Raw genomic sequence first — 61,690 nt, forward strand, 5'->3', positions numbered from 1 at the left:
GAGCGACCGGCTACCAGACAGAGTTACAGAACACGGAGTCTCAGTCCCAAATGGCACCATATTACCTTCATCGTAGAGGTCGACCGATTATGATTTTTCAACGCCGATACCGATTATTGGAGGACCAAAAAAGCCGATACCGATTAATTGGCCGATTTTCTTTCTTTCTTTGTAATAATGACAATTACAACAATACTGAATGAACACTTACTTTAACTTTAACTTAATATAATACATCAATACAATCAATTTAGCCTCAAATAATGAAACATGTTCAATTTGGTTTAATTAATGCAAAAACAAAGTGTTGGAGAAGAAAGTAAAAGTGCAATATGTGCCATGTAAGAAAGCTAACATTTAAGTTCCTTGCTCAGAACATGAGAACATATGAAATCTGGTGGTTCCTTTTAACATGAGTCTTCAATATTCCCAGGTAAGAAGTTTTAAGTTGTAGTTATTATAGGACTATTTCTCTCTATACGATTTGTATTTCATATACCTTTGACCATTGGATGTTCTTATAGGCACTTCAGTATTGCCAGTGTAACAGTATAGCTTCCATCCCTCTCCTCGCCACTACCTGGGCTCGAACCAGGAACACAATGACAACAGCCACCCTCGAAGCAGGGTTACCCATGCAGAGCAAGGGGAACAACTACTCCAAGTCTCAGAGCGAGTGATGTTTGAAACGCTATTAGCGTGCACCCCACTAACTAGCTAGCCATTTCACATCAGTTACACCAGCCTAATCTCGGGAGTTGATAGGCTTGAAGTCATAGCTGCTGTCAAAACGCAGTAAAGTGCTGTTTGAATGAATGCTTACGAACCTGCTGGTGCCTACCACCGCTCAGACTGCTCTATCAAATATAGACTTAATTATAACATAACACAGAAATACGAGCCTTAGGTCATTAATATGGTCGAATTCGGAAACTATCATCTCGAAAACAAAACGTTTATTCTTTCAGTGAAATACGGAACCGTATTTTATCTAACGGGTGGCAACCATAAGTCTAAATATTCCTGTTACATTGCACAACCTTCAATGTTATGTCATAATTACGAAAAATTCTGGCAAATTAGTTCGCAATGAGCCAGGCAGCCCAAACTGTTGCATATACCCTGACTCTGCGTGCAATGAACGCAAGAGAAGGGACACAATTTCATCTGGTTAATATTGCATGCTAACCTGGATTTCTTTTAGATAAATATGCAGGTTTAAAAATATATACTTCTGTGTATTGATTTTAAGAAAGGCATTGATGTTTGTGGTTAGGTACACGTTGGAGCAACAACAGTCCTTTTTCGCGAATGCGCACTGCATCGATTATATGCAATGCAGGACACGCTAGATAAACTAGTAATATCATCAACCATGTGTATTTATAACTAGTGATTATGATTGATTGATTGTTTTTTATAAGATAAGTTTAATGCTAGCTAGCAACTTACCTTGGCTTCTTACTATATTCGCGTAACAGGCGGGCTCCTCGTGAGGTAGGTGGTTAGAGCGTTGGACTAGTTAACAGTCAGGCTGCAAGATTGAATCCCTGAGCTGACAAGGTAAAAATCTGTCGTTCTGCCCCTGAACAAGGCAGTTAACCCACCGTTCCTAGGCCGTTATTGAAAATAAGAATGTGCTCTTAACTGACTTGCCTAGTTAAATTAAAAAATGTTAAATAAAATTTGGCGTCCAAATTTACCGATTGTTATGAAAACTTGAAATCGGCCCTAATTAAAATGGCCATTCCGATTAATCGGTCGACCTCTACTTCATAGTGCACCAAATGGCACCATATTCACTTCATAGGACCCACCCGTGTCGTTTTAGCCTGGTCCCAGACCCACCCGTGTCGTTTTAGCCTGGTCCCAGACCCACCCGTGTCGTTTTAGCCTGGTCCCAGACCCACCCGTGTCGTTTTAGCCTGGTCCCAGACCCACCCGTGTCGTTTTAGCCTGGTCCCAGACCCACCCGTGTCGTTTTAGCCTGGTCCCAGACCCACCCGTGTCGTTTTAGCCTGGTCCCAGACCCACCCGTGTCGTTTTAGCCTGGTCCCAGACCCACCCGTGTCGTTTTAGCCTGGTCCCAGACCCACCCGTGTCGTTTTAGCCTGGTCCCAGACCCACCCGTGTCGTTTTAGCCTGGTCCCAGACCCACCCGTGTCGTTTTAGCCTGGTCCCAGACCCACCCGTGTCGTTTTAGCCTGGTCCCAGACCCACCCGTGTCGTTTTAGCCTGGTCCCAGACCCACCCGTGTCGTTTTAGCCTGGTCCCAGACCCACCCGTGCCGTTTTAGCCTGGTCCCAGACCCACCCGTGCCGTTTTAGCCTGGTCCCAGACCCACCCGTGCCGTTTTAGCCTGGTCCCAGACCCACCGTGTCGTTTTAGCCTGGTCCCAGACCCACCCGTGTCGTTTTAGCCTGGTCCCAGACCCACCCGTGTCGTTTTAGCCTGGTCCCAGACCCACCCGTGTCGTTTTAGCCTGGTCCCAGACCCACCCGTGTCGTTTTAGCCTGGTCCCAGACCCACCCGTGTCGTTTTAGCCTGGTCCCAGACCCACCCGTGTCGTTTTAGCCTGGTCCCAGACCCACCCGTGTCGTTTTAGCCTGGTCCCAGACCCACCCGTGTCGTTTTAGCCTGGTCCCAGACCCAAACCTCCTCTAGGTTTCTTCCTAGGTTTTGGCCTTTCTAGGGAGTTTTTCCTAGCCACCGTGCTTCTACACCTGCATTGCTTGCTGTTTGGGGTTTTAGGCTGGGTTTCTGTACAGCACTTTGAGATATCAGCTGATGTACGAAGGGCTATATGAATAAATTTGATCTGTGTTGTTTTTGAATTCATTTAAAATGAAATACTTTGTCCCTTTCAGGGGAAATTTGCCTGGCAACATTCCAGTAGCTCCTACGTGTGTTTGTGCTGTGCAGCGCCACAGATCTGGGGTTTTGACGATTTCTTGCCCCACTCAAATGTTGCAATCTTATGCAACAGCTGGTGTAGCTTGCCACATTGCTTGGAACGTTGTATTGCATCACTCTTCACCAATATTGCACCAAAGTGACAACTTAAAGCAATGGTTCAATTCAAAAAATCAAAATGTGTTTATTGTCATGTTCTTCCACATTGTCTAAAAAGGATGTCACCTGAACAAAACGATGCACATTAATGGGCTCGAGTGTCATTACCGATCATCAGCCTGTCTGATCAATTCTATCTGTATTCTGTCCATGTTGTTAGGACAGAAGACAGCACGTGTTGCTAGGGAACTGTGCTATCAGACAGCCAGGGAACTGTGCTATCAGACAGCCAGGGAACTGTGCTATCAGACAGCCAGGGAACTGTGCTATCAGACAGCCAGGGAACTGTGCTATCAGACAGCCAGGGAACTGTGCTATCAGACAGCCAGGGAACTGTGCTATCAGACAGCCAGGGAACTGTGCTATCAGACAGCCAGGGAACTGTGCTATCAGACAGCCAGGGAACTGTGCTATCAGACAGCCAGGGAACTGTGCTATCAGACAGCCAGGGAACTGTGCTATCAGACAGCCAGGGAACTGTGCTATCAGACAGCCAGGGAACTGTGCTATCAGACAGCCAGGGAACTGTGCTATCAGACAGCCAGGGAACTGTGCTATCAGACAGCCAGGGAACTGTGCTATCAGACAGCCAGGGAACTGTGCTATCAGACAGCCAGGGAACTGTGCTATCAGACAGCCAGGGAACTAAAGACAGCCAGGGAACTGTGGTATCAGACAGCCAGGGAACTGTGCTATCAGACAGCCGGGGAACTAAAGACAGCCAGGGAACTGTGGTAACAGGAACTAAAGCCTGCTAGCTGCTGCTGAGAAGGGAAAGGTTAGGCCACACTAATTGAATTGTAGACAAGAGTTCATTGAGAAGCGTTTTGGCTCTTTATCTAATACAAGTAAACAACCATTTAAAATGGGGCATGTCTCCTCTGTGATGGCCAAACAGAGGGGAAGAATAACCCAGCAGCCGGTGGCCACTCTCTGGGTCTACTTCCCAAATGGCACCCTGTGAACTACTTTTGACCAGAGCCCTATAGACCTTGGTCAAAAGTAGTGCACTAAATAGGGAACGGAGTACCATTTGGGACCACAGCCTGATGTAAACAATCGTCCTTCTCAATGCCTGTCCAGGCTTCAGGGCCTCAGGCCACGGGAGAATGAAACATGTTAATTTGCACATCCTTTGTGCAGGAGACTTTGGCTTATGACTCAAATGGCACCCTATTCCCTATCGAGTGCACTACTTTTGACCAAGGTCTATAGGGCTCTGGTCAAAAGTAGTGCACTACGTTGGCAATAGGGTTCCATTGGGGGTGCATTTTTAACCATTCATTCCCCCTTTCTCAGAAGAACCACCACTGTTGTGGTGACAAGTTCTGAATTTTATACCACTCGCTTCACAGGCTATAGGTAATAGCAGAAATAGATTACATTTAAATTGATTAGCGAATAGTGATGGTAACTAATACCCCCTTTCCTGGCAGTCTGCCAATATTGGCGGACTACCTGCATTTATTTATTTTTTTAAACTTTGTTGAATCAAAGGACGCCTGCTGAACATTTGCCTAAGATACACACTATGGGGCAACACATTGGGTGCTTGTATCCGTCCCTATTCATATATGTATACTGTAAATGAATGTGAGGGAAGGTGGAGGAACGAGAGAGGCTGGCGAGTTAGGTCCTGTCGCTGGTTGTCTCGGGGGTTTCCAGGCCCCTGGGTTAGTAAGGAGCTGATTGAAATGCAGAGGGCACTCTAAAGGATTTAGCTGAGCCAAGGGAACACTGGTCTCTTGTGTTGACCAAGTCTACATTTAGGCTGAAAACTACCTGAACTTCTTTTGTGTCAAATTCAGATTTCGTTTAGGTGTGTAGGTCGACAGCGATCATAACATCCCAATTCTAACGGTCTTGCAGTTGAAGTGCAGATGATGCAGCGCTAAAACAGAGGACCGTCACCAATGACCCAATCAAGACGTGACAGACAACAGTGATGCTGCTGGCTAGATGCTCTGATATCTCTCCTGTAACAGGATCTAGCTAGCCTGGTAACAGACCTGATGTAGCCCCTATAACAGGATCTAGCTAGCCTGGTAACAGACCTGATGTAGCCCCTATAACAGAATCTAGCTAGACTGGTAACAGACCTGATGTAGCTCCTATAACAGGATCTAGCTAGCCTGGTAACAGACCTGATGTAGCTCCTATAACAGGATCTAGCTAGCCTGGTAACAGACCTGATGTAGCTCCTATAACAGGATCTAGCTAGCCTGGTAACAGACCTGATGTAGCTCCTATAACAGACCTGATGTAGCTCCTGTAACAGGATCTAGCTAGCCTGGTAACAGACCTGATGTAGCTCCTGTAACAGGATCTAGCTAGCCTGGTAACAGACCTGATGTAGCCCCTATAACAGGATCTAGCTAGCCTGGTAACAGACCTGATGTAGCTCCTATAACAGGATCTAGCTAGCCTGGTAACAGACCTGATGTAGCTCCTATAACAGGATCTAGCTAGCCTGGTAACATACCTGATGTAGCTCCTATAACAGGATCTAGCTAGCCTGGTAACAGACCTAATGTAGCTCCTATAACAGGATCTAGCTAGCCTGGTAACAGACCTGATGTAGCTCCTATAACAGGATCTAGCTAGCCTGGTAACAGACCTGCTGTAGCTCCTATAACAGTATCTAGCTAGCCTGGTAACAGACCTGATGCAGCTCCTATAACAGACCTGATGTAGCTCCTATAACAGACCTGATGTAGCTCCTGTAACAGGATCTAGCTAGCCTGGTAACAGACCTGATGTAGCTCCTATAACAGGATCTAGCTAGCCTGGTAACAGACCTGCTGTAGCTCCTATAACAGTATCTAGCTAGCCTGGTAACAGACCTGATGTAGCTCCTATAACAGACCTGATGTAGCTCCTGTAACAGACCTGATGTAGCTCCTGTAACAGGATCTAGCTAGCCTGGTAACAGACCTGATGTAGCTAGCCTGGTAACAGACCTGATGTAGCTCCTATAACAGGATCTAGCTAGCCTGGTAACAGACCTGATGTAGCTCCTATAACAGGATCTAGCTAGCCTGGTAACAGACCTGATGTAGCTCCTATAACAGGATCTAGCTAGCCTGGTAACAGACCTAATGTAGCTCCTATAACAGGATCTAGCTAGCCTGGTAACAGACCTGATGTAGCTCCTATAACAGGATCTAGCTAGCCTGGTAACAGACCTGATGTAGCTCCTATAACAGACCTGATGTAGCTCCTGTAACAGGATCTAGCTAGCCTGGTACTATAGATCTGTTTTGGGACCTAAATGCGACCGACGCAGTTGGTTATGATATGACAGTAGCCTAATTAAAATCAGCATAGCACACAAAGACATTTGTTTTATGGCATTTAACAAGTCTATCGTATTGCTAGATTGTCAAGGATTCCCGAGGTTGCTGCTTTTCTAAACGTACCACACACTCAGGGCAGCTATTGACGCGAGTTAGTCATTACCTGACCTATATAGCAAGGTTAGCTAGCCTAATCCCCAACACACACCCCAGCTGGAAGTCCGCTGTGACCACTGGACTGGCCCACTAGCAAGGTGAAGATACGGTTACTCTGTAGCCTTAACACAGGAAGCGTGTTACTAGTCATAATCAGTTAGATAAGTGCGGGTGTGGCGGCAAAGACTGATGAGATTCCTTGTTGAAAATACATTTATACAATTCTGACTTCGTGCCATTTGATTTGATAAATCAACCGAGCTATATCCCTATTCATGACATATATTGATTTGCGTCTAAAACCCTTGAATAGTTAATTATTCAGACAGGAAAGCCAAAGTAAAGCCGAAACAAAAGATCTACAACAACAAAAAACACACACGAACGAAATAAAACTCACCTTGACTTGGCAACTTCTTGTTTTTAACCAATAAAACCTACAGAGAGGATTGGAAAAAGCGAGTTTTTGAACACAATAGCCAAGCTGTTCGTTCTATCCTCTCCAATCCTTCCACCTCTTTCCCATTTTGGGTTGGACATGAAGTAGGTAAAACGATGGCTGCCCTAACGTGTACTATCCAGTCACGTGGTCCAATAGCTCCCAGCACGGGCGAATTCATTACGCCGTTTCTGTTGCGAAACGACTCTTAAACGGAAGCAAACGAAACGAAACGGGGAGGGACCTACCTGAATTTGTTCTATAAAAACGTTCGTTTTCGTTGAAAAACGAGTGCTACTGTGTGCACTAATGAATACACTCCTATATATAAGCGTTTCCTGACAGAGCGACTCCGCCATATAAATGTTTTTTTGGTTTATGGGACTATTTATTACAGCAAGGCTCTGAGATGGCTTGTGCTGTGGGAAACATGTGGTCAATGACTGTTCAGTTATGCACCAGACTGAGTAAACATTAGGCTACTGTCATACCATAACCAACGGTGTCTGTCGAATTTAGGTCCCAGTTTTTTCTTTCATTTGACAACCCTGAGGAGTCACTGGACTGTGACAAGGATATACAAATGTAAAACTATGGGCTCAATAGGGCCTTCATAACTAACCCTGTTCAATCAACAGTTTAGGTGAGGTTTATGTGACGATTACACTTTTCATAGGGATGCCACTTACTCTATATGCCACAGACTGTTTAAAGTTTCCGCACAGTCATCGTATTTCCCAAGACGTCACAGTCATCCTATTTGATCAAAACATCACTCATAACATTTTTACACTATTAAAATGCTCAGAATTGAAGAAATAGTACCTTTATTAATCTCATCTCTAACTATCAGGATGCATGAAAGAACAGGCAGAGTGGGCGGGGAGTTTATATTCATGAGTTTGCCTTGACTGACAACTCTTTGAAACGCCCTTGTGGTCGTTGCCAGGTAACAAGGTAAACAATGGGTCACGTGTCATTGATGACCAGGTGAACAATGGGCCACATGTCATTCTGAGTTTAAATAGTATGCCTCAAACCCATTTTCCTCTGCAAAATGCTCTCATAGTCAACAGAGCTGATCTGTTAGATATCAGACAAACAGCAGCAATAGACAATTGCATTTTAAATTATTTTGTAACTAATTACAGAATACACTCCACTGACACAGTTCTTCACAATAATTAGTCGACTCTGAATCCCCTTAGAAGGTTAGACAGAAGGGAATGTACTTGAAAAACAGCATACAATAAGTGTATTGGACAATTTATTGGTGCCTCTGCATTGTCATTATAAATGACAATATGTTCAGATTTTGTATGTATTGATCAGATATTTATTTGATCGTTTATAATAGGCCAGCATAGCCAAAATATTGATCAGCATGAACACTAAAGAGAAATAAAGGTGACACATAATTTGACATAACATTTTTATTTTAATCAAAGCCATACGTATGCAGGATCCTATTGATTCGCAGGATCCTATTGATTCGTAACGATTTGTAACACTTATCTCCCGTCTGATGCTTCAAAAAACAAACAATACAAAAGTAACAAAATATGATGTCATATCACGTAAAAGTGAATTAGTTAGGCTTTAGGAAATGCAACCAACTACAGAGATTGATGGGGAGGGGGAGTGGCGGAGGAGGGGGACCTAAGCAGGCTTCAGTCACCCCCAAGATTGAATCGAGAGACAAATCCAGCTCAGGCCTCTCTCACTGGGCAGACAGTGGTCCTGGGATGGACAGATCAGGCCTCTCTCACTGGGCAGACAGTGGTCCTGGGATGGACAGATCAGGCCTCTCTCACTGGGCAGACAGTGGTCCTGGGATGGACAGATCAGGCCTCTCTCACTGGGCAGACAGGGGTCCTGGTATGGACAGATCAGGCCTCTCTCACTGGGCAGACAGGGGTCCTGGTATGGACAGATCAGGCCTCTCTCACTGGGCAGACAGTGGTCCTGGGATGGACAGATCAGGCCTCTCTCACTGGGCAGACAGGGGTCCTGGGATGGACAGATCAGGCCTCTCTCACTGGGCAGACAGTGGTTCTGGGATGGACAGATCATGCCTCTCTCACTACGCAGACAGGGGTCCTGGGATGGACAGATCAGGCCTCTCTCACTGGGCAGACAGTGGTTCTGGGATGGACAGATCATGCCTCTCTCACTGGGCAGACAGTGGTCCTGGGATGGAAAGATCAGGCCTCTCTCACTGGGCAGACAGTGGTCCTGGGATGGACAGATCAGGCCTCTCTCACTGGGCAGACAGTGGTTCTGGGATGGACAGATCATGCCTCTCTCACTACGCAGACAGGGGTCCTGGGATGGACAGATCAGGCCTCTCTCACTGGGCAGACAGTGGTTCTGGGATGGACAGATCATGCCTCTCTCACTGGGCAGATAGGGGTCTTGGGATCGACAGCAAGCACAGCTTCCCCATGTACAGAGCTGGATCAAGGGTGACCTCATTTAAAAAAATTTTAAAGGGCCATGTTTGTTTAAATGGGTAGTGAATTTAATATCCTTTTATGTACTGTTCTGAGTTATGATGCTATTACTTCATTGACGTCGCGATCTACTTATTAAATGTGTTTTCTGCTATCTTTGTACTCAATTTTAAATATGCGATATTTAGTTGTGCACTTTTTAGTGAAAGTTTTCAATTTCAGTATTTGGAATTTGTGTGTCTGAAATGCTCAATTGGTTTGAAATTAATAACTGTGACTTACAGTCTTGAATTAACAGACTTGAATTAACTACTAACAAACTAACTAGTACCACATAACATGTTACTATACACTATACATGGACCATGTGCATTTTCTGCTGGTCTTTCCTGAGATAGCTCCTCTCTGAGAAACTCATGGGTCTATCTTCATAGACTTCACAGCATATCCCCCATTCTTTGACACTGGGGGAATCTGATTTTCTATTACAACATTCCTGCCGCGGTGGTTGCCTGGAAAGCAGTACAGACAGTAGATGTTGAATTTGCTAAAATGTCTATTATTACAGGCTTGATGATAGTGGAATTACATTGGGAAGTGAAGTAATACCCCCCTCCCTCCTACCGCCACCAACCCACACAATGCAATGGCAAAAATGTGATTTTTTTCCAGGAGTATATTAGAAACGCTTTACACATCCCAACTCCTTTATGTTTACGACATTCCTTCGTGTCGGTTGTGTGCTGCCAGTTCTCAGACGACGTAGGGGGCTTTAGAGATTGTAAGAACAAACAACCGTATAGTGACTATCAGGTGTGTTACAGATAAAACTGTCCCGTTCACAACACAGGAGGCTTCTGAGGGGAGGACGGCTCATAATAATGACTGGAACGGAGCGAATGGAACGGCATCAACCGTGTGTTTGATGTATTTGATATCACCATTCCACTGATTCCGACTCCGGTCATTACCCACCAGCCCGTCCTCCCTAATTATTGGTGCTACCAACCTCCTGTGGTCCGCAAAGTCACAACAGCCACAGCCACTGTTGCATTATGGGCAACTTTGATAGCGGTGAGGGACACCGAATATCTCAACTCCTCGTGAGAGAGCCACGGTTGTTTGCAACCCCATTTTGCCACAGGGTGGAGAGATATGTTTGCAGTTATTACTATGATATCTGAGTGAGGCTGACTAACAAAATCAGTATTAGGGTTTTATGCTTGCCATAAGGTTCATGTGATTCCTTTCTATTTGCGGGTTCGAAGCACTCCAAATCATCTGTACCTCACTGTGTTTCACCGGTGACAAACTCTAAATACATGTATCTATACTCTAAATATATGTATCTATACTCTAAATACATGCATCTATACTCTAAATATATGTATCTATACTCTAAATACATGTATCTATACTCTAAATATATGTATCTATACTCTAAATACATGTATCTATACTCTAAATACATGTATCTATACTCTAATGTATCTATACTTTAAATATATGTATCTATATTCTGAATACATGTATCTACACTCTAAATATATGTATCTATACTCTAAATACATGTATCTATACTCTAAATATATGTATCTATACTCTAAATGCATGTATCTATACTCTAAATATATGTATCTACACTATAAATATATGTATCTATACTCTAAATACATGTATCTATACTCTAAATATATGTATCTATACTCTAAATATATGTATCTATACTCTAAATGCATGTATCTATACTCTAAATATATGTATCTATACTCTAAATATATGTATCTATACTCTAAATATATGTATCTATACTCTAAATATTTGTATCTATACTCTAAATACATGTATCTATACTCTAAATATATGTATCTATACTCTAAATATATGTATCTATACTCTAAATGCATGTATCTATACTCTAAATACATGTATCTATACTCTAATGTATCTATACTCTAAATACATGTATCTACACTCTAAAAATATGTATCTATACTCTACATACATGTATCTATACTCTAATGTATCTATACTCTAAATATATGTATCTACACTATAAATATATGTATCTATACTCTAAATACATGTATCTATACTCTAAATATATGTATCTACACTATAAATACATGTATCAATACTCTAAATACATGTATCTATACTCTAAATATATGTATCTATACTATAAATATATGTATCTATACTCTAAATGCATGTATCTATACTCTAAATATATGTATCTATACTCTAAATATATGTATCTATACTCTAAATATTTGTATCTATACTCTAAATATATGTATATATACTCTAAATATATGTATCTATACTCTAAATATATATATCTATACTCTAAATACATGTATCTATACTCTAAATATATGTATCTATACTCTAAATACATGTATATATACTCTAAATATATGTATCTATACTCTAAATATATGTATCTATACTCTAAATACATGTATCTATACTCTAAATACATGTGTATATACTCTAAATATATGTATCTATACTCTAAATATATGTATCTATACTCTAAATATATGTATCTATACTCTAAATACATGTATCTATACTCTAAATAGATGTATCTATACTCTAAATATATGTATATACACTCTAAATATATGGTTCTATACTCTAAATATATGTATCTATACTCTAAATATATGTATATATACTCTAAATACGTGTATCTGATGATAAGATACCGGTAAAGCGCTATATTGCCATCTAGTGGCTTCATCTTTCCTGATACTACCAGTATACATATCTTCAGATTAGATTTCAGACACACGTATCCAAAGTGACAGTCTGACTTTGACAATCCTGTGCAATAGATTTATAAAAAATAACAAAGCTTGACCATCCTTTCAAAACTATCAAAACCCCTTAAAACGCCAGTTGTTCCCGTTAACAACCGGTGTTATTATTCTGCAGTAGTTCACTCAGTCTCCCCTTTTCTGACATCCAGGTGATGTTGATTTGAAGGTCTCATCACCTGAGATCTCTGGATAATAATAAACCTTTTCATTTGCCGATGACAAGACCAATAAATGACCTTATTTTGTCCGTGAATGTGTGGTGAAGTGTTGTCTGTCGGTAACACAGCTCATGTTCCATCTCTGTGTCCGCAGAACAGTAACACAGCAATGGACTAGAATTACTCTCCGCTCAGCTATCTGGGAGCACAAATCCTATTTTCCCCTCTCTGTATCTATACTCTGTGTGTGTGTGTGTGTGTGTGTGTGTGTGTGTGTGTGTGTGTGTGTGTGTGTGTGTGTGTGTGTGTGTGTGTGTGTGTGTGTGTGTGTGTGTGTGTGTGTGTGTGTGTGTGTGTGAGCGTGTGTGTGCGTGCGTGCGTGCGTGCGCGTGCGTGCGTGCGTGAGCGTGTGTGTGTGTGTGTGTGTGTGTGTGTGTGTGTGTGTGCGTGCGTGCGTGCGTGCGTGCGTGGCTGACTGGCTGGCTGTAGGGCAATGTGGTGGTGATGCTGATATCTCTCTCTGGCTATAGACACGCCGGGCCGAGTCCGGCCTCACAGTGTGTGCGTGCGTGGCGTGTGTGTGTGTGTGTGTGTGTGTGTGTGTGGCTGACTGGCTGGCTGGCTGTAGGGCAATGTGGTGGTGATGCTGATATCTCTCTCTGGCTATAGACACGCCGGGCCGAGTCCGGCCTCACAGTGTGTGCGTGTGTGTGTATGTGTGTGTGTGTGTGTGTGTGTGTGAAATCAAATCCAATTGTATTTGTCACATGCGCCAAATAGGTCTCCTGAGGGAGAATAGGCGTTGTCGGGCCAGCTTCAAGACTGTCTTGGTGTGTTTGGACCATGACAGTTTGTTGGTGATGTGGACGACCCGCCCCTCTACAGCTTAGTAATGTGGACACCAAGGAACTTGAAGCTCTCGACCCGCTTCACTACAGCCCTGTCGATGACAATGGGGGCGTGCTCGGCCCTCCTTTTTCTGTAGTCCACAATCATCTCCTTTGTCTTGATCACGTTGAGGGAGAGGTTGTTGTCCTGGCACCACACTGCCAGGTCTCTGACCTCCTCCCTATAGGCTGTCTCATCATTGTCGTGTGTGTGCGCGTGTCCTTGAGTGTGTGTGTGCGTGTGTGTGTGTGCGTGTGTGTGCGTGTGTGTGTATTTTTTTATTTATTTTTTATTTATCCATTATTTTACCAGGTAAGTTGACTGAGAACACTTTCTCATTTGCAGCAACGACCTGGGGAATAGTTACAGGGGAGAGGAGGGGGATGAATGAGCCAATTGTAAACTGGGGATTATTCGGTGACCGTGATGGTTGAGGGCCAGATTGGGAATTTAGCCAGGACACCGGGGTTAACACCCCTACTCTTACGATAAGTGCCATGGGATCTTTAATGACCTCAGAGAGTCAGGACACCCGTTTAACATCCCATCCGAAAGACGGCACCTTACACAGAGCAGTGTCCCCAATCACTGCCCTGGGGCATTGGGATCTTTGTTTAGACCAGAGGAAAGAGTGCCTCCTACTGGCCCTCCAACACCACTTCCAGCAGCATCTGGTCTCCCATCCAGGGACTGACCAGGACCAACCCTGCTTAGCTTCAGAAGCAAGCCAGCAGTGGTATGCAGGGTGGTATGCTGCTGGCTGCTGGTATGTGTGTGTGTGTGTGTGTGTGTGTGTGTGTGTGTGTGTGTGTGTGTGTGTGTGTGTGTGTGTGTGTGTGTGTACATGAGCGTGCGCGTGGGTGGGTGGGTGTGTGAGCTTAGACAGCGCTCCTTTTCTGCCTGTCTTTTCAAAAGCAGCAGATCGATAGAACGTCCCAATCTACAGCTTTACAGAGTCACACCACGATTCTATTAGAGAGTGAGAGAGAGAGACTGTGATTCTGTAGCAGAGAGAGAGAGAGAGAGAGGGAGAGAGAGAGAGAGAGACTGTGATTCTGTAGCAGAGAGAGAGAGAGAAACTGTGATTCTGTTGCAGAGAGAGAGAGAGTGAGAGAGGGAGAGAGAGAGAGAGAGAGAGAGAGAGAGAGAGAGAGAGAGAGAGAGAGAGAGAGAGACTGTGATTCTGTAGCAGAGAGAGAGAGAGAGAGAGACTGTGATTCTGTAGCAGAGAGAGAGAGAGAGAGAGAGAGAGGGAGAGAGAGAGAGAGAGAGAGAGAGAGAGAGAGAGAGAGAGAGAGAGAGAGAGAGAGAGAGAGAGAGAGAGAGAGAGAGAGAGACTGTGATTCTGTAGCAGAGAGAGAGAGAGAGAGAGAGAGAGAGAGAGACTGTGATTCTGTAGCAGAGAGAGAGAGAGAGAGAGAGAGGGAGAGAGAGAGAGAGAGAGAGAGAGAGAGAGAGAGAGAGAGAGAGAGAGAGAGAGAGAGAGAGACTGTGATTCTGTATCAGAGAGAGAGAGAGAGAGAGAGAGGGAGAGAGAGAGAGAGAGAGAGACTGTGATTCTGTAGCAGAGAGAGAGAGAGTGAGAGAGACTGATTCTGTTGCAGAGAGAGAGAGAGTGAGAGAGACTGATTCTGTTGCAGAGAGAGAGAGAGAGAGACTGTGATTCTGTTGCAGAGAGAGAGAGAGTGAGAGAGACTGATTCTGTTGCAGAGAGAGAGAGAGTGAGAGAGACTGATTCTGTTGCAGAGAGAGAGAGAGAGACTGTGATTCTGTAGCAGAGAGAGAGAGAGAGAGAGATTCTATTGGCCTGAGAGCAGAGCAGAGCATGTGTATCTGGGTAATGATGATGGCATCATGTAGAGGAGAGAAGAGGAGAGAAGAGAGGAGCGAGTCGCGGAGCCAAGAAGAGCTGTGTCTCACATGGCATCCTAGTCTTTATCTAGGGCATTGCATTTACCCAGCTCCCATAGGTCTCTGATCTGCTCCATATAGGGAATAGGTTGCCATTTGGAACGCACACACAGGAGGATGGTGGCAGCTTAATTAGGGAGGACAGGCTTGTGGTCATGGCTAGAGCGGAAGAGATGGAACGGTATCAAATCCATCAAACGCCGTTTTCCGTGTGTTTGATGCCGTTCCATTTGCTCCGTTCCAGACATTACCATGAGCCCGTTCTCCCCTCAGCAGCCTCCGCTGGACCCAGCCAATCTGAATAAAAGCCATGTTGCATCAGACAGCGTGCCAGCTCAGTGCTTGTACAGGACAGAACAGGACTCTTTACAAGGTGCAGTTTCAGGTTAAAGCCAGTGGGGGGGGGGGGGGGGGGGGGGATACTAGGTCCAAGGCAGACTGTGGTTATATTTGCTGCAGGACAGCACCAAACACCATCCAAAGTAACAGTATATCTCTGGTAGCTCGGGGCATTAGTGCGCATTGCTTCACCTGGAGGAATGCACAGTAACACCCTGGACCAGAGGTACGGGCACTAGTGCGCATTGCTTCACCTGGAGGAATGCGCAGTAACACCCTGGACCAGAGGTACGGGCATTAGTACGCATTGCTTCACCTGGAGGAATGCGCAGTAACACCCTGGACCAGAGGTACGGGCATTAGTGCGCATTGCTTCACCTGGAGGAATGCGCAGTAACACCCTGGACCAGAGGTACGGGCATTAGTGCGCATTGCTTCACCTGGAGGAATGCGCAGTAACGCCCTGGACCAGAGGTACGGGCATTAGTGCGCATTGCTTCACCTGGAGGAATGCGCAGTAACGCCCTGGACCAGAGGTACGGGCATTAGTGCGCATTGCTTCACCTGGAGGAATGCGCAGTAACACCCTGGACCAGAGGTACTGGCATTAGTACTTTTGTAAGAGGCTAGTTATTGTAAAATTAATTTGCCCAAACTCACAGCAGCTGTGGGAAGAAAGAGGTTAGACTGGAGCAACATCAACTAAAGTACTTTATTTATACAGCTGGCTACTACTGTATTTATACAGCGGGCTACTACTGTATTTCTACAGCGGGCTACTACTGTATTTCTACAGCGGGCTACTACTGTATTTCTACAGCGGGCTACTACTGTATTTATACAGCGGGCTACTACTGTATTTATACAGCGGGCTACTACTGTATTTATACAGCGGGCTACTACTGTATTTATACAGCGGGCTACTACTGTATTTATACAGCGGGCTACTACTGTATTTCTACGGCGGGCTACTACTGTATTTATACAGCGGGCTACTATTGTATTTCTACAGCCTGCTACTACTGTATTTATACAGCGGGCTACTACTATATTTCTACAGCGGGCTGCTACTATATTTCTACAGCGGGCTACTACTGTATTTATACAGCGGGCTACTACTGTATTTATACAGCGGGCTACTACTGTATTTCTACAGCGGGCTACTACTGTATTTCTACAGCCTGCTACTACTGTATTTATACAGCGGGCTACTACTGTATTTATGCAGCGGGCTACTATTGTATTTCTACAGCCTGCTACTGCTGTATTTATACAGCGGGCTACTACTGTATTTCTACAGCGGGCTACTACTGTATTTCTACAGCGGGCTACTACTATATTTCTACTGCGGGCTACTACTGTATTTATACAGCGGGCTACTACTGTATTTCTACAGCGGGCTACTACTGTATTTCTACAGCTGGCTACTACTGTATTTATACAGCGGGCTACTACTGTATTTATACAGCGGGCTACTACTGTATTTATACAGCGGGCTACTACTGTATTTCTACGGCGGGCTACTACTGTATTTCTACAGCGGGCTACTACTGTATTTATACAGCGGGCTACTACTGTATTTCTACAGCGGGCTACTACTGTATTTATACAGCGGGCTACTACTGTATTTATACAGCGGGCTACTACTGTATTTATACAGTGGGCTACTACTGTATTTCTACAGCGGGCTACTACTGTATTTCTACAGCGGGCTACTATTGTATTTATACAGCGGGCTACTACTGTATTTATACAGCGGGCTACTACTGTATTTCTACAGCGGGCTACTATTGTATTTATACAGCGGGCTACTACTGTATTTCTACAGCGGGCTACTATTGTATTTATACAGTGGGCTACTACTGTATTTCTACAGCGGGCTACTACTGTATTTATACAGCGGGCTACTACTGTATTTATCCAGCGGGCTACTACTGTATTTCTACAGCGGGCTACTATTGTATTTCTACAGCGGGATACTACTGTATTTCTACAGCGGGCTACTACTGTATTTCTACAGCGGGCTACTACTGTATTTCTACAGCGGGCTACTATTGTATTTATACAGCGGGCTACTACTGTATTTCTACAGCGGGCTACTACTGTATTTATACAGCGGGCTACTACTATATTTCTACTGCGGGCTACTACTGTATTTCTACAGCGGGCTATTACTGTATTTATACGGCGGGCTACTACTGTATTTCTACAGCGGGCTACTACTGTATTTCTACGGCGGGCTACTACTGTATTTGTACAGCGGGCTACTACTGTATTTATACAGCGGGCTACTACTGTATTTCTACAGCGGGCTACTACTTTATTTCTACAGCGGGCTACTACTGTATTTCTACAGCGGCCTACTACTGTATTTCTACAGCGGGCTACTACTGTATTTCTACAGCGGGCTACTATTGTATTCATACAGCGGGCTACTACTGTATTTCTACAGCGGGCTACTACTGTATTTCTACAGCGGGCTACTACTGTATTTCTACAGCGGGCTACTATTGTATTTATACAGCGGGCTACTACTGTATTTCTACAGCGGGCTACTACTGTATTTATACAGCGGGCTACTACTATATTTCTACTGCGGGCTACTACTGTATTTCTACAGCGGGCTACTACTGTATTTCTACAGCGGGCTACTACTGTATTTCTACAGCGGGCTACTACTGTATTTATACAGCGGGCTACTACTGTATTTCTACAGCGGGATACTACTGTATTTCTACAGCGGGCTACTACTGTATTTCTACAGCGGGCTACTACTGTATTTATACAGCGGGCTACTACTGTATTTCTACAGCAGGCTACTACTGTATTTCTACGGCGGGCTACTACTGTATTTCTACAGCGGGCTACTACTGTATTTCTACAGCGGGCTACTACTGTATTTATACAGCGGGCTACTACTGTATTTATACAGCGGGCTACTACTGTATTTATACAGCGGGCTACTACTATATTTCTACTGCGGGCTACTACTGTATTTATACAGCGGGCTACTACTGTATTTCTACAGCGGGCTACTACTGTATTTCTACAGCTGGCTACTACTGTATTTATACAGCGGGCTACTACTGTATTTATACAGCGGGCTACTACTGTATTTCTACAGCGGGCTACTACTGTATTTCTACAGCGGGATACTACTGTATTTCTACAGCGGGCTACTACTGTATTTCTACAGCGGGCTACTACTGTATTTCTACAGCGGGCTACTATTGTATTTATACAGCGGGCTACTACTGTATTTCTACAGCGGGCTACTACTGTATTTATACAGCGGGCTACTACTATATTTCTACTGCGGGCTACTACTGTATTTCTACAGCGGGCTACTACTGTATTTATACAGCGGGCTACTACTGTATTTCTACAGCGGGCTACTACTGTATTTCTACGGCGGGCTACTACTGTATTTGTACAGCGGGCTACTACTGTATTTACACAGCGGGCTACTACTGTATTTCTACAGCGGGCTACTACTTTATTTCTACAGCGGGTTACTACTGTATTTCTACAGCGGGCTACTACTGTATTTCTACAGCGGGCTACTACTGTATTTCTACAGCGGGCTACTATTGTATTCATACAGCGGGCTACTACTGTATTTCTACAGCGGGCTACTACTGTATTTCTACAGCGGGCTTCTACTGTATTTCTACAGCGGGCTACTATTGTATTTATACAGCGGGCTACTACTGTATTTCTACAGCGGGCTACTACTGTATTTATACAGCGGGCTACTACTATATTTCTACTGCGGGCTACTACTGTATTTCTACAGCGGGCTACTACTGTATTTCTACAGCGGGCTACTACTGTATTTCTACAGCGGGCTACTACTGTATTTATACAGCGGGCTACTACTGTATTTCTACAGCGGGCTACTACTGTATTTATACAGCGGGCTACTACTGTATTTCTACAGCGGGCTACTACTGTATTTATACAGCGGGCTACTACTGTATTTCTACAGCGGGCTACTACTGTATTTCTACGGCGGCCTACTACTGTATTTCTACAGCGGGCTACTACTGTTTTTCTACAGCGGGCTACTACTGTATTTCTACAGCGGGCTACTACTGTATTTCTACAGCTGGCTACTACTGTATCTATACAGCGGGCTACTACTGTATTTCTACAGCGGGCTACTACTGTATTTCTACAGCGGGCTACTACTGTATTTATACAGCGGGCTACTATTGTATTTATACAGTGGGCTACTACTGTATTTCTACAGCCTGCTACTACTGTATTTCTACAGCGGGCTACTACTGTATTTCTACAGCGGGCTACTACTGTATTTCTACAGCGGGCTACTACTGTATTTCTACAGCGGGCTACTACTGTATTTATAGAGCGGGCTACTACTGTATTTATACAGCGGGCTACTACTGTATTTATACAGCGGGCTACTACTGTATTTATACAGCGGGCTACTATTGTATTTCTACAGCGGGCTACTACTGTATTTCTACAGCGGGCTACTACTGTATTTCTACAGCGGGCTACTACTGTATTTCTACAGCGGGCTACTACTGTATTTCTACAGCGGGCTACTACTGTATTTATAGAGCGGGCTACTACTGTATTTATACAGCGGGCTACTACTGTATTTATACAGCGGGCTACTACTGTATTTATACAGCGGGCTACTATTGTATTTCTACAGCGGGCTACTACTGTATTTCTACAGCGGGCTACTACTGTATTTCTACAGCGGGCTACTACTGTATTTATACAGCGGGCTACTACTGTATTTATACAGCGGGCTACTACTGTATTTATACAGCGGGCTACTACTATATTTATACAGCGGGCTACTACTGTATTTCTACAGCGGGCTACTACTGTATTTCTACAGCGGGCTACTACTGTATTTCTACAGCGGGCTACTACTGTATTTCTACAGCGGGCTACTACTGTATTTATAGAGCGGGCTACTACTGTATTTATACAGCGGGCTACTACTGTATTTATACAGCGGGCTACTACTGTATTTATACAGCGGGCTACTATTGTATTTCTACAGCGGGCTACTACTGTATTTCTACAGCGGGCTACTACTGTATTTCTACAGCGGGCTACTACTGTATTTATACAGCGGGCTACTACTGTATTTATACAGCGGGCTACTACTGTATTTATACAGCGGGCTACTACTATATTTATACAGCGGGCTACTACTGTATTTCTACAGCGGGCTACTACTGTATTTCTACAGCGGGCTACTACTGTATTTCTACAGCGGGCTACTACTGTATTTCTACAGCGGGCTACTACTGTATTTCTACAGCGGGCTACTACTATAAAACACACTACGTTCTCCAAACTACATTGCTGAATTTCCTCCTCACTTCATGCACCTTGCGTCGGAGAGCGAGGTACAGTAGCAGCAATGTTCCTTTCCCTTTTGCTCACGACTCAATTTCTCTGTTTTAGAGAAACAGAGTACATCCCACTGATGTTCAATGTACAACAGTGACTAAGTCAGAGGTGGTGTACCTGAAACACCGTGTCTCCGTGTCTCCACCCTTTTTTGACGTTCGTGGTGTTTTTTTGAAGGACGTGGAAGAAAAGATTTGATGGGCACGGACGGGGCTGTACATAACAGCTGTCGATAGTATTTCCTGTGGTACCTGTATTCAGGTACATTCTCCTTCTAGGAATGAATATACCGACTCATCAACAGAGATTGTTCGCTTGCCCAGCTAACAAGACACATTCCTGTTAGTGTCACAAGTCAAGACTATTGTTTTCTCAAAAACTTGACATATACCTACAACTTTAAAAGACATCAAAAAATCAAGATGTTCTTTTAACATTCCAGAATATTTGTGTTACGTTTTTTCAATTGGCTGTGAAATTACACAAAAAATACATTGTTCTAGGAACATAATTAAATGAATTATGATGCTGAAAAAAAGATCCATTCTGCATTGTAGTAAAACCAGACAAAAATGACTCTTCTCACCTACTGTACGGTGTGCTTTTTGTGTAGATTATAAATGAAAACAGAGATTTCTATGTTTGCTCCGGACCACTAGGGAGTTTACGAAATGCGGTGCGAAATGGTTGAAGACCACTGATACCTTTAACAGGCCATAGAGGGCAGTGAGCACTGAACCACTGAGGTTGTGTGTGTGTGTGTGTGTGTGTGTGTGTGTGTGTGTGTGTGTGTGTGTGTGTGTGTGTGTGTGTGTGTGTGTGTGTGTGTGTGCGTGCGTGCGTGCGTGCGTGCGTGCGTGCGTGCGTGTGTGCGTGCGTGTGTGTGAGCGCGCGAGTGTGTGTGTGTGCGTGCGTGCCTGCATGTGTGTGTGTGAGCGCATGTGTGTGTGTGTGCGCGCGCGCGTGTGTGTGTGTGTGTGCATGCGTGTGTGAAGGCGTGCCTGCATGTGTGTGTGTGAGCGCGTGTGTGTGTATAACTCTGTGTATCCCTGAGTATGCAGGAGAAATAGAGCGCATGCAGCAGGGACGTCTTACATTAGTTGGGAAGGGTGTTCCAATGTGAGATGGAATGGTGGTGCAGTATAGTGCAAGCACCCCTCTCCCCCTGCTCTAACCTCCTCTCCTCTCCTCTGCTGTCCTCTGCTGTCCTCTCCTGCTGTCCCCTGCTCTCCTCTCCTCTCCTCTCTCTCTCCTCTCCTCTCTCTCTCTTCTCCTCTCTCTCTCTCTCTCTCTCCTCTCCTCTCCTCTCCTCTCCTCTCCTCTCCTCTCCTCTCCTCTCCTCTCCTCTCCTCTCCTCTCTCTCTCTCTCTCTCTCTCTCCTCTCCTCTCCTCTCCTCTCCTCTCCTCTCCTCTCCTCTCCTCTCCTCTCCTCTCCTCTCCTCTCCTCTCCTCTCCTCTCCTCTCCTCTCTCTCCTCTCCTCTCATCTCCTCTCCTCTCATCTCTCTCTCTCTCTCTCCTCTCCTCTCCTCTCCTCTCCTCTCCTCTCCTCTCCTCTCCTCTCCTCTGCTCCGCTCCTATCCCACTGCTACTCCTTTGTCAAGTTGCCTGCAGAGTAGACTTGAGTGGTGCATTGCTGCTAAAACAGGAGCAATCAGCTGTGAGAGACGTTACACATCCGGGGGGGGTGGGGGTGGGGGGGGGGGGGAGGGCGTTCCAGGTGGATGAGGCAGGCTCCTTGGGTGATCTAGTGTGGTGTGCATCTCAAAATGACAGGCTCCTTGGGTGATCTAGAGACTGGGGGTCCTAAACCGCTACATTGGCGTCAGGTACGGGAATAAACCGCTACATTGGCGTCAGGTAGGGGAATAAAATTAGATTAATGCTGCACTGGAATGAAGGAAGCATGTTTGAATGAAAAGGACGATTCAGTTTGTATTTTGTTCAATGTGGTATGTGTTTTAAAGAATCCAAAAAAAATATGAATAATATTGTTATCATTTAATCGTTATTACAGAAAATTTGTCACGCATGTTTCAGAATGGATAGACTTTAGTGTTGCATTGTAGCAGTACAGCCCTATTCTCCATGGTGGTACACCCGGTGAAACACAGAACTGTCACGGTGTCCACCATGAGTTTGTTTTGGTCATGACAGTACAGTCGTGGCCAAACGTTTTGAGAATGACACAAATATTAATTTCCACGAAGTTTGCGGCTTCAGTGTCTTTAGATATTTTTGTCAGATGTTACTATGGAATACTGAAGTATAATTACAAGCATTTCATAAGTGTCAAAGGCTTTTATTGACAATTACATGAAGTTGATGCAAAGAGTCAATATTTGCAGTGTTGACTCTTCGTTTTCAAGACCTCTGCAATCCGCCCTGGCATGCTGTCAATTCACTTCTGGGCCACATCCTGACTGATGGCTGCATATTCTTGCATAATTAATGCTTGGATTATGTCAGAATTTGTAGGTTTTTGTGTGTCCACCCGCCTCTTAAGGATTGACCACAAGTTCTCAATGGGATTAAGGTCTGGGGAGTTTCCTGGCCATGGACCCAAAATATCGATGTTTTGTTCCCCGAGCCACTTACTTATCACTTTTGCCTTATGGCAAGGTGCTCCATCATGCTGGAAAAGGCATTGTTTGTCACCAAACTGTTCCTGGATGGTTGGGAGAAGTTCCTCTCGGAGGATGTGTTGGTACCATTCTTTATTCATGGCTGTGTTCTTTGGCAAAATTGTGAGTGAGCACACTCCCTTGGCTGAGAAGCAACCCCACGCATGAATGGTCTCAGGATGCTTTACTGTTGGCATGACACAGGACTGATGGTAGCGCTCACCTTGTCTTCTCCGGACAACCTTTTTTTTCCCGGATGCCCCAAACAATCAGAAAGGGGATTCATCAGAGAAAATGACTTTACCGCAGTCCTCAGCAGTCCAATCCCTGTACCTTTTTCAGAATATCAGTCTGTCCCTGATGTTTTTCCTGGAGAGAAGTGGCTTCTTTGCTGCCCTTCTTGACACCAGGCCATCCTCCAAAAGTCTTTGCCTCACTGTGCGTGCAGATGCACTCACACCTGCCTGCTGCCATTCCTGAGCAAGCTCTGTACTGGTGGTGCCCCGATCCCGCAGCTGAATCAATTTCAGGAGACGGTCCTGGTGCTTGCTGGACTTTCTTGGGCGCCCTGAAGCCTCTTCACAACATTTGAGCCGCTCTCCTTGAAGTTCTTGATGATCCGATAAATGGTTGATTTAGGTGCAATCTTACTGGCAGCAATGCCTGTGAAGTCCTTTTTGTGCAAAGCAATGTTGAAGGCATGTGTTTCCTTGCAGGTAACCATGGTTGACAGAGGAAGAACAATGATTCCAAACACCCCCCTCCTTTTGAAGCTTCCAGTCTGTTATTCGAACTCAATCAGCATGACAGAGTGATCTCCAGCCTTGTCCTCGTCAACACTCACACCTGTGTTAACGAGAGAATCACTGACATGATGTCAGTTGGTCATTTTGTGGCAGTACTGAAATGCAGTGGAAATGTTTTTTGGGGATTCAGTTCATTTGCATGGCAAAGAGGGACTTTGCAATTAATCTGATCACACTTCATAACATTTTTGAGTATATGCAAATTGTCATCATACAAACTGAGGCAGCAGACTTTGTGAAAATGTATATTTGTGTTTTTCTCAAAACGTTTGGCCACGACTGTACACCGGTCGACCCGTGGAATTCACCTAATAATAATACAAAATAATATAATAAGATAATAATAACTGTAGTGCCTCTCTTTCCTCTTGACCATAGCCACTGCCTAAGCCTGAAAGTGGGGTTGTTTCGTATGCATACAGTCCACATTTAAAGTTCCCAAACAAAAACATTCAATGAGATCCAGGGATATGGTGCAACAAAAAGGTTTATTCTTCTTCTCTCTAACAAAAAATGATTATCCAATCAAATTAAAGCATAGATTACTCGACATGGAAAATACATCATATGGTCTGTTTGTATGTCTGTCTGGTCAAAAGACTATACTGCTCCCGTGTCTAGCTAGGACTCCTCCCCCCCCCCCGAAGGCCCAACTTCCTGCCTTTATCCTGACACACTTACCACAGTACAATGAATGAAGTTACACTAATACAAATGAATATATCTCAATCAGGTCCATTTAAATCATAAAGGTACGTACCTAATATTTCATCATAAACATTCATATTTAATGTATTTACACAAACACACATGTACATGGACCTCTGTATGTTCTGTCTTTTATACAAATATGTCCACATCGGCTCTAACAATAACAATAAAATAATATACCGAAAAGCAGACCTTTTCTGCTGCCCTATATATAGACCTTTCCACGGCATTTGACAACGTTGCCCATTCCCTGCTTGTTCAAAAACTATCGGAAATGGGCATGGACAAGGAGTCTTGCAAATGGCTTAAAGAACTATCTGACAGACAGGACCCAGTGTGCTTTCTGATGGTGTCAAGTCTAGTTTCCTCAATATTACGAAAGGTGTACCACAGGGGTCGGTATTGGGACCTGTTTCACTTTAATTTTTTATCAAGCTTTCAAATATAATCAAGCTTTATTTATATAGCACATTTCAGACATGGATGCAACGCAATGCGCTTCACAGAAAAAAAAACTGAAATAAAAATAAAAACTGAAATATTTACTACAAAAACATAAGAGGATAAAAAAAACTAAAGAATAACAATAAAAACTGAAAGACTGAAAGCCCTTATCCAACAATGCCGTTTTAAGAAAAATAAATTTTAAGAAAGTATTTACTAAAATAAACTGAAGTAAAAAATAAATAAATAAAAATAAACATGGGGCCTCCCGGGAGTCTCCAGAGTCTCTGGGTTCGCGCCCAGGCTCTGTCGCAGCCGGCCGTGACCGGGAGGTCCGTGGGGCGACGCACAATTGGCTTAGCGTCGTCCGGGTTAGGGAGGGTTTGGCCGGTGGGGATATCCTTGTCTCATCGCGCTCCAGCGACTCCTGTGGCGGGCCGGGCGCAGTGCGCGCTAACCGAGGGGGGCAGGTGCACGGTGTTTCCTCCGACACATTGGTGCGGCTGGCTTCCGGATTGGAGGCGCGCTGTGTTAATTAAGAAGCAGTGCGGCTTGGTTGGGTTGTGTTTCGGAGGACGCATGGCTTTCGACCTTTGTCTCTCCCGAGCCCGTACGGGAGTTGTAGCGATGAGACAAGATAGTGGTTACTAGCGATTGGATACCATGAAATTTGGGGAGAAAAGGGGATAAAATTTAAAAATAAATAAATAAACATGAAACATTTGGAAAAATAACAAATAATTGAAGAGTAACAATAAAATAACAGTAGCGAGGCTATATAGAGGAGGTACCGGTACAGAGACAATGTACAGGGGGGGAGGGCAGTGCAAATTGTCTGGGTAGCCATTTGATTAGCTGTTCAGGAATCTTATGGCTTAGAGGAAGAAGCTGTTTAAGAAGACTTTTGGACCTAGACTTGGCAGTCCGGTACCACTTGCCATGCAGTAGCATAGAGAACAGTCTATGACTAGGGTGGCTGGAGTCTTTGACAATTTTTAGGGCCTTCCTCTGACACCGCCTGGTATAGAGGTCCTGGATGGCAGGAAGCCTGGCCCCAGTGATGTACTGCGCCGTATGCACTACCCTCTGTAGTGCCTTGCGGTCGGAGGCCGAGCAGTTGCCATACCAGGCGGTGATGCATCCATTCAGGATGCTCTCGATGGTGCAGCTGTAGAACTTTTTGAGGATCTGAGGACCCATGCCAAATCTTTTCAGTCTCCTGAGGGGGAATAGGCTTTGTCATGCCCTCTTCACAATTGTCTTGGTGTGTTTGGACCATGATAGTTTGTTGGTGATGTGGACACTTGAAGCTCTAAACCTGCTCCACTTCAGCCCTGTCGATGAGAATGGGGGGCGTGCTCGGTCCTCCTTTTCCTGTAGTCCACAATCATCTCCTTTGTCTTGATCACGTTGAGGGAGAGGTTGTGTAAAGTGGCACCACACGGCCAGGTCTCTGACCTCCTTCCTATAGGCTGTCTCATCGTTGTCGGTGATCAGGCCTAATACTGTTGTGTCGTCTGCAAACTTAATGTTGGTGTTGGAGTCGTGCCTGGCCATGCAGTCATGAGTGAACAGGGAGTATAGGAGGGGACTGAGCACGCACCCCTGAGGGGACCCTGTGTTGAGGATCAGCTTGGCGGATGTGTTGTTACCTACCCTTACCACCTACGGGCGACCCGTCAAGAAGTCCAGGATCCAGTTGCAGAGGGAGGTGTTTAGTCCCAGGGTCCTTAGCTTAGTGATGAGCTTTGAGGGCACTGAGGGTGTTGAACGCTGAGCTGTAGTCAATGAACAGCATTCTCACGTAGGTGTTCGTGTAGACCATTCTCAGCTTCCACAGCTCACTGGACAACATCCATGGCATGGTGGGGGTAGAAACTGTTTAAGAAGACTTTTGGACCTAAACTGGGCACTCCGGTACCGCTTGCCGTGCGGTAGCATAGAGGACAGTTTATGACTAGGGTGGCTGCAGTCTCTGGCAATTTTTAGGGCCTTCCTCTGACACCGCCTGGTATAGAGGTCCTGAACCCGGACAACATCCATGACATGGTGGGTCCAGCTGGTTTGTTTTACAAACATTAGGCAGGTACCGGATACAGAACCTCACGTGGTTCACACTCTCCCTGGTAACACGTTGTATTAAGTTGACCCTTTACATTCACTTTACATTCCCTTTACATTCACTTTACATTCCCTTTACATTCCCTTTACATTCACTTTACACCTTACATTCCCTTTACATTCCCTTTACATGCCCTTTACATTCACTTTACATTCCCTTTACATTCACTTTACATTCACTTTACATTCCCTTTACATTCCCTTTACATTCACTTTACATTCCCTTTACATTCACTTTACATTCACTTTACATTCCCTTTACATTCACTTGACATTCACTTTACATTCACTTGACACTTTACAATCACTTTACATTCCCTTTACATTCCCTTTACATTCCCTTTACATTCCCTTTACATTCACTTTACATTCACTTCATATTCACTTTACATTCACTTTACACTTTACTTTCAGTTTACATTCACTTTACACTTTACATTCACTTTACATTCAGTTTACACTTTACATTGTTATTACTGTGTAGTAACACTGTAAATACTACAGTAGCAACAATGTTGCTACACAGCTAGTACATTAGTAATTGCTTACCATTTAAATAATGATAGAGTTCATGAACTCCCTCTTCGTTTGCCGTGCTCTGTGGATGAATGTGTTAAAACTGTCCTAGTCTGTTATTTCCACTCCATTGAAACGTGGCAATTTATTTGATGACACTGCAATGTGAGTGAGCTTGGTATACCTTTCAAAGACAAGAATTGCCAATACTTTGAACCTCCTTGTATATTCTGTAAGCTAATGTGAGTCCTTCTTCTCAGGCTGTATCTTCTAGATATTATTCAGCTGGTTTACTTCTACATTGAGTTCTACTAATGACTGGACTAGATAACTTTATATGACCGCAGCACAAACAAAGTTAAAGTCTAATCCAACTCCCTGTTTACAAATCCCTATGTAGGCCTGCTATTATAGAGGTTTACATATCCCTATGTAGGTCTACTATTAAAGAGGTTTACATATCTCTATGGGTCTACTATTAGAGAGGTTTACATATCACTATGTAGGCCTGCTACTATAGAGGTTTACATATCCCTATGTAGGCCTGCTACTATAGAGGTTTACATATCACTATGGGTCTACTATTAAAGAGTTTTACATATCCCTATGTAGGTCTACTATTATAGAGGTTTACATATCCCCATTGGCCTGCTATTATAGAGGTTTACATATCCCTATGTAGGCCTGCTATTATAGAGGTTTACATATCCCTATGTAGGTCTACTATTATAGAGGTTTACATATCACTATGTAGGCCTGCTATTATAGAGGTTTACATATCACTATGTAGGTCTACTATTATAGAGGTTTACATATCACTATGTAGGTCTACTATTATAGAGGTTTACATATCACTATGTAGGCCTGCTATTATAGAGGTTTACATATCCCTATGTAGGTCTACTATTATAGAGGTTTACATATCACTATGTAGGCCTGCTATTATAGAGGTTTACATATCCCTATGTAGGTCTACTATTATAGAGGTTTACATATCACTATGTAGGCCTGCTATTATAGAGGTTTACATATCACTATGTAGGTCTACTATTATAGAGGTTTACATATCCCTATGTAGGTCTACTATTATAGAGGTTTACATATCCCCATTGGCCTGCTATTATAGAGGTTTACATATCCCTATGTAGGCCTGCTATTATAGAGGTTTACATATCACTATGGGTCTACTATTATAGAGGTTTACATATCACTATGTAGGCCTGCTATTATAGAGGTTTACATATCACTATGGGTCTACTATTATAGAGGTTTACATATCCCTATGGGTCTACTATTAGAGAGGTTTACATATCACTATGGGTCTACTATAGAGGTTTACATATCCCTACGTAGGCCTGCTATTAGAGACGTTTACATATCCCTATGTAGGCCTGCTATTAGAGACGTTTACATATCCCTATGTAGGCCTGCTATTAGAGAGGTTTACATATCCCTATGTAGGCCTGCTACTATAGAGGTTTACATATCCCTATGGGTCTACTATTAGAGAGGTTTACATATCACTATGGGTCTACTATAGAGGTTTACATATCCCTACGTAGGCCTGCTATTAGAGACGTTTACATATCCCTATGTAGGCCTGCTATTAGAGAGGTTTACATATCCCAATGTAGGCCTGCTACTATAGAGGTTTACATATCCCTATGGGTCTGCTACTAAAAAGGTTTACATATCCCTATGGGCCTGCTACTATAGAGGTTTACATATCCCTATGGGTCTGCTACTAGAGAGGTTTACATATCCCTATGTAGGCCTGCTATTATAGAGGTTTACATATCCCTATGGGCCTGCTATTATAGAGGTTTACATATCCCTATGTAGGTCTACTATTAGAGAGGTTTACATATCCCTATGTAGGCCTGCTATTATAGAGGTTTACATATCCCTATGGGCCTGCTACTATAGAGGTTTACATATCCCTATGTAGGCCTGCTATTATAGAGGTTTACATATCCCTATGGGTCTACTACTATAGAGGTTTACATATCTCTATGGGCCTGCTACTATAGAGGTTTACATATCACTATGGGTCTACTATTATAGAGGTTTACATATCCCTATGGGTCTACTATTATAGAGGTTTACATATCCCTATGGGTCTACTACTAGAGAGGTTTACATATCCCTATGGGTCTGCTATTATAGAGGTTTACATATCACTATGGGTCTACTATTAGAGAGGTTTACATATCTCTATGGGCCTGCTATTAGAGAGGTTTACATATCTCTATGGGCCTGCTACTATAGAGGTTTACATATCACTATGGGTCTACTATTATAGAGGTTTACATATCCCTATGGGTCTGCTATTAGAGAGGTTTACATATCTCTATGGGCCTGCTATTAGAGAGGTTTACATATCTCTATGGGCCTGCTACTATAGAGGTTTACATATCACTATGGGTCTACTACTATAGAGGTTTACATATCTCTATGGGCCTGCTATTATAGAGGTTTACATATCACTATGGGTCTATTATTATAGAGGTTTACATATCCCTATGGGTCTACTATTAAAGAGGTTTACATATCCCTATGGGTCTACTACTATAGAGGTTTACATATCTCTATGGGCCTGCTATTATAGAGGTTTACATATCACTATGGGTCTACTATTATAGAGGTTTACATATCCCTATGGGTCTACTATTATAGAGGTTTACATATCACTATGGGTCTACTACTATAGAGGTTTACATATCTCTATGGGTCTACTATTATAGAGGTTTACATATCCCTATGGGTCTACTACTAAATAAATGTTTTTAAACAGCCATGAAATATAACAGCCAATGTATAAGTTAAATTCCAAGATTCAAAATCTAAACAAATACTGAGTTGTTTTGGTACTTTTATCCTGGTCCCAGATGTGAAAATGTTGAACCAATAGATCAGGCCAAAAGTCTATTTTCTCGACTTGTATTTGGTTGAGTCACCATGTTGCTGTGAACTATGGGAGATAATCAAAAATGCAGCCGGGATCACAAAGTCACAGCTCATTACCAATGTGGATCAGCCAGCCACAGAGCTGCAGCCTTAGTACGGAACACCTATCCACGATGACATGGATCAGCCAGCTCTAGACAGTCACAGAGCTGCAGCCTTAGTACGGAACACCTATCCACGATGACATGGATCAGCCAGGTCTAGCCAGTCACAGAGCTGCAGCCTTAGTACGGAACACCTATCCACGATGACATGGATCAGCCAGCTCTAGCCAGTCACAGAGCTGCAGCCTTAGTACAGAACACCTATCCCCGATGACATGGATCAGCCAGGTCTAGCCAGTCACAGAGCTGCAGCCTTAGGACAGAACACCTATCCACGATGACATGGATCAGTCAGGTCTAGCCAGTCACAGAGCTGCAGCCTTAGTACAGAACACCTATATATCATCACATGGGCTGTAAATCCAATCTCTTCAATGCTGAGTGAGACATAGAGGCCTGTTTTTAACGCCACACATCACTGACAGGACATTTAACGCTCCTGACACTTAACCTATTTAAGACAATCATGATTTATAGTCCATATCAGCAATAACCTTAAAGCATCATATAGTTCATTCATGTATAGAAAGAAAGTTGTGCTTCCAGGTGAAAATATTTCACCTCAAAGCGAAGGTATGCTTGTGGAAGTAAAAGGGACATTGTGGATTCAAAGTTCAAACTCTTCCGTACAAATTATGTAATTGTTCGATGTCTAGAACAAATTTGCTCCTTAGCTAGTGAATGACCTCACTTGTCCGTCTGCATCATTGACTGAGTCAATTTTTTAAAGCCGTGTAGGCAGGCTTGGCTATGGGAGAAATCTGCCCTGCTTCAGCAAAAACAAGGTCAGCAAAAAGAATAGGCATTGGTGAGACGCAGTGGAACACTACAAACACTGCACTACTCAAGTTGAAACACGTGGAGGTTGTCGATACTGTAATACACGTGGAGGATGTTGATACTGTATTACACGTGGAGGATGTTGAAACTGTAATACACGTGGAGGATGTTGATACTGTAATACACGTGGAGGATGTTGATACTGTAATACACGTGGAGGATGTTGATACTGTAATACACGTGGAGGATGTTGATACTGTATTACACGTGGAGGATGTTGATACTGTAATACACGTGGAGGATGTTGATACTGTAATACACGTGGAGGATGTTGATACTGTATTACACGTGGAGGATGTTGATACTGTATTACACGTGGAGGATGTTGATACTGTATTACACGTGGAGGATGTTGATACTGTAATACACGTGGAGGATGTTGATACTGTATTACACGTGGAGGATGTTGATACTGTATTACACGTGGAGGATGTTGATACTGTAATACACGTGGAGGATGTTGATACTGTATTACACGTGGAGGATGTTGATACTGTAATACACGTGGAGGATGTTGATACTATATTACACGTGGAGGATGTTGATACTGTAATACACGTAGAGGATGTTGATACTGTATTACACGTGGAGGATGTTGCTACTGTAATACACGTGGAGGTTGTCGATACTGTGTTACACGTGGAGGATGTTGATACTGTAATACACGTGGAGGATGTTGATACTGTAATACACGTGGAGGATGTTGCTACTGTATTACACGTGGAGGATGTTGATACTGTAATACACGTGGAGGATGTTGATACTGTATTACACGTGGAGGATGTTGATACTGTATTACACGTGGAGGATGTTGATACTGTAATACACGTGGAGGATGTTGATACTGTAATACACGTGGAGGATGTTGATACTGTAATACACGTGGAGGATGTTGATACTGTAATACACGTGGAGGATGTTGATACTGTAATACACGTGGAGGATGTTGATACTGTAATACACGTGGAGGATGTTGATACTGTAATACACGTGGAGGATGTTGATACTGTAATACACGTGGAGGATGTAGATACTGTAATACACGTGGAGGATGTTGATACTGTAATACACGTGGAGGATGTTGATACTGTAATACACGTGGAGGATGTTGATACTGTAATACACGTGGAGGTTGTCGATACTGTGTTACACGTGGAGGATGTTGATACTGTAATACACGTGGAGGATGTTGATACTGTAATACACGTGGAGGATGTTGATACTGTAATACACGTGGAGGTTGTCGATACTGTGTTACACGTGGAGGATGTTGATACTGTAATACACGTGGAGGATGTTGATACTGTAATACACGTGGAGGATGTTGATACTGTAATACACGTGGAGGATGTTGATACTGTAATACACGTGGAGGATGTTGATACTGTAATACACGTGGAGGATGTTGATACTGTATTACACGTGGAGGATGTCGATACTGTAATTCACGTGGAGGATGTTGATACTGTAATACACGTGGAGGATGTTGATACTGTAATACACGTGGAGGATGTAGATACTGTAATACACGTGGAGGATGTTGATACTGTAATACACGTGGAGGATGTTGATACTGTATTACACGTGGAGGATGTTGATACTGTGTTACACGTGGAGGATGTTGATACTGTAATACACGTGGAGGATGTTGATACTGTATTACACGTGGAGGATGTTGATACTGTAATACACGTGGAGGTTGTCGATACTGTGTTACACGTGGAGGATGTTGATACTGTAATACACGTGGAGGATGTTGATACTGTAATACACGTGGAGGATGTTGATACTGTAATACACGTGGAGGTTGTCGATACTGTGTTACACGTGGAGGATGTTGATACTGTAATACACGTGGAGGATGTTGATACTGTAATACACGTGGAGGATGTTGATACTGTAATACACGTGGAGGATGTTGATACTGTAATACACGTGGAGGTTGTCGATACTGTAATACACGTGGAGGATGTTGATACTGTAATACACGTGGAGGATGTTGATACTGTAATACACGTGGAGGTTGTCGATACTGTAATACACGTGGAGGATGTTGATACTGTAATACACGTGGAGGATGTTGATACTGTAATACACGTGGAGGATGTTGATACTGTAATACACGTGGAGGATGTTGATACTGTAATACACGTGGAGGATGTTGATACTGTAATACACGTGGAGGATGTTGATACTGTAATACACGTGGAGGATGTTGATACTGTAATACACGTGGAGGATGTTGATACTGTAATACACGTGGAGGATGTTGATACTGTAATACACGTGGAGGATGTTGATACTGTAATACACGTGGAGGATGTTGATACTGTATTACACGTGGAGGATGTTGATACTGTATTACACGTGGAGGATGTTGATACTGTAATACACGTGGAGGATGTTGATACTGTATTACACGTGGAGGATGTTGATACTGTAATACACGTGGAGGATGTTGCTACTGTATTACACGTGGAGGATGTTGATACTGTATTACACGTGGAGGATGTTGATACTGTATTACACGTGGAGGATGTTGATACTGTAATACACGTGGAGGATGTTGATACTGTAATACACGTGGAGGATGTTGATACTGTAATACACGTGGAGGATGTTGATACTGTAATACACGTGGAGGTTGTTGATACTGTAATACACGTGGAGGATGTTGATACTGTATTACACGTGGAGGATGTTGATACTGTAATACACGTGGAGGTTGTCGATACTGTATTACACGTGGAGGTTGTCGATACTGTATTACACGTGGAGGATGTTGATACTGTAATACACGTGGAGGATGTTGATACTGTAATACACGTGGAGGTTGTTGATACTGTAATACACGTGGAGGATGTTGATACTGTATTACACGTGGAGGATGTTGATACTGTAATACACGTGGAGGATGTCGATACTGTAATACACGTGGAGGATGTCGATACTGTAATACACGTGGAGGATGTTGATACTGTATTACACGTGGAGGATGTTGATACTGTAATACACGTGGAGGATGTTGATACTATATTACACGTGGAGGATGTTGATACTGTAATACACGTGGAGGATGTTGATACTGTAATACACGTGGAGGATGTTGCTACTGTATTACACGTGGAGGATGTTGATACTGTGTTACACGTGGAGGATGTTGATACTGTAATACACGTGGAGGATGTTGATACTGTAATACACGTGGAGGATGTTGGTACTGTAATACACGTGGAGGATGTTGATACTGTAATACACGTGGAGGATGTTGATACTGTAATACACGTGGAGGATGTTGATACTGTAATACACGTGGAGGATGTTGATACTGTAATACACGTGGAGGATGTTGATACTATATTACACGTGGAGGATGTTGATACTGTAATACACGTGGAGGATGTTGATACTGTAATACACGTGGAGGATGTTGATACTGTAATACACGTGGAGGATGTTGATACTGTATTACACGTGGAGGATGTTGATACTGTAATACACGTGGAGGATGTTGATACTGTAATACACGTGGAGGATGTTGATACAGTATTACACGTGGAGGTTGTCGATACTGTGTTACACGTGGAGGTTGTTGATACTGTATTACACGTGGAGGTTGTCGATACTGTGTTACACGTGGAGGTTGTTGATACTGTAATACACGTGGAGGTTGTCGATACTGTATTACACGTGGAGGATGTTGATACTGTATTACACGTGGAGGATGTCGATACTGTAATTCACGTGGAGGATGTAGATACTGTAATACACGTGGAGGATGTTGATACTGTAATACACGTGGAGGATGTTGATACTGTATTACACGTGGAGGATGTTGATACTGTAATACACGTGGAGGATGTTGATACTGTATTACACGTGGAGGATGTTGATACTGTATTACACGTGGAGGATGTTGATACTGTAATACACGTGGAGGACGTTGATACTGTAATACACGTGGAGGATGTTGATACTGTAATACACGTGGAGGATGTTGATACTGTAATACACGTGGAGGATGTTGATACTGTATTACACGTGGAGGATGTTGATACTGTATTACACGTGGAGGATGTTGATACTGTAATACACGTGGAGGATGTTGATACTGTAATACACGTGGAGGATGTTGATACTGTATTACACGTGGAGGATGTTGATACTGTAATACACGTGGAGGATGTTGATACTGTAATACACGTGGAGGATGTTGATACTGTAATACACGTGGAGGATGTTGATACTGTAATACACGTGGAGGATGTTGATACTGTAATACACGTGGAGGATGTTGATACTGTAATACACGTGGAGGTTGTCGATACTGTGTTACACGTGGAGGATATTGATACTGTAATACCCTTGGAGGTTGTAGATACTGTAATACACGTGGAGGATGTTGATACTGTAATTCACGTGGAGGATGTTGATACTGTAATACACGTGGAGGATGTTGATACTATATTACACGTGGAGGATGTTGATACTGTAATACACGTAGAGGATGTTGATACTGTATTACACGTGGAGGATGTTGCTACTGTAATACACGTGGAGGATGTTGATACTGTAATACACGTGGAGGATGTTGATACTGTAATACACGTGGAGGTTGTCGATACTGTGTTACACGTGGGGGATGTTGATACTGTAATACACGTGGAGGATGTTGATACTGTAATACACGTGGAGGATGTTGATACTGTAATACACGTGGAGGTTGTCGATACTGTGTTACACGTGGAGGATGTTGATACTGTAATACACGTGGAGGATGTTGATACTGTAATACACGTGGAGGATGTTGATACTGTAATACACGTAGAGGATGTTGATACTGTAATACACGTGGAGGATGTTGATGCTGTAATACACGTGGAGGATGTTGATACTGTAATACACGTGGAGGATGTTGATACTGTAATACACGTGGAGGATGTTGATACTGTATTTGTAATCTGACTTTCTTAATTGTCCTGGAAGGCCCATAGTGATATGTAAACCTCTATAAAAGTAGACCCATAGAGATATGTAAACCTCTATAATAGTAGACCCATAGAGATATGTAAACCTCTATAATAGTAGACCCATAGGGATATGTAAACCTCTCTAATAGTAGACCCATAGAGATATGTAAACCTCTATAATAGTAGACCCATAGGGATATGTAAACCTCTATAATAGCAGACCCATAGTGATGTGTAAACGTCTCTAATAGTAGACCCATAGAGATATGTAAACTTTCTGTAAGATAGAACTTTCTAGCTTTGTGTAATTCAGAAATGACTACGTTTCTGCCCACTGAAGGTGTCTGTCTGAAAATGACTGTCAAGTTAGCTTGGAGAGCTTGTCCGATTCTTTACAGACAAGTGTATTATAGTAACACGCAGTGAGGTTTATACAAGTAATAAATTGTCCACTAGCAGTTGTATGGCAACAACAAAAAAGTTACATCAAAAAACAGCAAGACTAAAACCACAACGTTTGCATAATTAGTCATGCTTACAGGGTCTAGAAGTCGTGTGACCTTTTCAACTGGGGAGTAGAGAATCATCAAGGACAAGTGTGTTGCAGTAACCGTGACAATGAGGAGAGGGTGATTATCTCTCGGCCCCGTGGCTGTGCTGCAAAGTAAATCTTGAAACGTCAGGATCCATGTTGGACTCAGTGAGTCCGGAGACATTTTTACATCTCTCTCTACTGGAGAAAACAGATTAATCAAGGACCAATGACAGTACAGTGAGTAGGATTAGTAATACAACTGCCAAAGGAAAAGCTGTAGTGCTGGAGGAAAAACAACTTGAAACGTCTGCAAAATCAGCCATACAGGCGATCCGTACAAGAGTCAGTGAGTCCAGAGGCACTTTAACACCTTGCTTTGATTGAAGACTATTGAGATTGAGCTTGGCCTGATGGTTAACGCTCAGAAAGCTGTTGAAGGGCTGAATCAATGAACGAACCAATGAATGAGTCAATAGACTAGTAGCAGGAAGCCACAATGCAACCATATTAATAGAATGACCAGGAATGTCCATTCTAGACATACCTATTTCTATGCCCGCAACCATCTGCTTACAATGTAGACTCATACTGTGACGAAGAGAGCTATTAGCCAGGGCACTGCTTACAGGCATGTTATAGTAATGGAATGTTAGGGAAAAGACGAAGGTTCATTCATCTATAACTGTGGTTCTCAAACTTTTTCAGTTACTGTTCCACCAAGTACATTTTGCTCTGCCTGGAGTACCCCTGAAGAACCCCCTCCTGAAGAACCCCCCCCTGAAGAACCCCCTCCTGAAGAACCCCCTTCTGAAGAACCCCCCCTGAAGAACCCCCTCCTGAAGAACCCCCTCTGAAGAACCCCCTCCTGAAGAACCCCCTCCTGAAGGACACCCTCCTGAGGGACACCCTCCTGAAGAACCCCCTCCTGAAGAACCCCCTCCTGAAGAACCCCCTCCTGAAGGACACTCTCCTGAAGGACACCCTCCTGACGGACACCCTCCTGAAGGACACCCTCCTGACGGACACCCTCCTGAAGGACACTCTCCTGAAGGACACCCTCCTGTCCTGAAGGACACCCTCCTGACGGACACCCTCCTGTCCTGAAGGACACCCTCCTGAAGGACACCCTCCTGAAGGACACCCTCCTGAAGGACACTCTCCTGAAGGACACCCTCCTGTCCTGAAGCCCACCCTCCTGAAGAACACTCTCCTGACGGACACCCTCCTGTCCTGAAGGACACCCTCCTGAAGGACACTCTCCTGAAGGACACCCTCCTGAAGGACACTCTCCTGAAGGACACCCTCCTGTCCTGAAGGACACCCTCCTGAAGGACACTCTCCTGAAGGACACCCTCCTGTCCTGAAGGACACTCTCCTGAAGAACACTCTCCTGAAGGACACCCTCCTGAAGGACACCCTCCTGAATGACACCCTCCTGAAGGACACCCTCCTGTCCTGAAGGACACCCTCCTGAAGGACACCCTCCTGAAGGACACTCTCCTGAAGGACACCCTCCTGTCCTGAAGGACACCCTCCTGAAGGACACCCTCCTGAAGGACACCCTCCTGAAGGACACCCTCCTGAAGGACACTCTCCTGAAGGACACCCTCCTGTCCTGAAGGACACCCTCCTGAAGGACACCCTCCTGAAGGACACCCTCCTGAAGGACACTCTCCTGAAGGACACCCTCCTGACGGACACCCTCCTGAAGGACACCCTCCTGAAGAACCCCCTCCTGAAGGACACCCTCCTGAAGGACACCCTCCTGAAGAACACCCTCCTGACGGACACCCTCCTGAAGGACACCCTCCTGAAGGACACCCTCCTGAATGACACCCTCCTGAAGGACACCCTCCTGTCCTGAAGGACACCCTCCTGAAGGACACCCTCCTGAAGGACACTCTCCTGAAGGACACCCTCCTGTCCTGAAGGACACCCTCCTGAAGGACACCCTCCTGAAGGACACCCTCCTGAAGGACACTCTCCTGAAAGACACCCTCCTGTCCTGAAGGACACCCTCCTGAAGGACACCCTCCTGAAGGACACCCTCCTGAAGGACACCCTCCTGAAGAACCCCCTCCTGAAGGACACCCTCCTGAAGGACACCCTCCTGAAGAACACCCTCCTGACGGACACCCTCCTGAAGGACACCCTCCTGAAGGACACCCTCCTGACGGACACCCTCCTGAAGGACACCATCCTCATGTGCTTCTAGGTAGTTGAGAACCATTGATGTATAGTAGCTATGTACTCAATACTGTACACGTTGCCCTTCGGTAGTAGATGAGAGCAGAGCGGAGTGAGAAGCTGTTCGTTCTGACAGTGCTGACCGTGTCAGGTAAGTCAAGGAGATAGTAGTAATATGATCAGACATGTAAAAGGGCTGGGCCTTGCCACTCCTCATGTGTTATTTATAGAGGGATGCCATTACTGAGCAGTGCTGCATGTAGAGGGGATGAGGGATATGCTGCTGGGGGGGGGGGGGGGGGGGGGGGCGTTTTAGCTGAGTGAGAGAGACAGCAAGACGGGTCAATGATGAAAAAGGTTTTCAAAAGTGATTAAAAAAATAAAAAAAGATAAATATTTAAAGTGTGAAACACTTTTTCTGTTCCCTTGAGTATTACCTACGCACATTCTGGGTTTGTTGCAATAAATTATTGTTAAAAATCGGATTTTTTTATAAGATTGTTAAATTTACCTTTACATTTTTTTTATTTTGGTGCGACCATGAATGTTTTGGAAATAATTTGTTTTCGGAGCATTATTTAAAGAAAATAATAGTAAAATAATAATATTTTTACTCATTTGTAAGTCTAAATTGAATAAACGATGATACGGATTAGTTTGAATTCTATCCTCCCTGTCTCAGGGAGTCCGATATGGTGGCCAATGGCAGACTTACAGTAGCTTCAGAATCTATTCCATATTTTGTTGTGTTACCGCCTGTATTCAAAATGGATTCAATATTTTATTTTGTCTCACCCATCTACACACAATACCCCATAGTGACTAAGTGAAAACGTGTTTTAAGAAATGTTTGCAAATGTTATGAAAATGAAATACAGAATTATATCATTTACGTAAGTATTCACATCCCTAACACAATACTTTGTTGAAGAACCTTTGGCAGTGATTACAGCTGTGAGTCTTCCTGGTTAAGTCTCTAAGAGCTTTGCACACCTGGATTGTACAATATTTGCCCATTGTTATTTTCAAAATTCTTCAAGCTCTGTCAGATTGGTTGTTGATCATTGCTAGACAACCATTTTCAAGTCTTGCCATAGATTTTCAAGTTGATTTAAGTCAAAACTGTAACTCGGCCAACATTCAATGTCGTCTTGGTAACCAACTCTTGTCCTGCTGACAGGTGAATTCACCTCTCAGTGTCTGGTGGAAAGCAGACTAAACCAGGTTTTTTTCTAGGATTTTGCCTGTGCTTACCTCGATTCCGTTTATTTTTTATCCTGAAAACTTGTAACAATTACAAGCATACCCATAACATGATGCAGCCACCACTATGCTTGAAAATATGAAGAGTGGTACTCAGTGATGGGTTGGTTGTGTTGGATTTGACTCAAACATAACACTGTATTCAGGACCAAACATTTTTTTTTTGCAGTTTTACTTTAGTGCCTTATTGCAAACAGGAAGCATGTTTTGGAATATTTTTATTCTGTACAGACGTCCTTCTTTTCACTCGGTCAATTAGGTTAGTATTGTAGAGTAACTACAATGTTGTTGATCCATCCTCAGTTTTCTCCTATCACAGCCATGAAACTCTGTAACTGTTTTAAAATCACCATTTGTCTCATGGTGAAATCCCTGAGCGGTTTCCTTCCTCTCCGGCAACTGAGTTAGGAAGGACGTCTGTATCTTTGTAGTAACTGGATGTATGGACACACCATCCAAAGTGTAATGAATATGTAACGGCATTCCTCCTCCTCTTCATCTTCGGAAGAGGAGGAGTATTGAGGGAACCAAGGCGCAGCGTAGAGAACAGACATATTTTATTTAACAAAACACGAACTTGATTAAACTAACAAAAACAACAAACGGTGTAGACAGACCTAGACGACGTACTTACATAAAACAAGAAAACGCACGAATAGGAACATAGGCTACACAAACCGAACAAACCGTAAACAGTCCCGCGTGGTGAACAAACACAGACACGGAAGACAATCACCCACAACGAACACTGTGACAACGCCTACCTAAATATGACTCTTAATTAGAGGAACGCCAAACACCTGCCTCTAATTAAGAGCCATACCAGGCAACCCAAAACCAACACAGAAACAGAAAACATAGAATGCCCACCCAACCTCACGTCCTGACCAACTAACACACATAACAAACTAACAGAAATAGGTCAGGAACGTGACATAACCCCCCCCATAAGGTGCGAACTCCGGGTGCACCAGCACAAAGTCTAGGGGAGGGTCTGGGTGGGCATCTGACCACGGTGGTGGCTCAGGCTCCGGGCGAGGTCCCCACCCCACCATAATCCATCCTAGCCTCCATCTCCCCCTAAGAATGTCCACCCTCATTTTACCCCCACAAAATCCCCTTAGTAACATCAATGACAGGGACAGCACCGGGACAGAGAGATAGATCAAGACAGAGGGATAGCACAAGACAGAGGGATAGATCAGAATAAAGAGGTAGATCAAGATAGAGAGGGAGATCATGATAGAGGGGCAACTCCGGACTGAAAGGCAGCTCCGGACAGAGAGACAGCTCTGGACTGAGGGGCAGTTCTGGGTATATAGCCGTTTCTGGCTGAAGGGCAGCTCATGGCTGACTGACGAATCTGGACGCTCATGGCAGGCTGACGGCTCTCGACGCTCATGGCTGGCTGGCGGCTCTGGACGCTCATGGCTCGCTGGCGGCTCTGGCCGCTCATGGCTCGCTGGCGGCTCTGGCAGATCCTGTCTGGTTGGCGGCTCTGGCAGATCCTGTCTGGTTGGCGGCTCTGGCAGATCCTGTCTGGTTGGCGGCTCTGGCAGATCCTGTCTGGTTGGCGGCTCTGGCAGATCCTGTCTGACGGACGGCTCTAGCGGCTCCTGTCTGGCGGGCGGCTCTAGCGGCTCCTGTCTGGCGGGCGGCTCTGTAGGCTCATGGCAGACAGGCGGCTTTGCAGGCTCATGGCAGACGGGCGGCTTTGCAGGCTCATTGCAGACGGATGGCTCAGACGGCGCTGGGGAGACGGATGGCTCAGATGGCGCTGGGGAGACGGATGGCTCAGATGGCGCTGGGGAGACGGATGGCTCAGATGGCGCTGGGGAGACGGATGGCTCTGGCCGGATAAGGCGCACTGTAGACCTGGTGCGTGGTGCCGGAACTGGAGGCACCGGGCTAAGGACACGCACCTTCATACTAGTGCGGGGAGCAAGGACAGGGCACACTGGACTCTCAAAGCCCACTCTATACCTGGTGCGTGGTACCGGCACTGGTGACACCGGGCTGAGGGCAAGCACATCAGGATTAGTAGGGGGAGAAGAAACAGTGTGTACAGTGTGTACCAGGTAACAGTGTGTACAGTGTGTACCAGGTAATTTGACTGAGAACACATTCTCATTTGCAGCAACGACCTGGGGAATAGTTACAGGGAAGAGGAGGGGGATGAATGAGCCAATTGTAAACTGGGGATTATTAGGTGACCAGGATGGTTTGAGGGCCAGATTGGGAATTTAGCCAGGACACCGGGGTTAACACCCCTACTCTTACGATAAGTGCCATGGGATCTTTAATGACCTCAGAGAGTCAGGACACCCGTTTTAACGTCCCATCTGAAAGACGGCACCCTACACAGGGCAGTGTCCCCAATCACTGCCCTGGGGCATTGGGATATTTTTTTTTAGACCAGAGGAAAGAGTGCCTCCTACTGGCCCTCCAACACCACTGCCAGCAGCATCTGGTCTCCCATCCAGGGACTGACCAGGACCAACCCTGCTTAGCTTCAGAGGCAAGCCAGTAGTGGTGTGCAGGGTGGTATGCTGCTGGTGATGTTGGAACATTGCTGCAGAAACTTGCTTCCATTCAGCCCCAAGAGCATTAGTGAGGTCGGGCACTGATGTTGGACGATTAGGCCTGGCTCCCAGTCGACGTTCTAATTCATCCCAAAGGTGTTTGATGGGGTTGAGGTCAGGGCTCTGTGCAGGCCAGTCAAGTTCTTCCACACCGAAGAAACAGGAAAGGGCCTTCCCCAAACTGTTGCCACAAAGTTGGAAGCACAGAATTGTCTAGAATGTCATTGTATGCTGTAGTGTTAATATTTCCCTTCACTGGAACTAAGGGGCCCGAACCATGAAAAGCAGCCTAAGACCATTATTCCTCCTCCACCAAACTTTACAGTTGGCTGATAATAATGTTATCGTCGTCAAGGCAGAAACAATGTATGTGTATCCCATGTATTTGATGCTGTCTGGGTCAAAAAGACTATGGCATGTATCAGCTATATATACGTCATATAGTAAGACAGTGGGGTGCTGTTTCACTCGCTTGGGGGGAAGAGGTGTTGTAGGACTGCCGGTGTTGGATGGTGTTGTTGGACTGGCGGTGTTGGACTGGCGGTGTTGGACTGGCGGTGTTGGATGATGTTGTTGGACTGGCGGTGTTGGATGGTGTTGTTGGACTGGCGGTGTTGGATGGTGTTGGACTGGCGGTGTTGGATGGTGTTGGACTGGCGGTGTTGGATGGTGTTGGACTGGCGGTGTTGGATGGTGTTGTTGGACTGGCGGTGTTGGATGGTGTTGGACTGGCGGTGTTGGATGGTGTTGGACTGGCGGTGTTGGATGGTGTTGTTGGATGGTGTTGTTGGACTGGCGGTGTTGGATGGTGTTGGACTGGCGGTGTTGGATGGTGTTGGACTGGCGGTGTTGGATGGTGTTGTTGGATGGTGTTGTTGGACTGGCGGTGTTGGATGGTGTTGTTGGATGGTGTTGTTGGACTGGCGGTGTTGGACTGGCGGTGTTGGATGGTGTTGTTGGACTGGTGGTGTTGGATGGTGTTGTTGGACTGGCGGTGTTGGATGGTGTTGTTGGATGGTGTTGTTGGACTGGCGGTGTTGGATGGTGTTGTTGGACTGACGGTGTTGGATGGTGTTGTTGGACTGACGGTGTTGGATGGTGTTGTTGGACTGGTGGTGTTGGATGGTGTTGTTGGACTGGCGGTGTTGGATGGTGTTGTTGGATGGTGTTGTTGGACTGGCGGTGTTGGATGGTGTTGTTGGACTGACGGTGTTGGATGGTGTTGTTGGACTGGCGGTGTTGGATGGTGGTGTTGGACTGGCAGTGTTGGATGGTGTTGTTGGACTGGCGGTGTTGGATGGTGTTGTTGGACTGGTGGTGTTGGATGGTGTTGTTGGATGGTGTTGTTGGACTGGCAGTGTTGGATGGTGTTGTTGGACTGGTGGTGTTGGATGGTGTTGTTGGACTGGCGATGTTGGACTGGCGGTGTTGGATGGTGTTGTAGGACTGGCGATGCTGGACTGGCGGTGTTGGATGGTGTTGTAGGACTGGCGATGTTGGACTGGCGGTGTTGGATGGTGTTGTTGGACTGGCGGTGTTGGATGGTGTTGTTGGACTGGCGGTGTTGGATGGTGTTGTTGGACTGGCGGTGTTGGATGGTGTTGTTGGACTGGCGGTGTTGGATGGTGTTGGACAGGCGGTGTTGGATGGTGTTGTTGGACTGGCGGTGTTGGATGGTGTTGGACTGGCGGTGTTGGATGGTGTTGGACTGGCGGTGTTGGATGGTGTTGGACTGGCGGTGTTGGATGGTGTTGTTGGATGGTGTTGTTGGACTGGCGGTGTTGGATGGTGTTGGACTGGCGGTGTTGGATGGTGTTGTTGGACTGGCGGTGTTGGATGGTGTTGTAGGACTGGCGGTGTAGGACTGGCGGTGTTGGATGGTGTTGTTGGACTGGCGGTGTTGGATGGTGTTGTTGGACTGGCGGTGTTGGATGGTGTTGTTGGACTGGCGGTGTTGGATGGTGTTGGACTGGCGGTGTTGGATGGTGTTGTTGGACTGGCGGTGTTGGATGGTGTTGTTGGACTGGCGGTGTTGGATGGTGTTGTTGGACTGGTGGTGTTGGATGGTGTTGTTGGATGGTGTTGTTGGACTGGCGATGTTGGACTGGCGGTGTTGGATGGTGTTGTAGGACTGGCGATGTTGGACTGGCGGTGTTGGATGGTGTTGTTGGACTGGCGGTGTTGGATGGTGTTGTTGGACTGGCGGTGTTGGATGGTGTTGTAGGACTGGCGGTGTTGGATGGTGGTGATGGATGGTGTTGTTGGACTGGCGGTGTTGGATGGTGTTGTTGGATGGTGTTGTTGGACTGGTGGTGATGGATGGTGTTGTTGGACTGGCGGTGTTGGATGGTGTTGTTGGACTGGCGGTGTTGGATGGCGGTGTTGGATGGTGTTGTTGGACTGGTGGTGATGGATGGTGTTGTTGGACTGGTGGTGTTGGACTGACAGTGTTGGATGGTGTTGTAGGACTGGTGGTGTTGGACTGACAGTGTTGGATGGTGTTGTAGGACTGGCGGTGTTGGACTGGCAGTGTTGGATGGTGTTGTAGGACTGGTGGTGTTGGACTGGCGGTGTTGGATGGTGTTGTTGGACTGGCGGTGTTGGACTGGCAGTGTTGGATGGTGTTGTTGGACTGGCGGTGTTGGATGGTGTTGTTGGACTGGCGGTGTTGGATGGTGTTGTTGGACTGGCGGTGTTGGATGGTGTTGTTGGACTGGCGGTGTTGGACTGGCAGTGTTGGATGGTGTTGTTGGACTGGCGGTGTTGGATGGTGTTGTTGGACTGGCGGTGTTGGATGGTGTTGTTGGACTGGTGGTGTTGGATGGTGTTGTAGGACTGGTGGTGTTCGACTGGCTTCACTCTGATGTGTACCCAACACTTGTATTGACACAAAAACAAACTAGAAAAAGTACATTTAAAAACTTCTTAGTGATCCCATCGCGCGCCAATCCCGTTATCGGGATCGATTTGACAACACCCTGTGAAATAGCAGCGTGCCAAATTCAAAAACAGAAATACTCCTAATAATAATTCATAAATCATACAAGTGTTATACACCGGTTTAAACATGAACTTCTTGTTAATCCAGCCACAGTGTCAGATTTCAAAAAGGCTTTACGGCGAAAGCAAACCATGCTATTATCTGAGGACAGCACCCCATCAAACAAACACAGACAATCATATTTCATCCCGCCAGGTGCCACACAAAACTCAGAAATAACGATATAATTTATACCTTACCTTTGAAGATCTTCTTCTGTTGGCACTCCAATATGTCCATTAAACATCACAAATTGTCCTTTTGCTCGATTAATTCTGTCATTATTAGTTAGTTTACAATTGGCTCATTCCTCCCCCTCCTCTCCCCTGTAACTATTCCCCAGGTCGTTGCTGCAAATGAGAATGTGTTCTCAGTCAACTTACCTGGTAAAATAACGGTAAAAAAAATAAAAATAAAAATTATATGTAAAATGTCCGTTTATTTGGAGCGTTTGATTCTGAAAATACACCGGTTCCAACTTGCGCAACATGACTACAAAGTATCTAATAAGTTACCTGTAAACTTGATCCAAACATTTCAAACAACTTTCCTAATCCATCTTTAGGTATTTTTAAACGTAAATAATCGATACATTTAAGACGGAATAAACTGTGTTCAATACCGGAGGAAAACAAAGTGGAGCGAGCTTTCTGGTCGTGCGCGCCAACCACAACAGAACACTAGACCCGACCCTCATTCTGAACAGACCTACTTCTTCATTTCTCAAAGGAAAAACATCAACCAATTTCTAAAGACTGTTGACATCTAGTGGAAGCGATAGGAACTGCAAGCAAGTGCCTTAGAAATCTAGATCCACATAAAAATCTTATTGAAAAGAGAGTGACCTCAAAACCAAAAATCCTGGATGGTTTTTCCTCTGGGTTTCGCTTGCCAAATACGTTATGTTATACTCACATACATCATTTTAACAGTTTTAGAAACTTTAGAGTGTTTTCTATCCAAATCTACCAATTATATGCATATCCTAGCTTCTGGGCCTGAGTAGCAGTCATCCGGATGTGAAAATAGTGCCCCCTAGCCTTAAGATTAACAAAATAAAATGTGTGTACTTGCTATCTTGTCTTGAAGTTTTTATGGTTGATAGCATAGCCTGAACATGTGAATGTAGGTTTGGTGCTTCAGCTTGAACGGTTCTAGAATTGCTTTTATCGTTGCTGGGTTATTGTATGCTATTTTTTTATTTACATTTAAATAGTTATAGTTTATTACGTTTTGAAAATGTTGAAGTTAATTTAATGTTTGGAGTAGAAATGGCTAAAGAGCAGTAGCATTTGACATGTCTGCCACCGTGTTCTTATGGTGAACATTGAATCATATTGTTCTCATTGGGCTCCCAAGTGGCGAAGCGGTCTGAGGCACTGCATCTCAGTGCTAGAGGCGTCACTACAAACCCTGGTTAGATCCCGGACTGTATCACAACCAGTCGTGATCGGGAGTCCCATAGGGCGGCTCACAATTGGCCCAGCGTCGTCCGGGTTAGGGGAGGATTTGGCCTAGGCTGTCATTGTAAAATAAGAATTTGTTCTTAACTGACTTGCTTAGTTAAATAAAGGTAAAATAAAAATGATAACCCATATATTTTATGCAAATGTACATGTGTTGTCATTTAAGTCTATAGAAATTGAAATGCATTGGGTTTTAAGCAAATGTGATTATAGTTAAAAAAGTACAATAATCAACAATATTTTGACAACAATCTGCGTTGAGTCAGTCTGCACATGTCAATGTTGGTTTGGTGTTTGTTGCTTTAACGCTTCAAGGCCAGTGGCAAATTCAAAAAAAGGGAATTTCTGGTGACTCCGAATGATCATTTTGGTTTTACCGTATGACTTGTCTCACGTCAACATGTTTTACAGGCAACTACTTGTGCACCCACGTTAAAACTGACTTTGATCGCAAGTGTGTGTCTTAACTATTGAAATTAAATATATAAGGTTTTCAGATCATTCAAAATTTATATTGGTTTTCAGTGGTTTTACCAAATTATGAGATTGTTTTTGGGGGGGGGGGGGGGACCTGACAGGGAGTGGAAACAGAGGGTGGAAATGTAATGAAAATTTAAATTTATCAAACATTTACGAGAGACTTACCTTCTTAACCAGAGGGTCTCTCACGTGTGTCTTCATGATGTCACATCCTGTCACATGAGTATCATCAGGTGATTTGATCCAAAATAGTGACTTAATGTTGTACCCATATAGCAGTATAGTGGATTAGAACATTAAATAATGGCAGAATAAGCTTTGGACCGTTTTGTGACGATTTAAGATGTTTAATATGTATATGGATTGCATTTGGGGCTCCTGAGTGGCGCAGTGGACTAAGGCACTGCATTTCAGTGCTAGAGGCGTCACTACAAACCCTGGTTCGATTCCAGGCTGTATCCCAACCGGCCGTGATCGGGAGTCCCATAGGGCGGCGCACAATTGGCCCAACGTCGTCCAGGTTTTGGCTGGGGTAGGCCCTCATTGTAAATAAGAATATCCTCATAACTGACTTGTCTAGTTAAATAAAGATATTTTTTAAAATGTGGGCCTTCGGACGGTTGCCCTAGTGACCGCTTTAATTACATTTCACTGTGAACTCTTTTAGGACTCAATAAAAAAAAAAGTTACATAACATAACATTTGTATATATTAGTTGTCGAATTTTGGAAAATATTTTATCCAGACACTATGTACACGTCACGTGATTGACCCAGACACTGTAAGCTAGACTGAGGCTGTGTGCAAAACGGGAACCCTATTTCTAATATAGTCCACTACTTTTGACTAGGTGCCCACTTCGGTAATAGGGTGTAGTGTGCCATATCAGACGCAGACCTACATGTGGGAGATATGCTTCTGGGGACAGTGAGAGAGACGCGGTGAAGGAGACAGAGATCCTTCCTGTCCATGCGGATCATTGTCTGAAACATTTCACCACTGTGTGTTCCTGTCCCTTACCTTCCCAGTGACTCTTCTAAGAACACGCAGTAGTGGAGATGTTACGCACAACAGCATTAGATGTCTGGTGTGATTCATTTGTTTATTTGGTATATTTTATCTCCATCAGCTTCTACAGAAGCAGCTGTTACTCTTCCACAACAACAACACCAACAACAACAACAACAGCAACAGCAACAACAACAACAACAACAACAACAACAACAGCAACAGCAACAACAACAACAACAACAACAACAACCACAACACCACCAACAACAACAACAACAACAACAACAACAGCAACAGCAACAACAACAACAACAACAACAACAACCACAACACCACCACCAACAACAACAACAACAACAACAACAACACCAACAACAGCAACAACAACAACCACAACAACAACAACAACAACAACAACACCAACAACACCAACAACAACAACAACAACAACAACAACAACAACAACAACAACAACAACAACAACAACAACAACACCAACAACAACAACAACAACAACACCAACAACACCAACAACACCAACAACACCAACAACACCAACAACAACAACAACAACACCAACAACAACAACAACACCAACAACACCAACAACACCAACAACACCAACAACAACAACAACAACACCAACAACACCAACAACACCAACAACAACACCAACAACAACAACAGCAACAGCAACAACAGTGACAACAACAACAACAGCAACACCACCAACAACAACAACAACAACAACAACAACAACAACAACAACAACACCAACAACACCAACAACAACAACAACAACAACAACAACAACAACAACAACAACAACAGCAACAGCAACAACAGTGACAACAACAACAACAGCAACACCACCAACAACAACAACAACAACAACAACAACAACAACAACAACAACAACAACACCAACACCAACAACAACAAGCACTAAACATGACAAGTAACAACAGACCAATAGACTGATTGACAAGAACAGTCACGCAAATGCAAAATACAACGATACACAAACAAGCGTATGATGAGTGATGTCACACAGTCGACCTCCAACAGTCATTGCAGCTCAACAGTCATGCAGTCAACCATTGTGTAAGGCTGGCTGTTTTGTGTCTGTGAACGGCAACAGTGTAGTTTTTATCCCTTGACGGCAAAGTATTCATCCGTTCACCCTTCTAAGTGCAACCTATCAGGTAAAGAGTTGAGGCACAGAGGCATCATCCATGACACCCCTTTTTCATACTACTGAGCCAAGCCCAGCTGTAGCCTACTGCACCGTCCCGGTTACGCATTCACTGTAGTTGCTGAGCCTGGAACCATGCTGAAAAGGACAAGGTGAAAATAAAATATTCCAAGCCAGTAACAGGGCAGTTGGGGTCAGTGTGCAGGAATGCCTGGTTCTAAGGCTGCGTAATCACTGTGCTCCAGTGATATCTGGTTCTACAGAGGCAGATCCCCTGTGCTCCAGTGATATCTGGTTCTACAGAGACAGATTCCCTGTGCTCCAGTGGTGCATGGTTTCCACGGCGGCAGATCCCCTGTGCTCCAGTGATGCCTGGTTTCTACGGAGGCAGATCCCCTGTGCTCCAGTGATGCCTGGTTTCCACGGCAGCAGATCCCCTGTGCTCCAGTGATGCCTGGTTTCCACGGCGGCAGATCCCCTGTGCTCCAGTGATGCCTGGTTTCCACGGCAGCAGATCCCCTGTGCTCCAGTGATGCCTGGTTTCCACGGCGGCAGATCCCCTGTGCTCCAGTGATGCCTGGTTTCCATGGCGGCAGATCCCCTGTGCTCCAGTGATGCCTGGTTTCCACGGAGGCAGATCCCCTGTGCTCCAGTGATGCCTGGTTTCCACGGCGGCAGATCCCCTGTGCTCCAGTGATGCCTGGTTTCCATGGCGGCAGATCCGCTGTGCTCCAGTGATGCCTGGTTCTACAGAGGCAGATCCCCTGTGCTCCAGTAATGCCTGGTTTCCATGGCGGCAGATCCCCTGTGCTCCAGTGATATCTGGTTCTACGGAGGCAGATCCCCTGTGCTCCAGTGGTGCCTGGTTCCACGGAGGCAGATCCCCTGTGCTCCAGTGGTGCCTGGTTCTACGGAGGCAGATCCCCTGTGCTCCAGTGGTGCCTGGTTCTACGGAGGCAGATCCCCTGTGCTCCAGTGATGCCTGGTTTCCACGGCGGCAGATCCCCTGTGCTCCAGTGATGCCTGGTTTCCATGGCGGCAGATCCCCTGTGCTCCAGTAATGCCTGGTTTCCATGGCGGCAGATCCCCTGTGCTCCAGTGATATCTGGTTCTACGGAGGCAGATCCCCTGTGCTCCAGTGGTGCCTGGTTTCCATGGCGGCAGATCCCCTGTGCTCCAGTGATGCCTGGTTTCCACGGCGGCAGGCCATTGTGCTCCATCATTTCCAGTGATTCCTGGTTCTAGGGTTTAATGTGAAGCAGCTCCAGAGGGAAGGTTGAGAGGGTTCACTAGCTAGGAGAACAAAGTCATATGAAAAATACCTGTTTCTGCAGAGAGAAGACAGCTCTACGTCAGCCATTTAAATCAATTCCCCATAAAGTGAATCGCATTGTCTGAGAAACCTTGAAAGAAAATGCAAGCATTTCTTAAGCACATTTAGGCTCTCTCTTTCTCACAATTGTTCCAATTTATCAACAACAAAAAAGTTTTGGTCTATTTCTGTCTCAGCAAAATTCACAGCTCACAGCTTCACGTCTGGTTATTACCCTGTAATGATCTATCCTCTACTGTAACTGATTCAATAGGAAACAGTGATGCTCTGTTCTGAATCTTATTTCACTAAGAGCAAAAAACAATTTCTATGGTATAATACAGTATTCTCTACTAATAACTGCATCGCAAATTCAGTATTTCCATAATTTTACATTACTGTAATTACTTTCTATTACTGTAATTACTTTCTATTACTGTAATTACTTTCTATTACTGTAATTCTGAAAGGATGGTGTGATGATGATTTTGCTGTACTATGAAAATGAATGAAGAGAAGGATGAAGGAGGATCTGCTGTGCTGCAGTAGAGAGAGAGAGAGAGAGAGAGGGGGTGAGGGAGAGGGAGAGAGGGAGAGGGAGAGAGGGGAGAGAGAGAGAGAGGGAGAGGGAGAGAGAGAGAGGGAGAGGGAGAGAGGGGAGAGAGAGAGGGAGCGAGAGAGAGAGAGAGAGAGAGGGGAGAGAGAGAGGGAGCGAGAGAGAGAGAGAGAGAGAGGTAGAGAGAGGGGGAGAGAACACAATGCTGAGCGGTGCATTTTGTGCTGCCAGTGAGCGTGTGCGAAACAGGAGGAGAAGGAGGAGGAGGAAGAGGTGGAGTAAGGGATAGAGGGAAAGAGAGGGGGATGAGAGAGAGAGAGAGAGGGGGATGAGAGAGAGAGAGAGAGAGAGAGAGAGGGGGGATGAGAGAGAGGAGGGGATGAGGGAAAGACAGAGAGAGAGAGAGAGAGAGAGAGAGAGAGAGAGAGAGAGAGAGAGAGAGAGAGAGAGAGAGAGAGAGAGAGAGTGCAATAAGAGGAGGAGGAGGAGGAGTGGGGGATAAAGAAAGAGGGAGAGGAATAGAAAGGAGGGGGAGAGAGCAAACAATGTCATTCTGTTCAGGAGGCAATGCTGCAGTCAACTTCACGGCAGCGCGAAGGAAGCCTCACACACCATCAACTCCTCCAGCAGACAGCAGCATCAGTAGCAGCAGCCCAGCTCCACTGAAGAGACTGAAGACAAGAAGAGAGAGTCAGTGAGTATGCAGAAGTTTCTCTGTGTGTGTGATGATGCAGCTAGTTCTATAGACTTCTCTTCGTGGACTGTGTGCTTGTATTTTAGACTCTTCTTATGGGGGGGGGCTGTATTCCTGTATTTACCATAAATGCCGATACTAAGATAGTGTTATTGTCATCTCACGGTATTATTATGGTGTTGTCATTATTTATCCTCAACTTACCTCTCGTTCTACAGCGTTGATTGTTAAAGGAACATTGCAGCTGATGTCTATTCCTGTCTGACCGTAGTAATAGAATGAGTGTTTGACTCAAAAGTCTGCGGTCACAGTCACAGGAAGCTCTAATAGCATCGGTGACCCAGTCAGTTGTTGCACCAGCTAGCCAGTTAGTGGTTCGGCTGTGACAGTCACAGTACCTAGCGATTGGCCGGTCGGCTGTCACAGACTCAGTGCACCAGGCGGTTACTATAGTAGTCGGCTGTCACAGTCACAGTGCACCAGGCGATTACTATAGTAATCGGCTGTCACAGACTCAGTGCACCAGGCGGTTACTGTAGTAGTCGGCTGTCACAGACTCAGTGCACCAGGCGATTACTATAGTAATCGGCTGTCACAGAGTCAGTGCACCAGGCGGTTACTATAGTAGTCGGCTGTCGCAGACTCAATGCACCAGGCGGTTACTATAGTAGTCGGCTGTCGCAGACTCAGTGCACCAGGCGGTTACTATAGTAGTCGGCTGTCGCAGACTCAATGCACCAGGCGGTTACTATAGTAGTCGCCTGTCGCAGACTCAGTGCACCAGGCGGTTACTATAGTAGTCGGCTGTCGCAGACTCAGTGCACCAGGCGGTTACTATAGTAGTCGGCTGTCGCAGTCACAGTGCACCAAACGGTTACTATAGTAGTCGCCTGTCGCAGACTCAGTGCACCAGGCGGGTAGTGGTGGACTGCGGCACCTCTGTTTAACACATGGCAGAGACAGGGCTGAGAGGCTTTAAATAGCAGGAGTGTGTCAGATATCAGGCAGTTGGTGGGGCCGTCTGTCGCAGGGTCTGACCGGGCCGGGGCCAGCCATGAGGGGTTCTGCACTGCACTAAGTGATGATTCAAGATATAGATAGAGATACACTATTCTGTTCTGTTCTGTTCTGTTCTATTCTGTTCTATTCTATTATGTTCTATTCTGTTCTATTCTCTTCTGTTCTAAAACTCAGTGTGCTGGAGTTCTGTTCTATTCTGTTCTGTTCTATTCTACTATATTCTGTTCTATTCTGTTCTATTCTGTTCTGTTCTATTATATTATGTTCTGTTCTGTTCTGTTCTATTCTGTTCTATTCTGTTCTGTTCTGTTCTATTCTGTTCTATTATGTTCTGTTCTATTCTGTTCTATTATATTATGTTCTATTCTGTTCTGTTCTAAAACTCAGTGTGCTGAAGTTCTGTTCTCTTCTATTCTGTTCTATTCTGTTCTATTATGTTCTGTTCTATTCTGTTCTATTTTATTATGTTCTATTCTGTTCTGTTCTAAAACTCAATGTGCTGGGGTTCTGTTCTGTTCTATTCTGTTCTATTCTGTTCTGTTCTATTCTACTATATTTTGTTCTGTTCTGTTCTATTCTGTTCTATTCTGTTCTTTTATGTTCTGTTCTGTTCTGTTCTGTTCTATTCTGTTCTGTTCTGTTATATTCTGTTCTGTTCTATTCTATTATGTTCTATTCTGTTCTGTTCTGTTCTATGATGTTCTATTCCATTCTGTTTCTGTTCTGTTCTATTCTGTTCTGTTCTATTCTATTCTACAACTCAGTGTGCTGGAGTTTACAGGATTTGGTCAGTGGAAGGGGTTAATATAAGTGCTTGTTTCAGCTTTCTGCGTACTTTGTGGTACTCTCTGAGATGTATGCTTCATAGCTGTAAGGTATATAGGTATATTATATAGTATATTATAGGTGTATTTTATAGTATATTATATAGTAGATTATATAGGTATTATATAGGGATATTATATAGTGTATTTTATATGTATATTAAATCGGTGTATTATATAGGTATATTATATAGTATATTATATAGGTATTATATAGTATATTATATGGTATATTATATAGGTATATTATATAGTGTATGTTATATGTATATTAAATCGGTTTATTATATAGTATATTATATAGGTATATATATTATATAGTGTATTATATGGTTCTATGGTTCTTTGACTTAGGACAGGTGCTTCAATTATTTAATTGTCTCATTGGACAGTTGATATGACTGCTGAGCAGTGAACTGAAGGAGTTGTCGGAGTTAACTCTGAGACCCCTGTGGGCCCTGGTCAAAAGTAGTGCACTATATAGGGAATAGGGTGCCATTTGAGTCGATGCCTCATAATGAGTCTAGAAGAACGGCCCGCACTGGACGGGACTGGACAGACAGACAAAGGGACCTTCTGCTGCAGTGAGAGAAAAAGGGGAATGAATGAAAGCTGCAGATAAATGAAACGTGAATAGGGGTGAAATTAAAGAGTCTGTATAAGTGAATACATTATATCATATACGGTTTATGATATTTATACAGCTTCTGTCTTTGTGACTATGTATTATGTACTATCTGCTAACAGGATCTATTTGTCCTCAAGAGAGAGAGAGACAGAGAAAGAGAGAGAGACAGAGCGAAAGAGAGCGAGAGAGAGACAGAGAAAGAGAGAGAGAGAGAGAGACAGAGAGAAAGAGAGAGAGACAGAGCGAAAGAGAGAGAGACAGAGAGAAAGAGAGAGAGACAGAGCGAAAGAGAGAGAGACAGAGAAAGAGAGAGAGACAGAGCGAAAGAGAGAGAGAGAGACAGAGAAAGAGAGAGAGAGAGAGACAGAGAGAAAGACAGGATCATCATTCTCTCAGTACTGCAGAGTAAAACTATCTCTCTCCTAGACGTGTCTCTTTTGCACTTGCAGCAAATCTCTGTGCAGCTCTCTCTCTCATGACCGTCTAGGACGCTAGGCTACTGTTAGCTCTGGGGTCGAGGCCGGGTAATCTGTAAATCCCTTTGTGACTGCTGATGTAAAAAGGGCTTTATAAAATACATTGGAGTGATTGATCGTGCTAGTGCATTGGTATGTGCACTGTTTTAAAGACCATCATGTTATTTTGTATGGTTTGTTTATTATAAAAGTCTCTGAGTGAAGGTGAAATAGGGTTCCTAAACTCACGGACACCTGCCTAGAGGTTCCTAAACTCACAGGCACTGGCCTAGAGGTTCCTAAACTCACGGACACCTGCCTAGAGGTTCCTAAACTCACAGACACCTACCTAGAGTTTCCTAAACTCACAGACACCTGCCTAGAGTTTCATTGTGAATCCAGGTCATAGTCTGTCTGACTGTGTTCACTTCAGGTTACTATGCTAACACCTTGTAAATAAATGGCTTCGCTTAAGGTTACTATGCTAACACCGTGAAAATACATGGTCTTGCTTCAGGTTACTATGCTAACACTGTGAAAATACATGGCCTTGCTTCAGGTTACTATGCTAACACCGTGAAAATACATGGCCTTGCTTCAGGTTACTATGCTAACACCATGAAAATACATGGCCTTGCTTCAGGTTACTATGCTAACACTGTGAAAATACATGGCCTTGCTTCAGGTTACTAATGCTAACACCATGAAAATACATGGCCTTGCTTCAGGTTACTATGCTAACACAGTGAAAATACATGGCCTTGCTTCAGGTTACTATGCTAACGCCGTGAAAATACATGGCCTTGCTTCAGGTTACTATGCTAACACAGTGAAAATACATGGCCTTGCTTCAGGTTACTATGCTAACACAGTGAAAATACATGGCCTTGCTTCAGGTTACTATGCTAACACAGTGAAAATACATGGCCTTGCTTCAGGTTACTATGCTAACACCATGAAAATACATGGCCTTGCTTCAGGTTACTATGCTAACACCGTGAAAATACATGGCCTTGCTTCAGGTTAGTATGCTAACACCATGAAAATACATGGCCTTGCTTCAGGTTACCATGCTAACACCATGTAAATACATGGCCTTGCTTCGTCATCCCAGTTGTTTGCTCTTTGAGGTTAAGACCAGGTAACTGCTGACGTATAAATGGATTTATAAAATACAGTTTATTGAGTCTTTCATCAGAAAGACAAAGGACATGTATTCAGTAACAGGGTGAAGACCTCACCACTGCAGAAAGACCTCTCTGTCTCTCTTTTTATCTCTTTTTACTGGGGGGGGGGGGGGGGTTCTCTGTCTCTGTTTTTACTGAGGGGGGGGTTCTCTCTGTCTCTGTTTATACTGAGGGGGGGGGGGGTTCTCTGTCTCTGTTTTTACTGAGGGGGGGGGGGGTTCTCTGTCTCTGTTTTTACTGAGGGGGGGTTCTCTCTGTCTCTGTTTTTACTGAGGGGGGGTTCTCTGTCTCTGTTTTTACTGAGAGGGGGGTTCTCTGTCTCTGTTTTTACTGAGGGGGGGGTTCTCTGTCTCTGTTTTTACTGAGGGGGGGGGGGGGGGTTCTCTGTCTCTGTTTTTACCTCTTTTCACTGAGAGGGGGGGGTTCTCTCTGTCTCGGTTTTTACTGGGGGGGGTTCTCTCTGTCTCTGTTTTTACTGAGGGGGGGGGGGTTCTCTCTGTCTCTGTTTTTACTGAGGGGGGGGTTCTCTTTGTCTCTGTTTTTACTGAGGGGGGGGGGTTCTCTTTGTCTCTGTTTTTACTGAGGGGGGGGGGGTTCTCTTTGTCTCTGTTTTTACTGAGGGGGGGGGGTTCTCTTTGGCTCTGTTTTTACTGAGGGGGGGGTTCTCTTTGTCTCTGTTTTTACTGAGGGGGGGGTTCTCTCTGTCTCTGTTTTTACTGAGGGGGGGGGTTCTCTCTGTCTCTGTATTTACTGAGGGGGGGGGTTCTCTCTGTCTCTGTTTATACTGAGGGGGGGGGTTCTCTGCCTTTGTATTTACTGAGGGGGGGGTTCTCGCTGTCTCTGTTTTTACTGAGGGGGGTTCTCTCTGTTTCTGTTTTTACTGAGGGGGGGTTCTCTCTGTCTCTGTTTTTACTGAGGGGGGGTTCTCTGTTTCTGTGTGTCCAGCACTGATAGCATTCTCTCTCTCTCTCGCCCCCTCTCTCGCTCTCTCTCGCCCCCTCTGTCCTGGACCCCGTTTCCCCCTACCCCCTGTGTAATTCTGGACCCCGTTTCCCCCTACCCCCTGTGTAATTCTGGACCCCGTTTCCCCCTACCCCCTGTGTAACTACCCCCTGTGTAATTCTGGACCCCGTTTCCCCCTACCCCCTGTGTAACTACCCCCTGTGTAATTCTGGACCCCGTTTCCCCCTAACCCCTGTGTAATTCTGGACCCCGTTTCCCCCCACCCCCTGTGTAATTCTGGACCCCGTTTCCCCCCACCCCCTGTGTAATTCTGGACCCCGTTTCCCCCCACCCCCTGTGTAATTCTGGACCCCGTTTCCCCCTAACCCCTGTGTAATTCTGGACCCCGTTTCCCCCTATCCCCTGTTTAATTCTGGACCCCGTTTCCCCCTAACCCCTGTGTAATTCTGGACCCCGTTTCCCCCTACCCCCTGTGTAATTCTGGACCCCGTTTCCCCCTAACCCCTGTGTAATTCTGGACCCCGTTTCCCCCTAACTCCTGTGTAATTCTGGACCCCGTTTCCCCCTACCCCTTCCTCCTAAAACTGTATGCAGCAGCAGAGTAGAGCACATGTTCTGTTCCACTATCACCACCCTCCATCATCCCTGAGTGGGGGAAAGAAGGGGGGCCGGTGTGTGTGTGTGTGTGTGTGTGGGTGTGAGTGTGTGTGTGTGTGTGTGTGTGTGTGTGTGTGTGTGTGTGTGTGTGTGTGTGTGTGTGTGTGTGTGTGTGTGTGTGTGTGTGTGTGTGTGTGTGTGTGTGTGTGAGCCAGCAGAACAGCAGAGAAGAGAACAGCACAGCGGCAGTCCTGCAGCAGTATCCTGCAGCATTGTCCTGCAGCAGTGTGTCCTGCAGCAGTGTCCTGCAGCTGTGTGTCCTGCAGCTGTGTGTCCTGCAGCAGTGTGTCCTGCAGCAGTGTGTCCTGCAGCAGTGTCCTGCAGCTGTGTGTCCTGCAGCTGTGTGTCCTGCAGCAGTGTGTCCTGCAGCAGTGTCCTGCAGCAGTGTGTCCTGCAGCAGTGTGTCCTGCAGCAGTGTGTCCTGCAGCAGTATCCTGCAGCTGTATCCTGCAGCATTGTCCTGCAGCAGTGTGTCCTGCAGCAGTGTCCTGCAGCTGTGTGTCCTGCAGCTGTGTGTCCTGCAGCAGTGTGTCCTGCAGCAGTGTCCTGCAGCAGTGTGTCCTGCAGCAGTATCCTGCAGCAGTGTGTCCTGCAGCATTGTGTCCTGCAGCAGTGTGTCCTGCAGCAGTGTCCTGCAGCTGTGTGTCCTGCAGCTGTGTGTCCTGCAGCAGTGTGTCCTGCAGCAGTGTCCTGCAGCAGTGTGTCCTGCAGCAGTGTGTCCTGCAGCAGTGTGTCCTGCAGCAGTATCCTGCAGCTGTATCCTGCAGCTCTTTGTCCTGCAGCAGTGTGTCCTGCAGCTGTGTGTCCTGCAGCAGTGTGTCCTGCAGCAGTGTCCTGCAGCAGTGTGTCCTGCAGCTGTGTGTCCTGCAGCTGTGTGTCCTGCAGCTGTGTGTCCTGCAGCAGTGTGTCCTGCAGCAGTGTCCTGCAGCAGTGTGTCCTGCAGCAGTGTCCTGCAGCAGTGTGTCCTGAAGCAGTATCCTGCAGCGGTGTGTTCTGCAGTAGTATCCTGCAGCAGTATCCTGCGGCAGTGTGTCCTGCAGCAGTGTGTCCTGCAGCAGTGTGTCCTGCAGCAGTGTGTCCTGCAGCTGTGTGTCCTGCAGCAGTGTGTCCTGCAGCTGTGTGTCCTGCAGCTGTGTGTCCTGCAGCAGTGTGTCCTGCAGCTGTGTGTCCTGCAGCTGTGTGTCCTGCAGCTGTGTGTCCTGCAGCTGTGTGTCCTGCAGCAGTGTGTCCTGCAGCTGTGTGTCCTGCAGCTGTGTATCCTGCAGCTGTTTGTCCTGCAGCAGTGTCCTGCAGCAGCAGTGTGAGCAGTTAGCTCAGTCAGCTCAGTTCCTGAATTCTGCAGTGCAGGTTGGGCTATCGCGCCAGCAGGCAGGCACACTCTAGTCAGCAGTCACGCGGTGCAGACAGAGAGAGAGAGACAGAGTGAGAGAGAGGGAGAGAGAGAGAGAGAGAGAGAGAGAGAGAGAGACAGAGACAGAGAGAGAGAGAGAGACAGAGTGAGAGAGAGAGAGAGAGAGAGAGAGAGAGAGAGAGAGAGAGAGAGAGAGAGAGAGAGAGAGAGAGAGAGAGAGAGAGAGAGAGAGAGAGAGAGAGATAGATAGATAGAGAGAGGCAGCTACCGGCCGGCTTTGGGCTGTCTGTGTACGGACTGGGGGTGAGTGAGCTGGGGAAAGGACGTGGAGCAGGGAGCAGATAGGGGGAGATGCCTGTGTGATCAGGGGGTACCCCAGAGGGAGGGAAGGGGGGACGCAGCAGTGTACGACCATTCACTTACCAGATCAGCTGCCTGCGTGGTTGTACTCCTCTCCTCTCATCCCCCTCATCCCTCTCATCCCTCTCATCCCCCTCATCCCTCATCACTCTCCGCTCCTCTCATCCCCCTCATCTCTCTCCTCTCCGCTCCTCTCACCCCCCTCATCCCTCTCCGCTCCTCTCATCCCCCTCATCCCTGTCCTCTCACCCCCCTCATCCCTCTCCTCTCCTCTCATCCCCCTCATCCCTCTCCTCTCATCCCCCTCATCCCTCTCCTCTCCGCTCCTCTCATCCCTCTCCTCTCATCCATCTCCGCTCCTCTCATCCCTCTCATCCCCCTCATCCCTCTCCTCTCATCCCTCTCCCTCTCCCTCTTCTCTTCTTTCCTCTCCTCCTAATGGTGCATTGTCCCATTCAGGCTCTAGCTACACTTCCCGATGATGTAATCAATGCAGCAAGCTTTGAACTGGCTGGGGGTAAGGATTCCTTCTTCCTCCTCTCTCCCACACGGACACTTTACCCTCTGAGAGGGAGGGCTAGATGTGTGTTACTGTGGGGCCAGGGGGCCTCGTTCAATGTTTGTGCCCGGAAATAAATGCATTAAAACGGTATTGGGATGACGAGGTTGTAACAGAGGTTAGAATATATATATATATTTTTTAAACATTTAAGCGTTTTATTTTTTTTGTAATTCTTGTTTAGATTATAAATGAAGGAATAAAACTACGACATTTCCGACACAGATAAAACCACCAAAGTGTTTCTAGTAAGTTAAATAATTAATGATTAAACTATCTCTGATTTGATAAAATAAGATGGTGTTCAGTCACAGTCCTGTATCA

The 61,690-nt window shown here is 45.1% G+C and overlaps 3 protein-coding genes across 3 annotated transcripts in view; 2 read left to right on the plus strand and 1 right to left on the minus strand.

The window, feature by feature from the left end:
• LOC129861338 (SPRY domain-containing SOCS box protein 1-like) overlaps positions 1-7,114 on the minus strand; it is a 22,434-nt gene extending 15,320 nt beyond the window's left edge. The window contains exon 1 of the mRNA XM_055932679.1: positions 6,925-7,114. The gene's annotated coding sequence lies outside the window, so the exon portion shown is untranslated. The remainder of the gene's footprint in view (positions 1-6,924) is intronic.
• Positions 7,115-16,050: 8,936 nt separating this feature from the next.
• Positions 16,051-39,791, plus strand: LOC129861508 (uncharacterized). The gene is made up of 5 exons (XM_055932885.1): positions 16,051-16,076; positions 38,390-38,638; positions 38,743-38,883; positions 39,083-39,433; positions 39,488-39,791. Exons 1-5 carry the CDS (start codon positions 16,051-16,053, stop codon positions 39,789-39,791), a joined length of 1,071 nt encoding a protein of 356 aa, XP_055788860.1.
• A 12,082-nt stretch (positions 39,792-51,873) lies between these two features.
• On the plus strand, positions 51,874-60,400 carry LOC129861509 (keratin-associated protein 4-6-like). The gene is made up of 2 exons (XM_055932886.1): positions 51,874-52,011; positions 59,363-60,400. The coding sequence occupies exons 1-2, from the start codon at positions 51,874-51,876 to the stop codon at positions 60,398-60,400; spliced, it is 1,176 nt and encodes a 391-aa protein (XP_055788861.1).
• The last annotated feature ends 1,290 nt before the right edge of the window (positions 60,401-61,690 follow it).

Source organism: Salvelinus fontinalis, chromosome 8 (genome assembly GCF_029448725.1).
Source record: "Salvelinus fontinalis isolate EN_2023a chromosome 8, ASM2944872v1, whole genome shotgun sequence".
Taxonomy (NCBI): Eukaryota; Metazoa; Chordata; class Actinopteri; order Salmoniformes; family Salmonidae; genus Salvelinus; species Salvelinus fontinalis.

Excerpts from the sequence above, each read along its gene's own strand:
- LOC129861508 (XM_055932885.1), top strand. The coding sequence starts at position 16,051 with ATGCGCAGTAACGCCCTGGACCAGAG. Across the intron at positions 16,077-38,389 it reads AGTAACGCCCTGGACCAGAG|AACCCCCCCTGAAGAACCCC; the intron begins GTACGGGCATTA and ends CCCCTTCTGAAG. Across the intron at positions 38,639-38,742 it reads CTCCTGAAGGACACCCTCCT|GACACCCTCCTGTCCTGAAG; the intron begins GTCCTGAAGGAC and ends ACTCTCCTGAAG.
- LOC129861509 (XM_055932886.1), top strand. The coding sequence starts at position 51,874 with ATGGCGGCAGATCCCCTGTGCTCCAGTGATATCTGGTTCTACGGAGGC. Across the intron at positions 52,012-59,362 it reads TTCCACGGCGGCAGGCCATT|CTGTGTGTCCTGCAGCAGTG; the intron begins GTGCTCCATCAT and ends TGTGTCCTGCAG.